General features: G+C 42.3%; 1 protein-coding gene across 2 annotated transcripts; it reads left to right on the forward strand.

Moving 5' to 3' along the window:
• The first annotated feature begins 22847 nt into the window (after positions 1-22847).
• On the forward strand, positions 22848-36613 carry LOC108697895. Of its 2 annotated transcripts, XM_018228374.2 has the most exons (9): positions 22848-23290; positions 27571-27621; positions 28681-28731; positions 30585-30964; positions 31271-31330; positions 31761-31826; positions 32183-32461; positions 33936-34047; positions 34738-36613. In XM_018228374.2, the coding sequence occupies exons 1-9, from the start codon at positions 23172-23174 to the stop codon at positions 34967-34969; spliced, it is 1350 nt and encodes a 449-aa protein (XP_018083863.1). In that variant the 5' UTR covers positions 22848-23171; the 3' UTR covers positions 34970-36613. The 2 variants fall into 2 exon arrangements, with proteins under 2 accessions (XP_018083863.1, XP_041427664.1); XM_041571730.1 differs by lacking the exons at positions 33936-34047; positions 34738-36613 and adding an exon at positions 32787-33017 and having other exon boundaries at positions 22850-23290.
• Positions 36614-72089: the final 35476 nt, after the last annotated feature.

Below are 72089 nucleotides of genomic sequence, written 5' to 3' on the forward strand. Positions count from 1 at the left end.
GATACTGTTTTGATTCCCAGAATTGACCTTACCAGTTCTGACCAGGAATTACCTTTTAAACTTAAACGACGACAATTCCCCATTAAGGCTGCATTTGCCATGACAATCAACAAATCACAAGGACAAACATTGGATAAAGTCGGCATTTACCTATCTGAGCCTGTGTTTGGTCATGGTCAACTTTATGTTGCATTTTCAAGAGTGCAGCGTTCATCTGATGTTAAAGTCAAGATTTTAAGTACAGCTCACCAGGGAGAACTCATTCAAGGACAGGAGAACATTTTCACCAAAAATGTTGTTTATAAAGAAATTTTTCAGTAACACTTTACTACCAATAAACTCAAAATTTAAGAATTCTAATAGCAGATAGGTAACAACAAGCAATCGGCACAGATTCACTCTACATCCCCACAAATTAGCGTCGCCAGTTGCTGCCTGGGGATGCAGAGTGAATCAGCACCCATCACATTTTGCTGCCTCACTGTTGTTACCATTCTTTCATTAACGATTCTTTAGAGAATCGGGGGTTTACTGGTTTGTAATAAGATACTGCTGCTTGCAAACATTCAAGACAATTGTTTTGTCATTCAACTCACTCACAATAAGACCAATTGCAATTATTATTTTGCCATTTTCTGCTTCCCACTGAGGTCTAAGATCCAGTCCAGGACCAAATCCAATTAAACATCATTTTCTGTTTCTCTGCAATAATAAATTGCTTAGTACTTGACGGTAACTAAGTTACATAAATCCATACTGGTGGCTAAACAGTCCAATTGGGATTATTTCATGTTTAAATGTTTTTTTAGTGCCTGGCCGACCCCAATCTGAATCCAAAAAAATCACACAACTTTTTGTAACACAAACAAGGAGGTCAATTTCTTTCACAGTTTTCCTTCTCCCTATTTTCCCTAATTTTCACATGCAAATTATGGTTCTTATTCGGTTGTGTATTCAGCTGAATCTTTCATAAAGGATTCAGGATTCGGTTGAATCCTAAAATAGTGGATTCAGTGCATCCCTAATATTTAGTAGCTTGTAGACTTAAAGGGATACTGTCATGGGGAAAAACATTTTTTTCAAAATGAATCAGCTAATGGTGCTGCTCCAGCAGAATTCTGTACTGAAATCCATTTCTCAAAAGAGCAAACAGATTTTTTTATATTCAATTTTGAAATCTGACATGGGGCTAGACATATTGTCAATTTCCCAGCTGCCCCCAGTCATGTGACTTGTGCTCTGATAAACTTCAGTCACTCTTTACTGCTGTACTGCAAGTTGGAGTGATATCACCCCCTCCCTCCCCCCCCCAGCAGCCAAACAACAGAACAATGGGAAAGTAACCAGATAACAGCTCCCTAACACAAGATAACAGCTGCCTGGTAGATCTAAGAACAACACTCAATAGCAAAAACCCATGTCCCACTGAGACACATTCAGTAACATTGAGAAGGAAAAACAGCAGAGACTTCCGGTTCGGCGCCTGAGGTAAATGGAGGCTTGGGAGTAGAGCTCTGTCAGCCAAAGCCCATAAATCTGCAAATTATACTCAGCTGTCCCCCATAAGAGCTTCAAAGAGGCAAGGGAAATTACTACATTAACCACGGGTTATTTCAGCTGATTTATTGACAGGAGTGGGAGGCAACAGAGAGTTCCTGGGAAAGAACAGAGCATACCTGCTGAAAGAGTCATTCCAAAATGGTGGGGGCACGGCTTCTAGCTTAACCTGCTGCTGTGCAGACTGTGAGGAGAACCGGGAGCTTTTCCTGCGATGAAGTACGTTGCTGAATAACAGTTAATTATTCACAGAGTCGGGAGACTCTTCTGCTTGGAACAGAAAAGTTCAGGCGCCATCTTGTGGTCAAGTGTGTTATAGCAGTGGAAAAAAACCTGCTTGTACTAATGCACACAGTGCCTCAATTTTCTGTGAAAATAAGTGCCTGGTCATAACCTTTGCTGCTCACCTCTCACTTCTTACCATACTTCTCCTAATTGGAGCTCAAATATCAACTTCTTTCATTAGCAATTTCCACCTAAGCACAAGAAAATGAATTCCTTTCACTTAGACTCCTGAATTAGTGGAAGACCATTTTCTAGTTTGCTATCCTCAAGGTTTAAATTGTTGAACTTTTAATCTGCTCCTTGAGTTACCTCTCTAGCTCCCTAGTACTATTAATGTGTAGATAAAACTGTACTGTGTATAAAAAAAAAAATATATATAAAAAGAAAAATTACAGAAAGGAGGGGAGAAAAAAAAAAAAGGGTGAAGAGAGAGAATACAAAATCTATTCAAGTGTAATTCATTTTAAAAAATGGCAGCAAAATTCAATGGCAAAACTTATGAGAAATCACAAAAAAAGACTTCTAGACTCTTGGACACTGAAAACTCCAGTTCAGGGCAATCTCAAAAATCTTTCCCACTTAAGATGGATTCTGGTGAGGATTACTCCCTGATAGCCAGTGAAGTAGCAAGACTTATAAATCCTGTTATTGAAATGTCAATTAACAAAGCTGTGGATAAATTACAACTGGAAATTGGTAAAATTTCCCAACAACTGGGTCGCCACGATAAAAGATTCTTTGAGTTGGAATCAACTGTCTCCTCCATTTACGATGATTCTAACAAAACGCAAAAGAACATTGATCATTTGGAGAAAAGAACGCATGAGCTGCTATTGAAAGTGGACGACCTCGAGAACAGATCTCGCAGGAACAATTTAAGATTTGTCGGCATTTCAGAATCACACAAAGTAGACTCTCTAGCCAAGATAGTTTCCAAGATTATTCCTCTAAAGTTGGGAATTTCATTGACTAATGATCTGAAAATTGAGAGAATACACAGAATTGGCCCTTTTAAGGAAGCTCAACTCACCAGACCAAGAGTAGTTATTGCTAAATTCTTGGACTATTCTGAAAAGAATGACCTTTTCCAAGCTTACAAAAAATCCAAAGGACTGGAACTAGAGGGGAATAAAATCCTCATCTTTCAAGATTATTCACTTAGTCTTTCCCAAAGGAGGAAGGATTTTTCCAAAACTTGCCAAATGTTAATGTCACTCAAAATCAACTTCTCCTTGTTGTATCCTGCAAAGTTGAAAATTGTTCTTCCCACTGGAACACGAATCTTCAGTGACCCCAAAGAAGCCACCCACTTTGTCCAACAATTGGAGACCAGGAATTTGAATAACCCAAAACAAACTCGTCCAATCCATAATTCTTCAGGATCCGATCCCTTCCCACAAAAGGATCAAAGGGAAAGAAAGAATGAAAAGTCACGTCTGCAAACTCAGTGCTCCTCTAAGGAACCCAGATTAGGCCCAGGTGGATGTCATAGATCAAGATCCAGATCACCTTTTTCATCATTAAAAATTTCTCCGCCACCTTCCATTGAAGATGACATGGCGTTTGACTCTTAATAGTCATGAGGAAGGGCAGGTTGGCTGGTGCTCTTTATCTTGATAACTCCTCTTGAGAAGAGGGTTAGTAGACCTCTATTACTAGGGAAAAAAGGAGGTCCATTTGTTAGTTATAACTTGAACATGCTTCAAATAGTTTGTTATTTTGTCAAGATTCAAGTTCAAGTTTGGTATTATGTTAAGATGCGTTTATTTAACTGTTTTTTCATTATTTTAATTACTCTCACATGCTCAGTGATTGTTATCATTAACACTACCTCTATAGTTTTTTGCATCCACACTTATCTTTGTGCCCCCGATACAAAGTAACAAAATGTCACTAAATATTATATCCTGGAATATCAATGGCCTAAACCACTACGTAAAAAGGAAAAAAGTCCTTCAGCATCTCAAAAGTTTAAATTGTGATATAGCTCTCCTTCAAGAGACGCATCTAAATGATCTTGTCAATAATACATTGTTAAAAGATTGGGTGGGGGAGATAGCTTTCTCCCCAGCTGTTAAAAAGAAAGGAGGGGTTGCGATCCTATTTCACAGTAAATTAAATGCCCAAATTTTGACGGTACAGAAAGATGAGTGTGGAAGATTTGTGTATGTTGAGGTCTTGATCAATGATAGAAAATTGCAGATTGTCTCAGTATATGCTCCAAACCATACTAAGGAAAGTTTTTTTGTTGATTTAATCCAAAGAATCTCAGCTCTCCCTCAATATAATTTAATTTTAGGAGGAGACTTTAATGAAACTCATTTCCACTGTCTAGATAGAACCAATCACAATCGTTACTCTCCAGAGAAAAAGTCAAAATGGATGAATGAAATTCTGCACACTCTTAATATAATAGACATTTAGAGATTACTTCACCCAACAGAAAGAGAATTTACTCACTTCTCCTCTCATTATAATTTGGGAACTAGAATAGATTATATTTTAGTATCCCACAATTTGGTGGGGAAAATTTCAAAAGCAGAAATAGGTTCTATTGATCACTCTGATCATGCCCCAGTTTTAATTTCATTGTTTAATTCCAAAATCGCTAGAGACTTTGTGCCTTGGTCTTTCCCTGTGATGCTGGCTGAACAGCAGGAATTTTCTGACATGCTTTCAGAAAGATGGGACCAGTTCCTTTGTGATAATTTTCAACATAAAAACAACCTTCCCTTGTTATGGGAAACATGGAAAGCGGTCATTAGAGGGGAGATTTCCTCCTACAGGGGACGCCTTTATCGTAATGTACATGAAAACTTTTTGAAACTGAGTAAACAACAAAGAGTGAATTACTTGAATCTAAAATACTCCCCTTCACCTGAAAACATCCAAAAGTATAAGGAGGTAACGGAATCCTTGAAATCTTGGATTTCTTTACGAGACTCTTTTTTTGATCGCTACTCCAAGGCAAAATTGGCCAACTGTAGCAATAAGGCGAATAATGTCCTGGTTAATCTTTTTAAGAGTAGGAATAAAAAATCCAAATTGATAAAAGTGAAAGATAAACTGGGCTCCCTGACCAATGACCCTTCAAAACTAGTACAAATTTTTAAGGAGTATTACGAAACCTTATATTCTGCTCCAGACTACAATCAAGACAAAAGCATTAGGTTCTTTGAAAAAATCCAGATCCCTTCTATTTCACAGGAGCAACTAAACAATTTAAATAATCCTATATTAATAGATGAGGTCTCGAACGCTATAAAGAATCTGAAAAAGAAAAAAGCCGGTGGGCCTGATGGTTTACCACCAGTTTTTTTACAAAATACTATCCGCTAAAATTGCTCCTTTTCTCACAGAACTCTTTAATGATATTTTATTATCTGGTAAGAAACTCCCAACTAGCATTGGGTCTAACTTGATAATCCTTCCAAAAGAAGGAAAAGATCTTTCGTTACCAGAATCTTACAGGCCCATCTCATTACTTAACCAGGACATTAAACTGCTTTCTAAAATTTTAGCGGATAGACTTTCTTTAATCCTTCCATCCGTTATATCTGAAACCCAGAATGGCTTCATGAGAAGGAGGTCAGGCATAAAGAACATTCGAGCAGTTCTCTCTGCAATTGCCCATGCTAGAAGGCATAAGCTCCCTTGTACTGTGGTTAGCTTAGACGCTGAAAAGGCGTTTGACAACGTAATTTGGGAACATCTCTTTAAGTGCTTAGAACTCTTTGGAATCACAGGTCCCTTCTTCAGTTTTATTAGTTACTTGTACACTTCTCCAGAATCTCAAATACTAATAGCTGGAGTGAAATCCTCTTCTTTTAAAATTCACAAAGGAACCAGACAAGGGTGCCCCTTGTCCCCACTACTCTTTAACATTTCACTAGAACCATTGATTAGAGCATTAGATAATCTGAACACTTTCCATGGCATCAAAATCAACAAAGTTCTGTTGAAATCCTTAGCATTTGCCGATGACCTACTTTTGATAACACAGAATGTTAATGACGCTCTAGGGGACATTTTCAACATACTCCATGAATTTGGGTCTTTTTCGGGTTATAAAATAAATGCCAATAAATCAGAACTAATGAATATAAATGTATCCGTGGCGACTTCTCTATTAAGAAACTTAAATTTAAAAAATCCCAAACCCCATTTGAGATATTTAGGACTCCTAATTCCAGTTGATTTGAGAAAACTATATGACCTGAACTTCACACCTGCTGTTAATAAAGTGTTTTCTCTTTGTCATAAATGGAAAAATGCTCCCTTGAACTTAAAAGGTAAGATAGCTCTCTTCAAAATGCTAATTTTTCCCAAATTAATCTACCCGCTAATAAACTTACCGCTGTTACTAAAGCATTCCGATATCAAGAAATTGGATTCTTCTCTGAACACTTTTATTTGGGGGTCCAAGAAACCCAAAATTGCTCTTTCAAGACTAAGATGTCCGAAAGAACTGGGGGGATTGAAGGTCCCTAACTTTAGAATCTTTAACCTAGCTTCTATCACTAGATACTTAATTGAGTGGATTTCTGGGGGAAACCGATATATCAACCCTAAACTTGAAATTGTCCAAGATAACTGCCCCAACATCTTGGCTATTGTACACAGCAAATGGAGTGAAATTCCCGTTGTTTACAAAACTAATCCCTTATACAGAGACTCACTTTTCACTTGGAAACATTTGTTTTTGAGTCATGGCTTCAACAATACTCAGACCCTCTTCATGCCTATACAACTCCTTTGGAAAAATTCTAAATCTGGCTTCCCTCCTTTCATCTCCGGCAAGAGTAAGAACTTACCTTTATTGATTAAAGATGTGGTAGATCCTACTAATGGAAATTTACTTAACTGGCCTGAGTTAAAGAGACAAAACAATCTGAAGCCCAACGACCACTTCAAGTATATGTTTATTAAGAGTGGTTTATTAGGAGTCCAAAACAAAGAGACATTTGCTTTTCAAAAACATTGGCTAGCTTTGTCAATACATGATTTAACTGAGAATCCTGATTTAATGAGCATTAACCTCATCTCTCAAACATTGTGGGTTCCAGATAATAAGAAAAATCATCCACTTAAAAAAATAGCTGAAAAGTGGTCGGGTTATATGCAATCCGAAATCACTCCCACTCAACTTATACTCTCCATTTGTAAATATAATAAGTACTTAGTGTCTGAAAATTGGAGAGTTCAGCATTTTAAATTGATCCACTTAGGATATGGTAAATTGTATAGAAAGTCAATAGGTTTGGGTTCCCAGCCTTTCTGTCCAAAATGCTCCCAATTAAATGTAGATTTATTTCACTACCTTTGGAGTTGCCCTAAGGTGCAAAAAGTTTGGCTAGTTCTGGAGAAGTATCTGAACCACAAGTTCAAGCTTCATATTAAATTAAGCCCAAAATTGGCATTACTCCACATAAACTCTCCAGATAAGGATTTACAGAGACATCTAAATGTTATAAGTAATTCTCATTTTAACCTGGTGATGTTGTTTACAGCTGCTACTAAGAAATTATTATTCTCAAATTGGTTGTCAGAAAGTACTCCCTCACTTTCAGATATCCAGTCTCTTCTAAATAATCTTTGTTGGCAAGAAGCAGTAAGGATTAAATCAGAAGATCCAACTCACATATGTATATTTACAGAAACTTGGTCAATATTTTGGGATCAAACAGATTCTAACTTAAAATTTCGAATCCTCGACTGGCTCAAGAAATAGTCTTTCCTGTAGTGGCTAAAACCTATTTGTCCATTTTTTTTTCACATTCCTTACAGAATTATTGTATCACTGGTGCTTAATATTCACTGAGTGTTGTCAGGTTGTTAGATTTAGAACTTGTTTTTGTTACTTTACTTTTATTTTTACTTTCACTCTGGTAAAATGTAAATAAGACACTCCAATTGTTATCATTATTGTATTCCTGTTCTATATCTCGAGTCTCCATAACCAGTTTGGAGATGCCTCATTTTACAACTTTGCATTTTTGTTAAATTCCTACTTGTTTTGGTTTTAAAACTCAATAAAAACATTTACATGAAATGAAAGGAAAAACAGCAGCCTGCCAGAAAGTATTTCTCTCCTAAAGTGCCGGCACAAGTCACATGACTGGGGGCAGCTGGGAAATTGACAATATGTCTAGCCCCATGTCAGATTTCAAAACTGAATATAAAAAAATCTGTTTGCTCTTTTGAGAAACGGATTTCAGTGCAGAATTCTGCTGGAGTAGCACTATTAACTGATGCGTTTTGAAAAAAACATGTTTCCGATGACAATCGGATCCCTTTAAAGTATGGTGCATCAGTAATTGTTGGCAGGCACACAATCAATGGAACACTCCAGTGCAGGTGTTGGAGTGTTGAAGTGAATTTGGAGTGTTCCTTTTGTTTGACTGTCAACAATGACTGATCCAGTTATCCACCTCTTTATGCTATAGTGTACCTGGGCCCTCCTATATATTGGCGAGTTAATATAATGATACAGAATGCATTATGGTCCTAGAGGATTTTCTGTCTATAATCTTAAAGATCTTAGTGATCCAAATTATGGAGAAAAAAAAACCCAGGTCTCAAGCATTCTGGATAATAGATCCCATATCTGTATAATTATTTCCCATTATGAGATCTCCCAGTATGATATAGGTTATATAGGTCATTTGGTCAATGTATCAACATAGTTGGTCAAAAGAAAGACAAATAAAAACCAATAGCTTTCTGTCTCTATTAGTGATAGGCGGATTCCAGATAGATAAGTGATTGGCTGTCTAGGATAGTAATCTGCTCATTTGCAAGGAATAACCAAATACTGTACATTTATTTTGTATGTATTTACATTACACTATAATATCTGCGCTGCTCGTTCTCTACAGGATTATAATATGTTCTTCTTATTGTTTTATACTCTTCCTTAAAGTGGACAAGATACAAATAATATCATTGAAAAGGTTCGATGTGCAACAGAAGACACAAGCCTGAAAAAAATGTTGTCATGGGAAGCTCAGAAGGAGAACAATTGGCTTCATATTTCACATTGGAGACATCGGATGAAAGAAAATCACAGTTACCACTAAGCCATGACGAGGAGACTGATTTAGAAAAACAAAGTCACATGGAACACAAAGCCATTTTAGACGATTTATACCAGGAAGAATATCCTGATTTTGAATTTTTGAGGACAGATAAAAAAAATCGAACACCAACTCTTTGTAGAAGTTGAAAGCAAAGAAGAAATTTATAGTTCAAAGCTGGACACTCAAAACCCAGATACTACCATGGAAAATGTATCAGATACACTAAGCAAGGGCACAAACCACACAGGAGAAAACAACCACCAAGAAGACACCTTGGAAGAGGTCTGGGGTTCATCAGATGGGGGCATAACAGAATCAGAAGTGGTTGTTGATGAACACCAGGAAGAGAAGATCTATGATACAGAGATGGTGCTTCATTCAGAAGCTGAGGGCACCAAGCAAATGCCAGACATAACTGAGATGTTGATCTCAACAGGAGAGGACATAGAAAAGCAAGACCATGCAATAGCTAGAAGTTATGATATAGGAGAAAAGAAACATCTAGATGACAACTTTGAAAACATCTTGGATTCAGCACTTGAGGATATTAAAGCATTAGAAGTGTCTGTTGAGGGAAGCAAGGAAGCGATCTATGATACAGAGCTAGTGCTGCATTCAGAAGCTGAGGGCACCAAGCAAATGCCAGACATAACTGAAAAGAGAACTCAAACAAGGAGCTCTGATGTTGAGATGTTGGTCTCAATAGGAAACCACAAAGAACAACAAGACCATGAAATAGCCAGAAGTTTTTATACAGGAGAAAACAAACATTTAGAAGACAACTTTGAAAACATCATGCGACTGAGGAGATTAAAGAATCAAAAGTAGTTGACAGAAACAAGGAAGAGAAGAACTATGATACAGTGATGGTGCTTAGTTCAGAAGATGGGGGCAGCAAGCAGATCCCAGACATAACGAAAGAAAAAGCTAAAACAAGAAACTCTGATTCAGAGAAGATAGTGGTCATACCAGGAGAGGACATAAAACAGCAAGCAATTGGTTTAAGCAATGAAGAGAAAACGAATTTAGAGACGTTTTCGTGCTGTGAGAACCCACCCATTCTAGTTACTGAAGAATTTGGAGACATGGAAAAAAATCCAGTTATTGCAGCAAACGTGAAGTGTGAAGAGAAAAATGATCTAGAAAAGTTGTTGAACAAACCATTAGTGATGGGCGAATCTGTGGCGTTTCGCCGATTAATTTGTGAATTAATGTAGGTTTAATGCAGCAAAGAGATCCCTTCCAAGTATAGCAGTTCCCTTATTCACAATTATAAAGTCACATTTTTCAGTATTTGATTCAAATTGTACAATCACTGGCAAACAACCAAGCACAGGGATTGGATCCAGGGGCGATCCTGGCCCCTCCGCCGCCTGGGGCAGCAGCAGTTGCTGCCGCCCCCCCTCCACCGTGCGCTTACCTTTTTGAACCTTTCCTTAGCACTGTATATTGCCTGTGACTGTGCATTATTAGGCCACAGTGCTGAATTCACAGTCTGTACATTCCCAGCAGTTCCCTGAGAGTTTTAGCCTCTGTCACTGCTGTTTCAATTTGGCTGTAATAGCTTTTGCAAGGGTTAAATCCTGCTCTAGGAGCAGTCTCTCTCTAATGCGAGGTGAGTTTGTTTTTTCCACTAGTGATGGGCGAATTTATTCGCCAGGCGCGAATTCGCGGCGAATTTGCGTGTTTCGCCGTCAGCGAATAAATTCGCGAATCGTCCGCGAAAATTCGCGTCAAAAAATTCGCCGGCGTCAAAATTTTTTTCGAAAAACGGACGCCGGTGCCAAAAACGGGCGTCGGCGTCGAAAAACGGGCGCCGGCGTCAAAAACGAGACGCCGGCGCCGTTTCGCCGTTTCGCGGCGCAAATTCGCCCATCACTATTTTCCACTATTTGGTCTCTACAAGTTGATCCAGGGACTAGTCCCATTGCCATTTTGGAGTCAGGATGGAATTTTTTCCCCTCTGAGGCAAATTGGAGAGACTTCCAAGAGGTTATTTGGCTTCCTCTGGATCAACTAAGAGTTAGACTGGTTATATCAGACAGGTTCTTATTGTAATAACATAGACATTCCCATTCTAATATAAAGTATACTTGCTTTGCAGCCAATTTCATTGAAAGTCTTCTACAATTATTATCATCGGCCATTCTGCTAGGAGTAGGATTGTGTGAGTATAAGTTCTCAATAAAACTGAAGGGTTTTCATGGAGGTTGATTTATAGTTGGGTGCACTCGCTACAGCTGCAGTAGTTTGTATTTCTATGGAAGGGGGCCTGGGTGCTAGAGAAAAAGATGGCACATAGGCCGGCATTGTAAATTTTGTTCATTTATAGGACTTTTCTAATATACAGTGTATTTTGCTCTTGCAGTCGCTCTAACTGGAAGTCTTCTTATATTATTGATATTACTGGTCCTTCTGCTCAGTATAAATTTCAATATAATCAGGGGCGGGGTCTGAAGCCAGTTTACAGATTATTGAATTTTTAAGTTTTTTTTCTAAATTTGGTTTGCAAAAAAAGGTGAGTTACTGGCTCCGCAAGGGTGTATTTACTAGGGATGCACCAAATCCAGGATTTGGTTCGGGATCCGGCCAGGATTCGGGCTTTTTCAGCAGGATTCTTCTGAATCATTCTGCCCGGCCGAACCAAATCCGAATCCTAAGAGGGAAATCGCATGACTTTTTGTCACAAAACAAGGAAGTAAAAAAGTTTTCCCCTTCTCACCCCTAATTTGCATCAGCAAATTAGGATTTGGATTCGGTTCGGTATTTGGCGGCATCTTTCGCGAAGGATTCGGGGGTTCGGCCGAATCCAAAAAAGTGGATTTGGTGCATCCCTAGTATTTACCATATAGACAATCAAAGTCTCGTACTTAGGGCAGCAGTTTATGGGGAGAGGGGCCTTTGGTGCCTATATGGTAAATAAAACTTTTTTACTGAAGAAAACTTCAACCCCTTCCACCACTGCCCAATACTTCCCCAATAAATCCGGCGGTGGAGTAGGAAGGGTTGGGGTTAAATAGTGGGTTCCAATCCTAAAAAGGCCTTGCATAATATGCATGTGCCAAACTGGCACCAGACCAAAATACAGCCCTGTGACTCCTGTGTATAATGATATTATTCTGATTATTTTTCAATAAAACAAACTTTCTAAAATGCAGTATCTTTTATCTTACAGCCGGTCGATATGGTAAACTTAACGACATTAGTCGGGTTGGCCCAGGACTGTGTAAGTATAGCATATCGCTAAGCTGAGGTGTACAGTAAGGTGCAGATTTATCAAAATTCATTTTTTTAATATAGAAATTCAAATTTTTCCACAAAAAAAAAATCAAATTTTTCAAATTTAAAAAAAGATTTCTTCTTCATTCTTCATATTTCTTCTTCTTTATTTTTCTTATTTCTTCTGCTTCATTCTTCTTCTTTCTTCTTCATCGTTCTTCTTTCTTATTCATTTTACTTATTCTTCTTCATTCTTACTCTTTATTATTCATTTTACTTATTTCTTTTTCTTCATTCTTCTTATTTCATCGGCTTCATTCTTCTTCTTTTTTCTTTCTTCTTTTTTCTTATGCTTCATTCTTAAAGCACTGCGTATCTTGACAGCGCTATATAAATAAATGATGATGATAAATGATGATGATTCTTCTTCCTTCTTCTTCATTCTTCTTATTTCTTCTTCTTCCTTCTTTTTCTTCCTCTTCCTTCTTCCTCCAAGTGATTATACCTTTCTACCCCTGTAATAAAAAAAAACAAATAGATATATAATAATGTTTTGATTCATAATGAGTTTGTATAACCTTATAAAATTTTGGCTAAAAATGTCATCAGGTATTGTATTGTGTGCCCAAAACAGTTATTTGCAATAATCCCTTATCTAAAGCTCAAACTATAGATGGAATAAAGGTGCAGTAGCCTATAGCAACCAATAAGATGTTTACTTAAATTGGTTGTCAGCAAACGATTCCTGCTGATTGGTTGCTATAGGTGACTAGATCTGGAACGGATTATGCTTATTTATTACATAACCTTCAAAGTTTTATTGACATTAATTCAATATGATAGGGCAAATTTGTCTTATCGCCACTAAGCCATTACTCAGAGATTTGCCCACAGGAGATACTCATTAGTTGGACTGGTGCAGTGTAACTTGATTTCCATGGCTTCTGAGCCTGTTCATCAATTTAAACCTCTAGAATTTAGCCAGTTTCCAGTGTGATAATTGTGATATTCTGAATTTATTTGCATAGAATGTTGGGAGGGTTCAATGCCATGGAAATAAGTCCTTAATTTCACTTTCACTGTTACTACAGTATATAGTACCTACATTCCTATGGCTTTGGACCCTGTTGATTGGGTTATACTTCTGCAGTGCCGGTCCAGGTTTACTGGGTGCCATAGGCAAACCGGCTGGTGATATTACCCCACCCTGATGCGCAAGCCTCTCTCTCTCTACAAAGCACAAATGAGGGGAATGGGAGACAGGGTCCCAGACTAAGGTAGGTGGCAGAAAAGGTATGTGCCTGGAACCCCACAGCTTTGTGCCCTACGCATGTGCCTATTCTGCCTACCCCTAGTTCTGGCCCTGCTCAGATGTTGCAATTTACCGCTAGGGTTCCCATAAAATATATTAATTAACAGTGCAATTTAACTTTGCCATTCTAATACACAGCATCTCTTTCAGGCATTATTGTTGCAATATTGTTTGCTCATTGCAGCATTGTGTAAGTACAACATTTCCCTACAACTGAAGGCATAGTGAGTATTCATTTCATCTATAGAGAGTAGCGATGAGCACATTTTTTGGAAGGTACCGTTTTGTTGCCAATTTCCACATTTTTACTATTGTATAATCCTCCCCTCTCCTTTCATATCAACCAACGGAATTTGAGCTGTCCCATTGTCTATATAAGGGGGTGCACAGGTGGCCACTATCAATGTATTATTGTTAGAGGTTAGAGAAGGAGCTGTGAGCGCTTGTGTGTGATTTAGTTAGAGCTTGAGAACCTTTTTTGAGTGCAAGTGGAAGTTGTGGATTTTTAGTTTCCTGATTTCCCTCTTGTGCTTCCTGCTCTTATTTGAGACCCAGTTTGTCTGTCCGGAAGGTGGCGCCCATGAGTTCCACTGTACTTACTCTGCAGCAATACGTGGGCAAACTCTTAGTGGAAATTTCGGGTTAACTAACTATGCGGGGGGAAAGCAAGGAAGGGGACAACCTAGGGTAGTAGGTAGGGGATTTTCTTATTGGGGTCGGTAGTTCTCCTTTAAGCAATCTTTTGAAAGACAGGAACATCACAAGAACCTCCGGCACTTGGCACCCATAGTGCTCAGTGGCTTCACTACAGAAGAAGCAGACCATGTGGTTGCAGGTGGGCCCAGAAATTTAGAAATCTCAGTGTGGACCTAAGTAATGAGCTGTTTTAATATATATTGGTAGAACAGGTCAACACATCAATGTTCTGAGGCCCAAAATTTCATTTGATGTGGCCTTCATATATCAAGGTCTACTAACATCTGGTTACACTTGTGCCTAAAATCTTTATTGGGTTTTAAACTCACCAGATACTATGTTCAAAAGTAGAAAACAAGCCCTTTTGTCTTCATTGTATAAATTCAGGTCTTACTTTTACCATACAGTGTGTTATGATTGATCCATCATAACATATAAAGAGTAATTCACCTTTAAGTAAGTTATAGAATTTTGTATCCTTAGCAACTTCAGTTGGCTTAGAATTCTTTATGGTTTGGGAGGGTGGGTCACTGACCCATATAACACAAAAAAAATTTAATATGGCAATGCGCTAAAAAAATGTTAGAGTTTAACTTTTATAACATAATAAACTGACTTCAAAACCAAAATGTATGCTCAAAGAGAGGCTAAATAACCAATTATATGATCATAAACCTGTAATTCTGCACTAGAATTAGAATTAGTACCTTGTAAACTGGATAATAAAGATAAAAGCCTTGAGGGCTCTCCCTAATTGCTTCACTAATTCATAATTTGAAATAATAATAATTAGGAACTGTTGTTAGCAATCTTGATATATTTTCTTTTGATGGAGACATTTAGGTGGGTAAGTTTTATAAAGGAACACATGAAAGTGTCCCCTATAAAGATAAAAGTAACAAACAAAGGTCATTAAACCATCTTACAAATCCACAGGAACCTGCCATGATAGTGCTGACTAGATAACCCCCATAAACCCTTTGTTATTTGCCCAGTTGTAACCACAGAGGACATAGTTATAGGGTAGAACGTTTGATATGAAGCATAACAAAAGTGATGTAATGGTGATACCTGTATTAACTAAGATGATAATCACAGCACACTTTTGGAACATTGCAGTTCCTTCTTCAAAGCTGATTAGGCCATTCCCTACTTCTGTATGGGAACAACGAGACTAAGTCTTATTTTGGGGTCCCAGAGCAGTGTGTGGTAGACCCACCCTTGCTTCAGGTGACACAAGTCTGAGCAGAGTGTAAGAGTGTAGTGACATCAGCTCTCTCACCTTAGGTTTCAAAATGCACCAAAAAACCCCTGTTAGGCTGAAGTTTGGAAAGAACATCTTTGATCTCCCCTGAAAGTCCAGCTTGGAGGACAGTTAGGGTGAGATTTGGGTAAACACTTTTTTCTGTTTTAGGTGTACCTGAAACTATGTCTGAATGGTTCATATACTAATGATTTCCTATTTCTGTAACCTTATGGGCTAAGGGGACCCAGTCTGAAGGCCAGTTAGGGGGAGATTTGGGGTGAGTGCTTATTTGTACCCTGGGTACCCCTGGAACTATAGCAGGGTGACACCCCAATGTTTCTATATATCTGTAACCTTGTTATGAGCTAAGGGGGCCCAGCCTGAAGGCCAGTTATGGGGAGATTTGGGGTGAGTGCTTATTTGTACCCTGGGTACCCCTGGAACTATAGCAGGGTGACACCCCAATGTTTCTATATATCTGTAACCTTGTTATGAACTAAGGGGGCCCAGCCTGAAGGTCAGTTAGGGGGAGATTTGGGGTGAGTGCTTATTTGTGCCCTGGGTACCCCTGGAACTATAGCAGGGTGACACCCCAATGTTTCTATATATCTGTGACCTTGTTATGAGCTAAGGGGGCCTAGTCTGAAGGTCAGTTAGGGGGAGATTTGGGGTGAGTGCTTATTTGTACCCTGGGTACCCCTGGAACTATAGCAGGGTGACACCCCAATGTTTCTATATATCTGTAACCTTGTTATGAGCTAAGGGGGCCCAGCCTGAAGGCCAGTTATGGGGAGATTTGGGGTGAGTGCTTATTTGTACCCTGGGTACCCCTGGAACTATAGCAGGGTGACACCCCAATGTTTCTATATATCTGTAACCTTGTTATGAGCTAAGGGGGCCCAGTCTGAAGGTCAGTTAGGGGGAGATTTGGGGTGAGTGCTTATTTGTGCCCTGGGTACCCCTGGAACTATGGCAGGGTGACTGTTACCCCAATGTTTCTATATATCTGTAACCTTGTTATGAGCTTGGGTTGCAGCCTGAACTTAGCCAAGGTGAGCTTTGGGGTGAATATGTATTTGCTGCTCTAAATGAGTGACACTGATATTGACCCATTTCATGAGTTGGGAACCTGCATGAAGGTTGGGTGATAGTGGGGATTGATAAAGTCTGGCAATTACTACACTGGGATGTACTTACTTTACACTAAGGTGCCAAGGTCTCTAGTTGAGTTGGCATGGTGTCCTAGTCAACTGGTAAATTAACCCTTTATAGTCTCTTCCCAGGGCGAGAGAGAGCGAGAGAGAGAGAGAGAGATTCTACACCATGTCCTAGAGAAACAGAAGCTGAATTATGGAACATGGCAGTGCTGCTAGCAATAATATTATATTTCAGGGACATATTTTACACTCATGGCATTGAGTTTATCAGATTTTTTTAGGTTATTTAGATTTTTCAGATTAATTTAGCCATCATTCATCTTTTAGAATAGGCCATAACTCTTTAAAGTGGCAGTTAATGTTTTACAATTCTAAGTGGCAGCATTCACGGGCTGTTGACTGATTTGGTGCTCCATATTATCTACGACAAGCGCATACATAGAGACACGTGGCCAATTTGTAGAAACATCTAATACAATATCTTATCTTATCTACAGTATAGTAGTTAGTCTATATCTATATCCCAGGTTATCTTTTTGGTTGTGCAAATATATGGTTAGTGTTTTAACCCTTAAATAACCCCCAGCAGGGGCTGGAGTGTGACTTGAGTGTTTACTACAGGCAATCCCCAACTATCAACCGATCAATGCAAAATTCTATGTCTCTGGCACGTTAAGGGTTAAACATTGCAAATAACAACTGTATTTTTGCATCATAACTGAGAGAGACTCTCACATTAGTATTTAGCAACTTCTTTTTGTGCAATTTCTTGTTTCTCTCCAAATTTATCTGACTATAAGGGGCAGATTTATCGAGGGTCAAAGTGAATTCGAGGGAATTTTCAAGTAAAAAAATTCGACATTCAAAGTAATTTTTTGGATACTTCGACCATTGAATAGGATACTACGACTTCGAATTTACTTCAAATTCAATTAGAAATAAAATAGTTAGAATATTCAATAATCGAAGTACTGTCTCTTTAAAAAAAACTTTGACTTCAATAGTTCGCCAAATTAAACCTGCCGAAGTGCTATGTTAGCCTATGGGGACCTTCTAATGTTTTTTGTAGTCGAAGTAAAATCGTTCCATCGATCGCTGAAACCCTTGACCGCAAAACGGTCAAATTCTGTAAAAATAACTTCGACTTTGATATTCGAAGTTGAAGTATAGCCATTCGATGGTCGAATTTCGAAGTATATTTCACTTCGAAATTCGACCTTTGATAAATCTGCCCCTGAATAAAAAAAGTCCAACCAAACAAGAATCCACGATTGGAGCTTATTTATTATTAAAAAAGCACATTATAATTGGATAAGGGACAAGCATGAAAAAATCAGGCTAAAATCCGGACCGTACAATTTTTTTTTGGATTTTCGATTTTTTGGGGCTTTTTTCCTAAAAAGCCCACATTTTTAGAATATTTTCAGAAATAGTCAGATTTTCGGGCTTATTCCAAGGCAGACTATAGAAACTTTAAATAGGATAGGGACCTCTCCCTTTGACTTATATACAGTACAATCTCGTCAGGTATGAGACGGAGGATTTTCAGATTTGGACTTTTTCTATCCTCTGGGTCTATTCAAGCTTGAAAAATGTAAGGTATTTTTTCCACTGAAAATTCGAATTTTATAGTAAAAAAAAACCTTGAATTTTTCAAGTTTTTGGCATTCGGACTTTAATAAATAAACCCCCTTATTGTTTTATTTGTAATTTAATTCTAGGGTTGCACACTCCCAAGCTTGAGCTGAGACCCTTCTGGCTGAGTCTTGTTCTATAATAAGGTTCTGGTAAGTAAAATTCCAAATCCCAGGCAGTGGCCTGAATGGCAAGTAAATATGAGAGGGTCAGAACGGAATAATTAAAGGGATCCTGTCATCGGAAAACATGTTTTTTTCAAAACGCATCAGTTAATAGTGCTGCTTCAGCAGAATTCTGCACTGAAATCCATTTCTCAAAAGAGCAAACAGATTTTTTTATATTCAATTTTGAAATCTGACATGGGGCTAGACATTTTGTCAATTTCCCAGCTGCCACTGGTCATGTGACTTGTGCCTGCACTTTAGGAGAGAAATGATTTCTGGCAGGCTGCTTTTTCCTTCTCAATGTAACTGAATGTGTCTCAGTGGGACATGGGTTTTTACTATTGAGTGCTGTTCTTAGATCTACCAGGCAGTTGTTATCTTGTGTTAGGGAGCTGCTATCTGGTTACCTTCCCATTGTTCTGTTGTTAGGCTGCTGGGGGGGAAAAGGGGGGGATGATATCACTCCAACTTGCAGTACAGCAGTAAAGAGTGATTGAAGTTTATCAGAGCATAAGTCACATGACTTGGGGCAGCTGGGAAACTGACAATATGTCTAGCCCCATGTCAGATTTCAAAATTGAATATAAAAATCTGTTTGCTCTTTTGAGAAATGGATTTCAGTGCAGAATTCTGCTGGAGCAGCACTATTAACTGATGTGTTTTGAAAATGTTTTTGTTTCCTATGACACTATCCCTTTAAGGACTAATTAAAAGCCAATTAGCTGGCAGAGCAGACCCCAAAGCAACCTTTGTGTTCTAAATGGTTCTACAGAAGTGTAGTATGTCTCTATTACCCTATTAGTGTGTATACAGTGTGTATTTATGTTGTGGTTGTAATTTAAAGCCATTTCTCTGTAACCCAACACTGCATTTAACTTACCTCGAAACTGAGGGAAAATCCCCTGGCATTCAGCCCAACCCTTATCATTCCTGTACAAACTGTACGACAAGGAGATTCATTGTAAAATGGGATCCAAGGTCGGGCTCCTGGAATAAATACCTGTATATTTGTGTTAATGCAAATACATGTTTTCTCATTTACTACAGTTGTATCTTTATAGAGTTAATGTGACACAAAGAGGTTAGTAGCGGCTACTTTACTAACAACAGGATTTATTCTGTAGCCAAATAAAAGTATTGATCTGCCCTGGTGACATTAGATTAGAGGTGGTGACACATTGGAAGTTGTTTGACTTGGGCAGCCATGCTGAACATATGGGCACGTAGAGCTAAATTGGGGGGTTACTTTTGCCAGACCTACTTGTAAAGCTGTTGGGTCACAGTCACTCATGGTCAGACTAAACCACTAACCAGTTGAATGTAAGGGTAGAACTACACAGGTGTTTTGATACCTTCCGTTCCGATGCGACGCGAGGAATCGCAGGCGTCACGTTGGATGCGCCGAATCCAAGCTTAGTAATAGGAATGTCGGATGTTGTCGCAGCTTGGATCCGAAACAACACGACTGTCAAATGTTGCGTCTTCATCCAACAGTCGTGTTGTGTCAAATGCACGATGCAACAACGACTTTCCTATTACTAACCTTGGATTCGGCGCATCCAACGTGATGCCTGCGATTCCTCGCGTCGCATCAGAACTGAAGGTATCGGATGTCATGTGTAGTTCTACCCTAAGGCCTCAGTTATAGTGAATAAGGAGAGCAGATGCCGTTTTATACAGTTATGGGATCTCCCGGAAACCTGTTATCTGCAAAGCTCCAAATTATGGAAAGGCCATCTCCCAAAGACTCCATGTGAACCAAATAATCCAAATGTTTAAAAATGATTTATTTTTTCAGTAGCTTGTACTTGATCCCAACTAAGATATAATTAATCCTTATTGGAAGCAAAACCAGCCTATTGGGTTTATTTAATGTTTACATGATTTTCTAGTAGACTTAAGGTATGAAGATCCAAATTACGGAAAGATCCTTTATCCAGAAATCCAGAACTGTTTCCGATAATGTAATGGGACTGTAATTAAGTGATGACAGTATGGGGAAGTATTATCAAAGGTCAAGGTGAATTTTCGAATGAAAAAAATGTGAATTTCTAGCTATTTTTTGTGTACTTCGATTAGGGAATAGTCCAAATTCAATTTGAAAAAAATTTGAACATTCGAATATCGAATATGTACTGTCTCTTTAAAAATTAGACTACGACCATTTGCCATCTAAAACCTGCCAAATTGTTGTTTTAGCCTATGGGGGACCTCCTAGAACCCGTTTGGAGTCAATTGGTGGACTTTGAAAAATTGAAGCTTTTTTGGGAAAAAATTTTAATCGAATTTGATCGAATTCGCTATTCCTTTGATTCTGACGGCGGAATAAGGACCTATTCGATTGAAAATGGACCTATTCGACCCAAAAAAAAACCCTTCGACTTAATTTCGGTTGGTCTTTTTGAATTAGAATTTTGAAGTTTTTTTCAATTCGATATTCCACCCTTGATAAATATGCCCCTAACTGTCAGTGATCTGGGATTTATAGATTTAAACAACTAAAATGTTTGTATCCAAATTTTTGGCCCGTATTGGTGAGTGTCTTTTCCAATAATACAGCCGCTGCCCTTCCAAAGTTTCAATCAGAGAAGGAAGTTTATTGAGATACAGAAGCATTCAGCAACTCGGAAGAACGTTCTCTACCCAAACCCAACATATTGTTTGTAAATCTTCCACCTTATCTAAGAGCTAGCCTTGAGACTCATTATGTGCCTGTGCAATCATTGTTTCTTTCTGCATACATAAGCAAAATATCCAAGCTGCAAGCAAAAAGAGAAAAGAATATTTTCAGCTGGACCTGATTTCTTAGGCCTACTGCTTTTTGTTCCTAGCATAAGTATAGAAAGAACAATCCATTATTCTTATATGGGCACAAAAGAGAAGGTATTGTCACAACAAACCAGGCAGGGTCTTCATCAAACCACAATAGTTATGTTTTCACATAACTAACCTTTCACTATTCTGGGAATGACACTTATCGGGTTAAAGGACCAGTAACATCAAAAAAACTTTTTAAAAAAATTCGTTCATATACAACAAAAAAAAACACCAAGACAAATTAAAATTTCAAATTGCAAAGCCTTTATTAAGAAATAACTTCCCGAAACTCCACTTCCTGTCCTCTTCAGAAACGGCGATATGGCGCCCATCCATAGTGTGGTGCTGGATTTGTCCTCCCTGGCTAGCTCCCATAGTCTACTGACAGCAGGAAGACGGTGCTGGAAAGCGGCCCGGCTGGATGAAGAGCTGAAGTGCCCTCACAACATGGTCTCTCCCTTCCGGCCCCTGGGTGCTTCACATGCAGGCGGCAGTTGTCGGTAGCAGGGACCGGGAGCTGAAGCCGGAGCGACGGAGGTGAAAGGAGGAGTGGTGATAAACCTGAGGAGGAGGAGGGGTGCCCCGGTGATTTTAGTGGAACCAATCGGTACAATCACAGCGGCTTCTCTCCAGAGCGGGACTAAGGAGGCTTCCGAGCAGCGGCGGGATGCTGCCGAGTGCTGCTGCTGCCTGTGAAAAAAGCATGCGGCTGTCGGTGTGCGCTCACTTTTGCGCCTCACATAGACACCGGCCCGACACCAGCCGCACACTCTATAGCAGCAGCAAAGAAATGATCCTCCGCCAAGAGAGCGGCATTGTACATATTCCAACGGCTCTGGCTCCTTCCCGACTCCCCCGCTCAGCCACAAAGCATAGACACAGCCCCAGCCCCAGCAGCGAATCCTCCTCACTGTACGCCACCAAAGTTACATCCCTCGCTCCCACGGAAACTCACGACAGCTCCTCGGGAAACCGACAAAGTCAACGAGCGCTCAGAGAGAAAAAAAAATTCCAGCTCCAATAAGTAAACTTCAGCTCCCGGTCACTGCCACCGACAACTGCCGCCTGCATGTGAAGCACCCAGGGGCCGGGAGGGAGAGACCATGTTGTGAGGGCACTTCAGCTCTTCATCCAGCCGGGCCACTTTCCAGCACTGTCTTCCTGCTGTCAGTAGACTATGGGAGCTAGCCAGGGAGGAGAAGTCCAGCACCGCACTATCGATGGGCGCCATATCGCCGTTTCTGAAGAGGACAGGAAGTGGAGTTTCGGGAAGTTATTTCTTAATAAAGGCTTTGCAATTTGAAATTTTAATTTGTCTTGGTGTTTTTTTTTCGTTGTATTCTAATGAATTTTTAAAAAAAAGTTTTTTGATGTTACTGGTCCTTTAACCCAATAAGTGTCATTCCCAGAATAGTGAAAGGATAGTTATGTGAAAACATAACTATTGTGGTTTGATGAAGACCCTGCCTGGTTTGTTGTGACAATACCTTGGATGGGCGCCATATCGCCGTTTCTGAAGAGGACAGGAAGTGGAGTTTCGGGAAGTTATTTCTTAATAAAGGCTTTGCAATTTGAAATTTTAATTTGTCTTGGTGTTTTTTTTCTTTGTATTCTAACGAATTTTTCTTTAAAAAAAAATTGATGTTACTGGTCCTTTAAAGAATATACTGTACAAGTTGCATCAGAGCAGGAGGAGGGACAACTATGAGATCAGTGGTATGAGGAAATGAATCAGTTCAAGCGGCAGAGCAGAAAGAGAAGACAGAAGATACGAGTCTCCTTAAAGTTTTCTACAGAAATAAGAAAGTGTGTCTGACTTGTGACTTCAGTGGGGAGCCACAGCCACGGGAGCAAATCGTAGGCACAGTCCACGGATATTCACAGGAACTGGAATCTGCACAATCCAAACCAAGGGGGAAGCTCCTGAGACTTCATTGCTACCCAGTCCCTCAATAGATCCAGATCCACGGGTGGTAGAGTTGGGAGAACAGGGAAGGGGACATGGAGTCTCACCTTGACTCAGTGACCAAAACAAGGAACCCCGTCATTCTCATTTTGTATCAATTGTTGTGTTGGGCACCCCAGGGCATAAAGGCGAGGCTGGAACTGCATTTCTCCAGGTAAGGAAGGTGAGGAGGGGCTCAATAAAGAGATCAAACACTCGATTTCAAGCACTTCCTCATAAACCTTCATAACGCTCAAAATATTAAAAAAAAAGTTTGAATGAGGAGGAAAAAAATACATGTGAAATGTGCACAGGCGTAAACAACTTCTAGTGCAGATTGTAACTAATGTGTGTATCTTTAAGCATTGAATGCATAAATGAATATTGTCATTTGGGAGGATATAGAAAGAAGTAGTTCAACAACAGCAGATGGGAGAAAAAACTTTTATATTTATATTGAGCCTTAAGCATGATACTCCATCCAAGAATCAGGCGGCACTCCGGATAGAATCAAGGCACTTTATTGCAACTGGTGGAAGGTCTTACATGGCCTAATGCTTCGGGAAAGGCTCCTTCAATCATATTCTCAGCCGCTCACGAATTAGTAATCGCTGCTTCATTAAATAGGTAGTATGACAGCGCCCTCTACTTGGCGCCATATAAATAGCCACAAGCTATAAATTTGTGCATTAACTCATACAAACTCTAATTTACATCTTATTATGCCAATTTTAAAAAGCTAAAGAAGCACGAAAAATCTGCTATGTAAAAAAAGGGAACAAAAGAGAGAAATGTATTGCTGTTGAATATTTATCTGATTTACTCTCCATTCCTTCCCTCCTTCAAAAATGCCTATGTCGGAAATATGTATGGAAGAAAACATGAGCAGAATTATAACCAAAATTCAATATATAATATCCAAGAAAGCTCCTAAACTTATTAAGAGAGGGTGTAGACATATTGCAAACTGGAGAGCTGCTGAATAAAAAATGAAAACCAATTGCAAATTCAGAATATCCGTCTCTACATCATATTAAAAGTTAACTCACAGGTGAACAATAGGGATGTAGCGAACGTCGGAAAAAAAGTTCGCGAACATATTCGCGAACTTGCGCAAAAATGCGAGCGGTTCGCGAACGGTTCGCGAACCCCATAGACTTCAATGGGAAGGCGAACTTTAACATCTAGAAAAGACATTTCTGGCCAGAAAAATGATTTTAAAGTTGTTTAAAGGGTGCAACGACCTGGACAGTGGCATGCCAGAGGGGGATCAAGGGCAAAAATGTATCTGAAAAATCTGCCTGTGTGTGCTTGGAAGAGATAGTGTAGGGGGAGAGCTGTTAGTGATTTCAGGGACAGATGATAGTAAGTTTGCTGGCTAGTAATCTGCTTGATACTGCTCTGTATTGGAGGGACAGAAGTCTGCAGGGATTTGAGGGACATTTTAGCTTAGGTAGCTTTGCTGGCTAGTAATCTACTGTTCTCTTTAAACAACTGCCATACGTTGACCTTGTAGGCATTGTTTGCCCAGTTTTTTTGGACGCAGCCACTGAAGCACAGTTGCCAGAAAAAATATGCCATATAAATGCTGAAAATAGTCATTTTTCGCCATTACGTAAAATATATGAATGCTGCTTGAAAAAAGTGACTCCGGTGTTTTTTCTGGAGACGGTAATATTATGGATATTTAGACAGAATGGGAACAAGGTCACACAGCTCGATGGCGGGTTGAAGAAAACAGTGTGCAAATAATGCCTACAAGGCCAACGTATACACTACTACAGCGGTGGATACGGATTACGTAAAATATGTGAATGCTGCTTGAAAAAAGTGACTCCGGTGTTTTTTCTGGAGACGGTAATATTATGGATATTTAGACAGAATGGGAACAAGGTCACACAGCTCGATGGCGGGTTGAAGAAAACAGTGTGCAAATAATGCCTACAGGGCAAATAATGCCTAAAAGGTCAACTTATACACTACTACAGCGGTAGTAAAATAAAAAAAGTAAAATAAAAAAAAAATGAATATTAAAAAAAAAAATTAAAGTTGGTGCTGCTGAACTACTAGGAGCAGCAGATTAGCACACCAGTCCCACTCCCCAACACTGCTAGACTAATAGCACTGGGCTCTTATAGTAGTAGTAGTAGTAGTAGTAGTAAAACAACAAAAAAAATAAATAAAAGCAGTCCTTACAAGGACTACTGTTATTGCAGCAGTCAGCAGATGAGATCAGAAGCAGGACAGCTGCCCACTGCAGCTACATACAGAGCACTGCAGTAGAAGGTAGATTACTAGCCAGCAAAGCTACCTAAGCTAAAATGTCCCTCAAACCCCTGCAGACTTCTGTCCCTCCAATAACAGAGCAGTATCAAAACGATTACTAGCCAGCAAACTTTCAACTGTCCCTGAAATCACTAACAGGCAGCAGCTCTCTCCCTACACTATCTCTTCAGCACACACAGGCAGAGTGAAAAAACGCTGCAGGGCTTCGGTTTTTATAGGGAAGGGGAGTGGTCCAGGGGAGAGCTTCCTGATTGGCTGCCATGTACCTGCTGGTCTGGGGTGAGAGGGCAAAAAAAAGCGCCAACAATGGCGAACCCAAAATGGCGAACGTCGCGCGACGTTCGCGAACTTCCGGCGAGCGCGAACACCCGATGTTCGCGCGAACAAGTTCGCCGGCGAACAGTTCGCGACATCTCTAGTGAACAACCCCTTTAACCTGCTCTACCAATATATATTGAAATTGCTTATTAATTATAGACATACTGGGCTCCATACACTGCTGCCCCTCCCCCTCCCCTTGCAACTGCAGGGTCTGCTTCTTCTGTAATTACGGCCCTGGTTTATTTACTAAAGGGCAAGATTACACAAAAGTATGCCTGCACTAGTCACATAGATACGTAATTGCTATTTGTGTTCCATGAATAAGGTACAGGGCGGATACAAGGAAGCTATGGGATTACTTACCATATATACTCGAGTATAAGCCGAGTTTTTCAGCATCAAAAATGTGCTGAAAAATTCTACCTCGGCTTATACTCGGGTCAGCGGGCAGTAGCTGATTCTCTGTCACCATCAACTTTGCAAAGAAGTCCGGTTGATCCCTGGGGGGGTCGCTTTGGCGGAATGTGCGCTGCTGGGAGACAGGGCTGTAGTTGTGTCTAGGCTTATACTTGAGTCAATACGTTTTCCCAGTTTTCGTAGGTAAAATTCGGTACCTCAGCTTATACTCGGGTCGGCTTATACTCGAGTATATACGGTACTTCCATAATAGTGAGTGACTGCTACATATTAAATGACTTGCACCAAGTTAACTCCCATTCTGATGCTGTTATTGATGTTATTTGCACGCTAATACCAGGCAGGTCCTGGGCAAAGCCATATTTTTCCAGTATCCCAGGCATCCCCTGTGCCTATTGAAGCTTTGGTGGGAATGAAGCAATTAGTGTCACTGGGGGTCATCGAACAACCTGCCACCCGCCAAATGATTTTACCTTTCCGTCTACTTTAAAAAATGCCATATTTGTTATTAGGGATGCACCAAATCCACTATTTTGGATTCGGCCGAACCCCTGAATCCTTCATGAAAGATTCGGGCTGAATACCGAACCGAATCCTAATTTGCATATCCAAAATAGGGTTGGGAAGGGAAAAACATCTTAGACGTCCTTGTTTTGCGACAAAAAGTCACGCGATTTCCCTCCCCGCCCCTAATTTGCATATGCAAATTAGGATTCGGTTCGGCCTGGAAGAAGGATTTGGCCGAATTCGAATCCTGCTGAAAAAGGCCGAATCCCGAACCGAATCCTGGATTCGATGCATCCCTATTTGTTATTGATAACTCCCACTGTCTTATGATGAGGAATAATGCAAAATTATGCATTCAAAATATTTATAAGGACATTGCCTCAGCCAATTCATGCCCCACAGATACATTTCAAGAAGAAGTTTTCATACCTGTTTTCTGCATCAACTACAAATGTTGATATTCATGAGCATTTTTTTAAGAGAGACGAGGCCTTTAAAGCAAATACAGTTTCTGCACTGCTCCCCAAATGCTATATCGATTGCGATAGGGATTCGCTAAATGAGATGAAATCAACAATATAAAATGTAGTTGTGTAGTAAATTGCTATGTGCTGTACATGACCAGGATTATTCAATTATTAAGTGACTATTGTGGGATAATTGATCCTTAATCTAGAGCATATCAGGCTGAAGTATTGAGAAATAAATCGGAGAACTTATAGAAAAACTAATACAGTCCCAAACAAGGTTCTTTTTCTCTTTTTCTTTTATTTGAATATATCCAGAACTCCTTGGGTGTCTGAGGAGTAAGGAGACAATTATAACTGAGAAGAGTTAATTCTTCCCCTTTTTACCAATAAACATGACAAAACCCTGAGAAACTAGTGGGAAATTGGATAACCCTGATACAAGTTCATTTTTCAGATGGAACAAGAAGGAAGATGTCCCCCTGATTACCCCCGTACAAGAGACCAGGTAAGTCTTCATGGGTCGTGCTGAGTTGCCTGCACTCCAGTTATTAAAGGTACTGCCTTCAAAAGTTGCAAACAAAAGTGCACACAGTACTTACGGGGTTAAACATACCTTTCCTCTTTTATGTCAGTAGCAAGAAATAAATCCTAAATCGGGCCCAACCCACAGGTATAGACTGAGGATTAGATATGGATATGAATCCACTATTTTGGATTCGGCTGAACCCCCGAAGATTCGGCTGAATACTGAACCAAATCCGAAACCTAATTTGCATATGTAAATTAGGGGTGGGAAGTAGAAAACATGTTTTACTCACTTGTTTTGTGACAAAAAGGCATGCGATTTCCCTCCCCGCCCCTATTTTGCATATGCAAATTAGGATTAGGTTTGGCCGGGCAGAAGGATCCGAATCCTGCTGAAAAATGCCAAATTCTGAACCGAATCCTGGATTCGGTACATCCCTAGATATGGATAAAGAGGATTGAGATTAGTGATGAGTGAATTGTTTCACCCAGCATGGATTCACTGCGAAATCTGCAATTTTTTTTCTCGAAACTGCGGCAAAAATCTGCTGTGAAAAATTTCACAGCGCCAATAAAGTCGCCAAGACAAAATTGACGCTGAGACAAAAGTCACCATAAGAAAAAAGCCCACTGACTTTAATGCATTTGGACAAAAAAGTCGCTGCAAAAAAAGAAATCGCCACATGAAAAACGCCTATTGACTTCAATGCGTTTTGCAAATTTTTCAATGATTTGCATTTTTTTTCACAGTTTCGGGAAACGGACAGATTCGCTCATCACTAGAAGAGATGTTTTGTTCAACACATGACTCCAGTTAGTTGGAGGATGTTGTGTAAATGTTGGTTATGACTTAGGGTGATGAAATCTCTTCTTTCATGTTGTTACCCAACATCATAACAATGTAACATCATGAAAATGCCTGATTTTCTCTTTAAACTTCATCTATTCATAGATATCAGTTTTCCAGTAAACCTTATTAAGTTACTACAAACCTTCTCAAAGTCTACATGCCAATTATTTTGTCCTTTCTTAATTACAGCTCAAACAATGAGGCTCAAGACCAAGCAAAGACCCCAGTGCAGGAAACCAGGTAACTACATGAATTATATTGCAACTGATGCTACAATAAAAGCAAATAATAGGGGAGGGTTTTATTCATATGCGGAGGGTGATTCTTGAATTTCGGGAGGCTGATTTTACCAATTCTTTGCTAAAAATGTTTTGCTCCACAAAAAAATCTATGGGGCAGATTTACTAAAGGATGAAGTGGCCGTCGCTAGTGAAAATTCATCAGAAATCCTATTCGCTAGTGAAAGAGACCGTCGCTAGCACAGACAGACTCATTTTCGATCAGGCGAACGATCGTTACTCCACAAATTCACTAAAGTGCAAATTTTACCAGACCTTAAAGGAAAACTATACCCCCCAAACAATGTAGGTCTCTATAAAAAGATATTGCATAAAACAGCTCATATGTAAAATCCTGCTTCATGTAAATAAACCATTTTCATAATAATATACTTTTCTAGTAGTATGTGCCATTGGGTAATCATAAATAGAAAATTGCCATTTTAAAAAATAAGGCCCGCCCCTGGGATCGTAGGATTCACTGTACTGTATGTTAGGTCACATGAGCCAATTAACAGACAGAGTTGTGTCTTTTGCTTCCACACTTCTTCCTGTTACAGTTAGAGCTGCAGTATTTCTGGTCAGGTGATCTCTTCCTGTTACAGTTAGAGCTGCAGTATTTCTGGTCAGGGGGTCTCTTCCTGTTACAGTTAGAGCTGCAGTATTTCTGGTCAGGTGATCTCTGAGGCAGCACAGAGACCATCACGAAATGGTGGCTCAAGGCAAGAGATGTAAAAGGGCAATATTTACTTAAATATATATTCCAATTTGGTAAGATTCTTTAAAATGCCCCTTAATATGATGTGAACTATCTGTTGCTTAAGTGTTCATTTTGGGGATATAGTTTTCCTTTAAACCTGACGAACTAATAAGATGAAGCTACACCCTAAATCTTATGTCAGTGACATCATATCCTGTATGCCGAAAAGTCATAAAAATTCTAAAAAAAAAAACTGGTGTTTTTTCATATTTTAACGTGGGATTGTATTTAAAAGTTGTAACTATTAAAGATTTTTTTTCTCCCATCCATTTGAGGGGCATGTCACATTTGTTTTAGGGTGGGCTCATGTCTAGGGCATTGGAGGGTCTGTTTTGTCTTTATTATGTTTAGTGATGGGCGAATTTGTGCCGTTTCGCTTCGCCGAAAAATTTGCGAATTTCGCGCGAAATTCGCGAAACGGCGAAACAATCGCGAAACGGCGCCGGCGTCTCGTTTTCGACGCCGGCGCCCGTTTTTGACCCCGGCGCCCGTTATTGACGCCGGCGTCCGTTTTTCGGAAAAAATTTTTGACGCCGGCGAATTTTTACAGCGAATTTTCGCTGGGCGCGAATCGCGCAAATTCGCCGCAAAAATTCGCCGCGAATTTTAGTGAAAACGTTCAAATTGCTTGATTTTTTTGGTGAAAACGTTCGAATTGCACGATTTTTTCGTGAAAACGTTCGAACTGCTTGATTTTTTCATGAAAACGTTCAAACTGCTCAATTTTTTTTATGAAAACGTTTGAACTGCTCGATTTTTTTTTTTTGTGAAAACAGACTTATTATGTCGTAATTTCTAAAAAAATATATGGTGTCCTATGGTAAACACTTTTGGGCATTCACATACACATGTAAAGTGCTTAAATTGGGGTGGGGTTCAATCCTGCTATTTTTATTTTTAAAAGCCTCTGCTGAGCAATGTGATTGGACTTTTTGGCAAAGTTTCAACCATGAACCTGCTGTCACTGTCCAATAGCATCATACAGGTAACGCTGTATTGAGAGACACTTAAACTCATTTAATTTTTGCTTCTTTTTTTCCAAAAATTATTTTTAGTTCATTCTATGTAATTCCACTTGCTGTGAAGGGAGGACAAGATGATCTAGGGGATGACATTGCTGTTAAGGAAAATATCAAATTGATGAAGTCACCAGATATAAGTTCCACCGCCCAAGAGAAAGGATCTTCCTTAGAGAAATCACCACCAATCTCAACCCCCAATGACTCAGGTCATCAACAGCTAGTAGAGCCTGAGGACATGGACCAAAGCAGCCCAGGAAAAGTGCCAAGGAAGGCAAAGAGAAGAAGAAGAAGAAGTAGGAAGAGGAGGGCAGAAGCAACTGAGATGGAAGTAGCTGAGATGCCTTCACTACATTTAAGAGATAATCGATGGGTCATGTTGTTGCTGCAGATATCTTCAAAACTCATTAGATGCGGTAGGATTTTATTCATGCAAAGGTTGTACCATTTGTTGGTATATTTTGTAATAAGCCTGCAACATTGTATATGTGCAATGTAAAGCAGCCTTAAAAATGGGTTAAAATTTCACCAAGTTCTAGGTGAATTATCTTACTATCCTTCCAAACCAACCCTCCCTGCTAACACATTCCCTGTCCCTCTGTTCTTCTTCTGGCCAACGAAACACAAAGCAGAGGGTTAGACTAAGTTATAACAAGAAACTGGGTCCAATGAGGGTAAAAAAAAAAATTTCCCATTGTGATAATTTGCTCTGTCTCCTGTAGGAGTTGGATGGCAAATCCCAGCAGCTGTGATATGGTTCCTGCTGATCAGCAATGCATTGGGTAAGTGCAAAATGAGAGATCGACTCTATGTAGGGGATATAAATATCTATCTACTGCAGTAACATTTGTATTATGGATTTTTTTAGGTGTCACTTTTAAAAACAATGTATCTTTAGGGGGTCAGTTACATAAACTAGGGCCACACTTAAGGCACCATGTGCACTGATTTGCGGCACAAGGGTTACTTAATGCCTACCTTCAGCAGGTGAGAAGTACAGGGCACCCAATGTTCCTTGTATCCACAGTTGACCTTGCTTGCACCTAAGGAATGGGGGGTTAGTAAGGGGCATGTATGGGGCTACCTGCGTATTTGTCTAAAATCCATCTCCCAGAATAACTTTTCCTCACGCCAGTGTTGCAGCTAAAAGACACAACCTCAGTGTCACTGGCACATTCATTCCTTATGTGATGTCTGTATTTGGCTTCACAGCGACTCCCTTAATGAATAAGGAGCAGTTGGACAAGCAAACAGCCAGGAAAACTGATTTTACTCAAGGTGAGTTCTCTTCCAATGCTGCCAAAGGGGCGGGGGCTGGGGTTCTGGTACATGGGGGGTCTTTAGAGGTTTAGTTCTCCTTTTTGTGGGTAGGAAGGCGGCTGATTGGGTTTCTCTGATGCATCAGAAACAAAATGTTTATCAAATAGAATTTGCTCCCTATTAGTGACCACCATGTATTGCTCCAAAGTATATGTATTGCGCCATATTTCTGAGCAATGGGAAGGGACCTGGCACATCGAGGCTGCTAAAGGTTTTGTTCTTTGTTTATGGAGGGCTATTTATTCTAACCTTCTATAAACATATTATATGACTTTCATATTACCAGTAATTGGCTTTATTTGTTTTTGGTGCAGCTTCTCCCCAGTGTTCAACCTGCCAGATACACTCACTCTGCAGCCGAGGGGAAAGCCTGACCAACCAACTTTTATTCATCAGGATTGCGGCCAAAGATAAATATTGCCACTTCCAGGTCCGAAGTCTGCCATACACAGAGAGATGTACTGATGTATCCAACGTGACGCTCATTAATGCAACATGTCTGCATCTGAATACCAGGGATCTGGATTATAAAGAGTTCAATCTGGAATATGGCACCAAATCAAAGGGGGAGTCAGCACAATCCGTACCCGCAGGTAATGAGGACTTTTGTCACATGATGAAGATAATGAGATCTCAGATGGCCAAGTTCTTTTAGCCATTGTAGGGTCATTTAAAATGAGAAACACCAACAGTGCTATTTGGTTGTTTATTTGTAGTCTAATAACAGTGCGAGTTACAGTGACGTGCACAATTATGAGTAATGAAAGGGACAATACTGGGGCACAGATGCATTCATCATTATCCATTGACTCCTGTAACAAATGCATAAGATAATTAATATCTTATGCATTGTGCTCCACTTTTTGAAAATAGCTGGGTTCTCCTTGACATTGCTAAAGTTGTGCTGGTCCTAAATAGCTGAAGTCCCCAAGAGCTGAAGTCCGGAAGCGCCGAAGCCCCAAAGCCGAGAACAGAGCCGAAGCCACGAAAAGACCCAAAGATGAAGTCCTGAAACCACAAAAGGCTTGAAGTCACGAAAAGACCCAAAGCCAAGGAAGGAGCCGAGGTTGAAGTCTGGAAGCTGCAAAAAGACCCAAATCCGCAAAAGGAGCCGAAGTAGCCTGGAAGCTGTGAAAAGACCCAAAGCTGCAAAAGGAGTCCAAGTTGAAGTCCTGAAGCCGCAAAAAGACCAGAAGCCACGAAAAGACCCGGAGTTGAAGTCCTGAAGCCGCAAAAAGACCAGAAGCCACGGAAGGAGCTGAAGTTGAAGTCCTGAGGCTGCAAAAAGACCCAAAGCAACGAAAAGACCCAAAATCACAAAAGGAGCCGAAGTTGAAGTCCCGAAGCCATGAAAGCTAAAAACTTGAAGCCATGAGTTCAGTTCTACTGAAAACCAATGTGTTTTTTTATTTTATTTAACCAATTTATTATTTTAATACTCTATAGGCACCTGCCACCAATATTTTGTTTGTTAATATTCTCTGGGGGCCCAATGTTTCTTTTTAACTTTTAAGTGGGGGCCATGGCCACCAATATTTTTAAAAAACTTTTATGGTGGGCCCTGGCACCAATTTTTTTTTTACTTATAAGGGGGCCCTGACCAACAATGGCTTTTTTATAACTTGTGTGTGGAGGGGGGTTTACCTTTTTTAGTGCTGATGTCTGTGTGGCCTTTTTGCTATGGAGTGGGGCTTGGGGAGGGTGGGGCCCAGAAAATTTTGTTGTGATTTCTAATGGTGGCCTTGCAAGAATCTATATAAGTGAAAAGATTTTGGTTTTGGACTTTATAAATAAGTCTGGGGCCTCAATGGAATTGGTAAGAAAAATACGGTGGGTACAAATTAGTGTAACGATTCTTCCCCAGATTCACTTGGATAGTTTCAGGCCAGAGGTATCAATATGATAGCTCCCACTTGTGTTAATGCAAAAATGTAGCTTTATCAGTGTCCCTATGACTCTTTCCCAACTACATAAATTGCATCAGCCGAGCACACAAGATCCATATCAGGATTTAGATAACTGTGTATTTGCTGGACCAGTGACTCTGAACCCATCGTTTTATTTCAGGGTGCTGCGATATATCAACCAATGACCATACAAACCCTTTCATCACTACCTTTGTGATTTCTGCAGCAGTTGTTATATTAGTGGCATCTGGTATTGTCGCAATATATTTATGGTAAGTCACAAGTTTCCTCCTGAATGGTGTGAGTGGTTTAAGTGTGCGCTGATCCATTAATGTCGCATTCTAGAATATCTTGAGATGTTCAGGCGCTCAGTCTGCGATATTGTTATTGGTCATTTCATCTACAGTGACATGAAGATATTTTATTTGCTTTCCTTGTGGCCACACAGATAAATTAAACCAGTGACTCAAGGCAGTGCCGTGGGCTTGATCCATTTTGTATAGTAGAAAAACAAGCAAAAAAAAGAAAAATATATCTCAAAGGTCAGGCACAACATACATAACAAAAGGAAAAAGGATTAAATCAATTTACATGGAGCAAAACTGTGTTGTCAGTTTAATGTCAAAGCCTGTTCCCCGGGTCACAATGTTATATCCCACTTTATTCTCTGTAATAAATTAAAGTTATGGAGAGCTCCCAACAGCCGTGAAGCCATTCCCAGTTACTCTGTAACCCCAAGGCCTGTACCAATGAAAATGTGGTATCATGTGGGATTTGCTGTTTTCTACTCAAAACAAATGTTACTGAGCTTCATCCTGAATATGAATGTTTTATATAAGTGAATAGACAATTTGAAATATGTTTGGTTATTATTCATGTATTTCATTATACATACACCCCTGTATCATTGGTGGATTAAAGGATCAACTAAATTAATTTCCCTATTGCCATTTCTTCCTTAGTGTGAAACGTAGTAGGGATCCGGCAGATGGAAGGGATCCGGCAGATGGAAGGGTCCCGGAAGATGAAAGGGTCCCAGAGCAGAATGAAATGGAGCAACTGCCACATGAAGGGAACACTGCAGAGCACAATGGCCACATCCCTACGACTGATGGGAAAATTAGTGTTTCAAATGGGAATTCTGAGATGGAGCCTCTGAAAGGAATGAAAAGATCCAATTCCCAAAGGGAGTAATGGCTCAGTGATATTGGGAAAAGACATTTCTGGGGAAAGGGTTTTGTGGAACCACCAGGAACCTTGAGGCTTGAAGAAAGGGCAATGGTAAACAGAACAATTCCAGGTATTTTCCCCAACAGGCAATTAGTAGCTTAATGAGCAGGGGACAAAAGGCTCAAAATCGACCCTACATTTAACTGTACAACAAGCAACTTTTTTAATCCAAGAAGCAATTACCTGTCAAGCCAGTGACAATCAACCTACAAATGATTGAGGCACTATTAAGTCTTCTCTGCCCTTGTCCTTCAGAGCTACCAAATGCTTGTATGGATAAAAACCTCTTGGAATTACCAATGTGCCATTGCCCCAAAAGTGCTACTTCTACTGTGAGTCAGCATCCGTGGAGGATTGACTCTAAGGTGGAAAGCATTTATCTTTCATTCATGTCTAGAGATATCAGATGCAGCCTGTGGTCCACCAGTTGGACAGCACTACACTAAATTGTAAGCACTCATGGGCAAAGCCTTCTCTACTTATGTCTTAATTTACTCATGAATTTACATTGTTTGCAGTTGTCTTTTGTTCTGTCATATTGCTTGTGTTGTGCCCAGTTCATTATACGGAGCTGCAGAATTTGCCAACACTTTATAACCTCTACTAATAATGATAACAACACTTAACAGAAGTGATTCAGTCCTAAACAAAACAGAAACTTGGCTAATGGATGAAAACCACTGAGCTCCCTGTCCTGTCTGGTTAAACCAGTTGTTCTTCTTGTACCACAACATGTGCTAACTACCTTGGGGCACCTATTGACATAACCAGCAAGCAGTGGCGTAACTTCTCTGGTACAGGATGAATCTTGCCCCAGAATGCTGCTGGCGTGTGCACTGTAAAAGTCATTGCGGCTCCGTGGGCCCCAACAGGGTGTGGGCCCAGGTGCAATTGCACCTTCTGCACCCCTGGTAGTTACACCACTGCCAGCAAGTGGAGCCCTGGAAAAATGGAGACATTACAGGGTTCCCAGGCTGGGCAGACACATTGGCACTCTGCACAAGTGCATGGAAGTGTCAGGAGATAGATTATAAATGGCATTAATGCAGGTGCAATTGTGTGTCCATATTTGCTTTTTTTTTTTTTTTTTGACTTGATGATGGACCTTTGTTTACATGTTTGTGTCAATGGGTATACGAATACAGCAAATCATCCTCATCCTCCTCCCCCTGCCATTTGACACATGTACCCACCTTTCCCTCATCTTTGCCGCCAAGTTTAGCTTTAATTGTCCAATGGTGGGTTGGGGGTAATATTTTTAAATTTTTTTTTTTACTATATAACCACAAGAGGACTTCCCAAAAAAAAAAAAGCTGCCACCATAGGCAAGCCTTGAGTGCCTTTACTAAAAATATGGCCCTGCCAATCATTAAATACAACTAGCTATAAGTAGCAATATTACATATATTATGTACAGTGCAAATTATCACTTTCATCAGACTTGTACAATGGACAATACTAGAGGCTGTGGGTATTAAGGGAGGAGCAAGTAATCTTAGACCTATGATGTATGGCAACAAACTCATACATATGTCATACATAGTGATGGGCGAATCTGTCGCGTTTCGCTTCGCCGAATAATTCGCGAATTTCCAGCGAAATTCGCGAAACGGCGAAAAATTCGCGAAACGAGTCGCGCGGCCCGATTTTGTCGCGCGTCGAAATATTTTGTCGCGGACGCAAGTATGTGTTTTAACGCGCGACGTTATTTTTGACGCGCAGTGCAATTTGATGAAGCCCATCTTCTATGGGTGTTTTGTTTGTATAACCTTTTTTCATCTTTGGGCCTACAAATAAAAATTTTCCCCTTAGTTTCAAGCTTTGTAGTCTGTGATGATAAATGAACATGGTATCTTTTGCTTTGTGTCTGAATGTGCTGAATTGGATTGGACTCCATGGGAAGACCAATACACATGCGTGTTTCACTTAGTATACTGCTACACACATGCCCTGCATTGTTAGAGGACTCCTATCTTGAAAAAATGGCTCCCATTTTGCAAGTTTCTTAAACTTTTAACGTTTGTGGATTTTTTCACATTACCTCTGGTCAACTGGTAATGGTATCTACTACTACTCTATATCACTGTTTAACCAAAAAGTACCATCTGTACTTCATATATCTAATAGTAGATTACTAACACAAGTACAACTAATAAATCTGAGCAGATAGTATCTGGATGCTTTGTATCTCAGATAAAAATGAATAAACCATATGTTTATGTGAATGAACCTTATATTTACATCATGTTATTGTAATGATTCTGAAATACTATGTAATGTAATTTTAATGACTACGATTAAGAATAGTCATCGTTGTGTTATTAGAATCCAAACAATTCCAAGTACCATGTGAGTATTAGTTTAGTCAAATGAAAAATGAACTCAAAATATAGAGATATAAAAAAAAATTTTAATTTACAACATAGCACAACGGGTGCTGCAAGATTAAATAAATAAATTAAAGTGGAGGAGGAGGAGGAGGAGGAACTACCCTCTGCCCGGACTCAACCATGTCCCTGAGCTCTCCCAGCTCCTGCCGCATGGCATTAACTTGATGAGCTATTGTGACCAGGAGCTCAGTCTGGTCATAGTAGGCATGCTCTGTCTGAGTGCCTACACTGAGCCCCTGGTCGTCCGCTGGTGGTGCCGCCTGGTGAGGTGGTGGTGCCGCCTGGACAGGTGGTGGAGGCGGTGCTGCCTCATCAGGTGGAGGCGGTGCTGCCTCATCAGGTGCAGGCGGTGCTGCCTGGTCAGGTGGTGGTGGTGGTGGTGGTGGTACTTCCCCATCATCAGGATCATCTTGGATCCATTCAGCTGGCAATGAATAAATTTCAGTTTGAGTAACACAGCAATTGCATTTGTACAGTATAAATTATACAGGATAAGGTGTCATGTTGTAACTACAGGAAAATTAACTTTATTGTAGTTAAGAAGGGAAACCTATTTTTTCCGTTTAAATAAATCTACCTTTATGTGAAGTAAAATTCTTATTAGCCTTGTCACAGGCCTAAACAAATACACATTTGCTCCAAAATACCAAAATAAATAGGAATCAAGTGCAGGGCAAGATTTACATAGTAGGCACCCCTAGGCCCACTGCCATTCGTCGCCCCTGTCCCCTCCCCTTTATTCGGGCAAATTTTTATCATCTGGACAGGAGCAATGGGGATTGCTGCATGGGAAACTATTGTATCTCCTGTGCATCCCCAGTTTTTCTGAACCAATATGGGTGTGGTTGGGCAGCATGCCGCCACCCTAAAATCTTCCAGCCCTAGGCCCGGGCCTTGGTGACCTTTCCACAGATCCGAGCCTGATCAAGTGGCTTTATTGTAGTTAAGAAGGGAAACCTATTTATTATGTTTAAATAAATCTACCTTTAAGTGAAGTAAAATTCTTATTAGCCTTGTCACAGGCCTAAACAAATACACATTTGCTCCAAAATACCAAAATAAATAGGAATCAAGTGGCTTTATTGTAGTTAAGAAGGGAAACTCATGTATTGCATTTAAATAAATATTATAATCTTTTTAAATAATCTCCATTTGACAGCTCATTTACTTGTTATCTAACTTGTCTGCAATTATGTCAGTCAGTCAAAGTCAACTGTTCCAATCCTAATTACAGCATTCACTTAAATACATTTTTGCTGTAAAATAGCAAATCATTATAAGATGTTTTCTTTTTAAATAACTCTACCTTCCACCTCCACGCGCAGCTCATCTACAAATGCGCTGTGGCGCCTTTTCAAGTCGCTCCAGATCCTCTGGAGCTCCCGCAAACTTAAGCGCAGGTGGTACTCCCTCCGCAGCCTGCGCCTCAGCCGATCCATTATGCTCCTTCGGAGCGCCTGGATTCCTCTCACTCCAGGAGGGATATTGTCGTATCCCTCCTGGTGCAGGTACCTGACGAAGTACCGCAGCTGGTCCCGGTTCATCATGCCAGGTCCTGCCATTTTCAAACTGCACTCCTAAAAATGTAAGCACGGGCGGGGCTATTTATAGTGGCGACGCCCATTTTTGACGCGCGCATGACGCGCGTCACATGACGCGTGCGCGCACACGACGCGCGTCACATGACGCACGCGCGCGCATGCGCAAACACAGTTTTGATATGGCGCGCGCCGAATGTCGTCGCGCGGCGACGAACCTCGTCGCGGCGGCGACGAACCTCGTCGCGACGGCGACGAACCTCGTCGCGACGGCGACGAAATTGATAAATTGACTACTGTAACACTCAAATACATTGATTTTTTAAAATAAATTATGATATTAAGTCACACTATATTTGGCAATTAGGCACTATTAGAAGTAACATTATTCCCCTAGCAATCATACATTGATTTAAATAAGAGACTGGAATATGAATAGGAGAGGCCTAAATGTAAAAAAGTAGCAATGACTAACAATACGTTTGTAGCCTGACATAGTATTTGCTTTTTAGTTGGGGTCAACTCATTGACCCACATTTAAAAGCTGCAAAGAGTCAGAACTTAGAAGAAAAAGGCAAACAATAAAACCAAATTAAAAGTTGCTTAGAATTTGCCATACTATTGCATACTAAAAGTTTCCTTAAAGGTGAACCACCCCTTTAAGGGCTTTGCACTGGATCTATGAATACGTTGTGTAAAGTGTTTGGAAACAAAGGATGGCGTGTGTTCTCTTTGAAGGTTATGGACAGCAAACTGGGACAAGACTGCTTGTGAAGTTGAAAGTCGCAAAATAGCAGATGCAGCTGAAAGTGGGATGTAAGATGGACATCATCTAGGAATGAAATTCCTCTTTCCATTAAGCAAACTGTGTTGTCTCGTTTATTTAACTCAAGGACAAAAGCATTCATAGAGGACAAATTCAATCTAAATTATTACTTACAGCATGAATTTAAGCAGAGTTTATGGCTATGTTTGTGTCAGCCAGGGTTGCCAGGTTGGTTGGTTTCCAGTCAAATTTACTAGGCTGATGTTTGGGGCCTGTTTGGGCCTCTGTGTAATTTGAATGCAAGGGCCTATTTTGACTCCCAGACCAGACATGGCTTTGGGACTACCATTAAAACATTTCCCTTACTTTTGTACACAGTGATGAATGTATATATGCCATGTTTTGCTTTGGAATCAATGGGAAGAGCAATTCGCACCTATGTTCCACTCAGTTACTGCTATACACACATGCCCTCCCTGTATACATTTTTAGAGCACTCCTATCATTTCAAAAGAAAGAATAATGACAGAGGCAAAGGACTTTTGGCCGCAGTCGTTTCAGGGGTAATAATAGTGTGAATACATTTGACAACCAAGCAGCAAGCATTGTTGTAATCAATTTTATTAGAGCCAGAAGAATTAAATGAGGCAGGCCTCAACCCCCAGAAGAAATTAGCCAAACAATGGGGCTGTATTCGAAGAAACATTTTTAGAAGCCATGATAGGCCTCAACCACCAGAAGACATTAGCCAACTTAGCGGCAAAATTACAAGCAACCTATTTAGAAGCCATGATAGGCCTCAACCCCCAGAAAAAATTAGCCAACAATATGGCAGTATTCGAAGAAACAGTTTTAGAAGCCATGTTAGGCCTCAACCCCCAGAAGAAATTAGCCAACAATGTGGCAGTATTCGAAGAAACCTTTTTTAGAAGCCATGATAGGCCTCAACCCCCAGAAGAAATTAGCCAACAATGTGGCAGTATTCGAAGAAACATTTTTAGAAGCCATGATAGGCCTCAACCCCCAGAAGAAATTAGCCAACAATGTGGCAGTATTCGAAGAAACCTTTTTTAGAAGCCATGATAGGCCTCAACCACCAGAAGAAATTAGCCAACAATGTGGCAGTATTCGAAGAAACATTTTTAGAAGCCATGATAGGCCTCAACCCCCAGAAGAAATTAGCCAACAATATGGCAGTATTCGAAAAAACATTTTTAGAAGCCATGATAGGCCTCAACCCCCAGAAGAAATTAGCCAACAATATGGCAGTATTCGAAAAAACATTTTTAGAAGCCATGATAGGCCTCAACCCTCAGAAAAAATTTAGCCAACAATATGGCAGTATTCGAAGAAACATTTTTAGAAGCCATGATAGGCCTCAACCCCCAGAAGAAATTAGCCAACAATGTGGCAGTATTCGAAGAAACATTTTTAGAAGCCATGATAGGCCTCAACCCCCAGAAGAAATTAGCCAACAATGTGGCAGTATTCGAAGAAACATTTTTAGAAGCCATGATAGGCCTCAACCCTCAGAAAAAATTTAGCCAACAATATGGCAGTATTCGAAGAAACATTTTTAGAAGCCATGATAGGCCTCAACTACAAAAAAAAATTGCCGACAATGCAGCAGTAGTGTCAGCAACAGCAGTAGGAGCCTTGATAGACACCCACCAGAGTTTTGCCAAATAATGAGGCATTAGTAGCAACAGCAGCGGCAACAACAGTCATGTTGTAAATTTCAATCAACTCTATATTAGAGCCAGAAGAATTAAATGAGGCAGGCCCCAAACAGAAGACGTTTGCCAAATAATGAGGCATTAGTAGCAACAGCAGCGGCAACAACAGTCATGTTGTAAATTTCAATCAACTCTATAGTAGAGCCAGAAGAATTAAATGAGGCAGGCCCCAAACAGAAGACGTTTGCCAAATAATGAGGCATTAGTAGCAACAGCAGCGGCAACAACAGTCATGTTGTAAATTTCAATCAACTCTATAGTAGAGCCAGAAGAATTAAATGAGGCAGGCCCCAAACAGAGAAGACTTTTGCCAAATAACGAGGCATTAATAGCAACAGCAGTGGCAGCAACAGTCATTTTGTAACTTGTAACTTTTAATCAACTCTATATTAGAGCCAGAAGAATTAAATGAGGCAGGCCCCAAACAGAAGACGTTTGCCAAATAATGAGGCATTAGTAGCAACAGCAGCGGCAACAACAGTCATGTTGTAAATTTCAATCAACTCTATATTAGAGCCAGAAGAATTAAATGAGGCAGGCCCCAAACAGAAGACGTTTGCCAAATAATGAGGCATTAGTAGCAACAGCAGCGGCAACAACAGTCATGTTGTAAATTTCAATCAACTCTATAGTAGAGCCAGAAGAATTAAATGAGGCAGGCCCCAAACAGAGAAGACTTTTGCCAAATAACGAGGCATTAATAGCAACAGCAGTGGCAGCAACAGTCATTTTGTAACTTGTAACTTTTAATCAACTCTATATTAGAGCCAGAAGAATTAAATGAGGCAGGCCCCAAACAGAAGACGTTTGCCAAATAATGAGGCATTAGTAGCAACAGCAGCGGCAACAACAGTCATGTTGTAAATTTCAATCAACTCTATATTAGAGCCAGAAGAATTAAATGAGGCAGGCCCCAAACAGAAGACGTTTGCCAAATAATGAGGCATTAGTAGCAACAGCAGCGGCAACAACAGTCATGTTGTAAATTTCAATCAACTCTATAGTAGAGCCAGAAGAATTAAATGAGGCAGGCCCCAAACAGAGAAGACTTTTGCCAAATAACGAGGCATTAATAGCAACAGCAGTGGCAGCAACAGTCATTTTGTAACTTGTAACTTTTAATCAACTCAATATTAGAGCCAGAAGAATTAAATGAGGCAGGCCCCAAACAGAAGACATTAGCCGCAAAATTGTAAGAAAAATATTTAGAAGCCATGTTAGGCCTCAACCAGAAGAAATTAGCCAACAATGTGGCAGTATTCGAAGAAACATTTTTAGAAGCCATGTTAGGCCTCAACCAGAAGAAATTAGCCAACTTAGCGGCAAAATTGTAAGCAACATATTTAGAAGCCATGTTAGGCCTCAACCAGAAGAAATTAGCCAACAATGTGGCAGTATTCGAAGAAACATTTTTAGAAGCCATGTTAGGCCTCAACCAGAAGAAATTAGCCAACTTAGCGGCAAAATTATAAGCAACATATTTAGAAGCCATGTTAGGCCTCAACCAGAAGAAATTAGCCAACAATGTGGCAGTATTTGTAGAAACATTTTTAGAAGCCATGTTAGGCCTCAACCAGAAGAAATTAGCCAACAATGTGGCAGTATTCGAAGAAACATATTTAGAGGCCATGTTAGGCCTCAACTACTAAAAAAATTTGCCGACAATGCAGCAGTAGTATCTACGATAGCAGTAGGAGCTTTGATAGGCCCCCACCATAAAAAAATTGCAGACAATGCAGCACAGCAGCAGTACTACTAGGGCTAGTAGCAGGCTACAGCAGCAGCAGCAGCAGCAAGGGCAGCAGGTGCAGACAGATGGGGAATGGGCAATACCACTGAGGAGGAGAGTATGGGCAGCAATGGAGAGAGGAGGATAAATCTATGGAGGAGAAGGAGGAGAGGAGGCTAGTCTCTGCTGTCTGCAATGGGCACTTGGATATCCCCGCTTATCCATGCCTCATTCATTTTAATGAATGTCAGCTTATCCACGCTGCCAGTGGATAGCCGTGTCCGCTTCTCAGTGACCACCCCACCTGCGGCACTGAAGACACGCTCTGACAGGACACTGGCAGGGGGGCAAGCCAGCACCTCCAGAGCGTACTGTGCCAGTTCTGGCCACTGGTCGAGCCTCGAGACCCAATAATGCATGGGGTCATCGTCAGGGCGAATGGCATCCTGCACGCTGACTGACCCCATGTAGTCAGCCACCATATGCTCCACCCGCTGCTGGTGGTGGCTTTGGGTGCTGACTGGGCCTGCTGCTGGCCGTTGAGGCTCGAAAAAGCTCTTCCACACACCCATGAGATCTCCGCCCTTGCTGCTGCTGCTGCTGCTAGGCCCCCGTCTCTGCTGGGTGTGTGGAGTAGTGGAGGCCTGAGAAGTGTCAGACTGGGGGAAGGCCTCCACTAATTTTGAGCACAGAGCCTTCCTCAATTGACCCATCCTCCTCTCTCTCTGGCTGGGTACAAGGAACTCCCCCACCTTTCCCTTGTACCGTGGGTCAAGCAAAGTAGCCACCCAATAATCCTCCCGGTCTTTGATAGAACAGACCCGGGGATCGCTTCGGAGGCAAGTCTGCATATGGGCAGCCATGTAAAAGAGGTGCCCCCGACCAACCTCTTCTTGACTGCCCTCCAGATGCAGCAGGTCATCTGGCTCGACCTGCCCCTGCTCTGTACCCTCCCAGCCGCGGACAATAGCTGGGGTGGTTGGGTGGCATGTGCCCTGCTCCCCATGCTGCGCAGGCACCCAGTCCTCCTCTCCCTCATCCTCCTCATCGGGCACCATCTCCTCCTCAGCCCCCTCTGCCTGCCTACGGGGCCTACTCTCCTCCTCCTCCTCCTCAGGCACGTCACCCTCCTCTAGCAGCCCATCCAACGTGCGCTTGAGGAGGAACACCAGGGGTATGACATCGCTAAGACACGCATTGTCCCTGCTAACAAAGCGTGTCGCCTGCTCAAAGGGGGCAAGTACTTGGCAGAGCTGCCTCATTTGCTGCCACTGCTCTGCACTAAAGTACTCCAAATCTGCCCCCTGAGTACCCCTGGCACTGTGCTCCAGCAGGTAATTGCTGACCGCCCAGCGCTGCTCTACGAGGCGCTCCACCATGTGCAGGGTGGAATTCCAGCGCGTCGGCAGGTCACAGATGAGCCGGTGGGGTGGCAGACTATGCTGCCGCTGCATCCGTGCCAAAGACGCGCTAGCGGTGGGGGACCTGCGAAAATGGGCACATACCCTACGTACCTTCTCCAGCATGTCACCCAACCCTTGGTAGCTCTTGAGGAAGCGCTGCACCACAAGGTTGAGGACATGTGCAAAGCAAGGCATGTGGGTCAGGTGCCCTAGGCGGATGGCGGCCAGCAGGTTGCGACCGTTGTCGCAAACAATATTACCTGCTTGGAGCTGGCGGGGAGTGAACCACCGCTGCACCTGAGTCTGGAAGGCAGCCATGAGCTCAGGTGCAGTATGACTCCTCTCGCCCAGGGAGAGGAGTTGCAGCACAGCCTGACATCGCCTGTGCTGCACTGAAGCGTAGCTGCGGGGACGCTTCAGGGGTGGCTCATCCATAGTGGAGGAGGAGGAGGTGGACATGTGGGGTTTGCCCTGTACCCCACGGGGAGGCACCTGTAGCCTGAGGGGAGCGCCCCGGCTTGCACCCTCCCCAGCACTCATGAGGGTGACCCAGTGCGCAGTGTAGGTTATGTACCTCCCCTGCCCATGCCTGCTGGTCCACGTGTCAGTGGTGCAGTGCACCCTGCCGCCAACAGCATGATCCAGCGACAGGGACACATTCTCAACCACATGCTGGTGGATGGCAGGGACGGCCTTCCTGGCAAAATAATGGCGGCTGGGGATCCGCCAGTTAGGGGCAGCGCAAGCCATCAGCTGTCGGAAGGGGGCTGCTTCGACTAGCTGATAGGGCAGCAGCTGCACTGCCAGAAGCTTTGCCAGGCAGCCATTAAGCCTCTGCACTTGGGGGTGGCTGGGGGAGAGAGGCGTCTTGCGGCTGAGGAACTGGGGGAGGGAAACCTGGCGGGACAGGGGCCGCATTGAGGAGGAGGAGGCTGCAGAAGAGGCTGAGCTACACAGTGGCTGCCTCCGACTGTGAGCCCCAGAATCCTCTTCACCTGCTGCAGGGTCTGGGGAGCTAGCACCTCTTCCCTGAGGAATGGGAGGAGGTGGACAGGAAGCACCACTGCCACCCGGTGCCCTGCCACTTTGGTGCTGCTCCCACGTCATCCTGTGATGACGTTTCATATGGGAACTTAAAGCTGATGTTCCCATATGTGACCCTGCCTGCCCCCTTCGAACCTTCTGCCGGCAGAGCTGGCACACTGCTATTGCCTGGTCCTCTGCCTGGCACGTGAAAAAAGCCCACACTGCTGAAGTGCGGGCCACTGCCTTGCCTGCTGTGGAGGGTTGAGGATGGTCCCCACCCGTACGCACATAGGCTTTGGACCTAGGCGCAGTGCTGCCCTGTTGCCTGCCCCCACTAGCAGTGGTCGGTGGAGCCGGCTCTTCATCCTCATCAACAACAAACAGTTCCCCCCCTGAACTGCTGCTGTTATCCTCTGGAGCCGGCTCCCAGGGTCTGTCCCTGTCATCGTCCTCCCCCAGACCAGACCCTGCATCATACATGGCATCAATACCCACATCCAGCATGCTGGTGTCTGACCCCACACCAGCAACTTGCTGCCCTGCCATAAGGGGACCCTGCCCAATATCCCCTATTGATGTGGGCTGTGACATGACCACCTCCTCCTCTTCATCAGACATGAATGCCCCCCCCATTCCTGCCTGATCATCAAAAAGATCCAGGGTGTCTGGGCCCAAGTCCACCTCAGGATCAAATAAGAGGGATGGGGTGTCATCCCACACTGAGCTAGCAGGTGATGCCACCTCCTGCCGCTCACTGGTGCCTGCTGCAGATGAGGTAGCCTGGGTCAGCCAGTCTACCACTGCCTCTGCCTGCTGCGACCGTATGGGTCGCGAAGCAGTGGCAAAAAAATCGGGCACAGTCCTACGTGGACCAGTTGCCCCGCTGCTGCGACCCACAGCCACCTGCTGCTGTGGCATTTGCTGCTGCTGTTGTTGCAGCTGCTGCTGCTGTTGTTGCAGCTGCTGCTGCTGTTGTTGTTGCAGCTGCTGCTGTTGTTGTTGCAGCTGCTGCTGTTGTTGTTGCAGCTGCTGCTGTGATGGCAGCTGCTTTGATGGCAGCTTGTGCTGCGACTGATTTACAGTGCCCAGACTGGGCATGGCACATGGCTGTTGTGGGGTTGGATGCCCACGGCCAGCACCACGGCCTCTTCCTCGGCCACCCTTCTTCCCACCACCACCACCACCACCCATCCCTAACCCACCCTTCTTCCCACCACCACCACCACCACCACCCATCCCCCCTCTCCCACGGCCCGTCATATTGGGCAACTAAACTTAAAAAAAAAAAATATATATATAAGGGGGGGGTTTGGATATTTCGGGGAAGGAAAGGAGAAAAAAATAAAACCCTCAACTAAATCCCCTCAGCAGAAGTGTGCACCCACAAGGAGTACACACACCAGCACAGACAAAGACAAAGACAGTTAGCCCTAAAAAGGGCTATTGGGTGGTGAGCAGGCAAGCAGAAGAGGGAAAACAGTAAACTGAAATCCACAACCTCCACTTGCACTGACTCAGAAAAAAAAAAAGCTCTCTACACAATCTCCACTAGCTAAATCACACACAAATCTCTCACTATCCTGCTCTCTCTACCTCTACCAGAAACGCCACGAGTAATGGCCGCCTCTGCAGCTCCTTATATAGCCAGTGGGTTGGCTCAGGGATGGCTCACATCTTATTGGCTGCTGTGGGTGATGTTTAGTTTGTCGCGCGTCTTTTTGTTTTGACGCGCATTAGCGGCGTCGCGGCTCGTCGCGCGACGAAAATTTCGACGCGCGGCGAAACGAGTCGCGAGGCGAATTTTTGCCGCAATTTCGCGAAAAATTCGCCCGCGGCGAAACGCAGAAATTCGCCGCGAATTTAACCATGGCGAATTTATTCGCCCATCCCTAGTCATACAGTGACATACAGTTTTTAGCCCCAAAACATATATTTAGCCCACAATGACAGGTGGTTCCTATTCAAGTGAATGATAAGCAACACAGTGGTTCTCAAATTGTTTAAGGCCCACTTCGAGCATCAACTATTCACCAGAACCCTATATGAAGGCCAACCTTTTAGAAAGGGTCTTCCTTAGTTCATGAAATAGGTACAGATTTAGGAAAATATGTAGGTATCAAGCATTTAGACATAGTTCCAATAATATCTACACCAAATGTATACTGTATTTAAGCTGGGCATGTGAATTTAGGAGGTCAAATGGCATTTCACCCCAATTCTCACCCTAACTGGACTTCAGGCTTAAACATCCCAGTCGCTGCTCCAATCCCCTCCTAGATGTGTAACCCCACACCAGACAGGATTCAGTTTGAAACCGGTTTCCTAAACTGATGTAATTTTAAACCCATTGTGGCTGCTCGGTAGAGAGAGGGTGAAACTGGTTTGTAATAAATTCAACATTGAACAATCTAAGAGGACATATGAGAAGTCTTATTCTTGGGAAGTCTCCATGAATCACTGTTCTTCCTTCAATGACTAATTAAACTTTTATTTTAAATTCAACGTTGCAATGTTTGTTTATATTATACTCTGAACATTGCAATGCCCATGTTTGTGTAGATGGCAATGTAAGTCTGAAATAGGAATGATGTGGCCAGTTCCCCATATGTCTTTGCTGGTTTACAAGATGTTCTACATTATGAAGTATTCTCCCTGCTATTCTTTAACAATTCCTTGATGGTCCACTGGGACTTGTGTATCTACCCATTTAGAAGTCTCTCTATCTCTTTCTGTTTTCTCTTCTTTATGTGTACTATTGCATTATGTAGACACCAAGTAAACAGGGTCTCCAGACTATCAGGCTTTCCTTCACTCCAAATCCAATGATACTGTATGTGCGGCAGCAATATGGGTGTCTGACTCCAACAGCTACAAGGTGAGGGGGAGTGCAAGTGATTAGATAGAGCAACTACATTGGGAAAGTGATACATTGGCTTAGAGGTGCTTCTGGCCTTGATGTCACACAAATACTTCTCTTGTGCTTGGGCCTCCAGTCCTTAAGAAGGATATACTGTCAATGAGCTGGAGAGAGTGCAGAGATCATGTGAACTCTAAACTGGTTAAAGGGAAGGAAGATGTGAGGGTACCATAAGGGAAAACTGTCAAGGTTGGGGTTGTTTTCCTTGAAGAAAAGACATGTGAGGGGACATGATTAGACTTTACAAGTACATTAGACGACATTATTAGGGATGTCGCGGACTGTTCTGCGGCGAACTTGTTCGCGCGAACATCGGCTGTTCGCGTCCGCCGCAAGTTCGCGAACGTCGCGCGACGTTCGCCAATAGGCGTTCGCGTCAAAATCGTTCGACCATTCGACCATTCGGTCGCTAAAATCGAACGATTTTCGTTCGATTCGAACGAAAATCGTTCGATCGAACGATTAAAATCCTTCGATCGTTCGAATCGAACGATTTTCGGATGTTCGAAGTTCGCGAACTGTTCGCGAACTGTTCGCATTTTTTGCCGGTGTTCGCGAACGGCGTTCGCGAACACATTATCGGCGGTTCGCTACATCCCTAGACATTATAGACAAATAGCAGGGGACCTTTTTACCCATAAAGAGAATCACGTACCAGAGGCCTCCCCTTCAGACTAGAGGAAAAGAAGTTTCATTTAAAGGAACAGAGTAGGGGGTTCATCACAGTGAGGACAGTGAGGTTGGGGAATGCACTGCCGGGTGATGTTGTGATGCTGATTCAGTTAATGACTTTAAAGGAAAACTAAAGCTTAACTAAAGAAGTAGGTAGAAATGTTGTACGTGATGTTTTGTGATTTTGTACCAGCCCAAGGCAACCACAGCCCTTTAGCAGTAAAGATCTGTGTCTCCAAAGATGCCCCAGTAGCTCCCCATCTTCTTTTCTGCTGATTCACTGCACATGCTCTGTGCTGCTGTCACTTACTGAGCTTAGGGACCCACTCACAATATACGGTACACATAGAATAGAAATGTCACAATATAAGGCTGATTAGTAATTAATACACATAATTACTACATGGCAGCACAGAAACCAGTGCAATTATATTATATTATATATATATAATATAATATAATATATAATATTATATTATATTATATATATATAATATAATATAATATATATATTACAGCCAGGGAAGCTCATTTTCTGCTGGATAATTAGTGACGAGCCCTAAGCTTAGCTTCTCAACAGCCAATCAGAGCCCACTGAGCATGTGAGTGTCACAGACACTTTCCAAGATGGTGACCCCCTGTGACAAGTTTGAAGTCCTGGATCATTGCTGCTATTGACAAGCTCAAACTTTAGCCTCGTGCAATAAGTTCACTATATAAAATATGCCATTTTTAGCCATGTTAATTTTTAGGGTTTAGTTCTCCTTTAAAGGGAAAGTAAAGTGTAAAATAGAATAAGGCTAGAAATGCTGTATTTTGTATACTAAACATAAACATGAACTTACTGCACCACAAACCTAATCAAACAAATGATTTATGCTTTAAACGTTGGTCACAGGGGGGTCACCATCTTGTAACTTTGTTATACATCTTTGCAAGACCAAGACTGTGCACATGCTCAGTGTGGTCTGGGCTGCTTAGGGATCGTCATAAATGATCAAAACAGCACAAGTCAAATAATATCTGCCAGAAGCCGATACAACAAGACTGATTAATAATCAGAATATACAGACTGCACTGGGTCCTGTGTTGTCATGTGATCTAATGTGGATTTTATAGTTTTTGTATTGTTTAATACAAACTTTCTCCAACTCTGCAGAACCAGTGGCTGCAGCAAAATAATCCCCCAAATAGAATCCCAGTTTATCTGTTTAAATCTGGCTCCATGATCTTTGTCCCTGCAGCTGGAGTTGGAAACAGTAAAGGGGATGTAAAGGCAAAAATAAAATCCAATACAAATCTCTACACAGTCGCCGACTGCTCTACAGGGAAACAAACAAAGCTGCTTGAGTTCTGCATGGCTGGGAAGTAAGGCGGGGGCTCCCCCTGCTGTTCATAAGTATGATTGTTTCCCTGCAGAGCAGGTAGGGACTGTCTGACAATTCCTATCCACAGCAGTAAATGAAGGGAGAATTTTACAGCATACAGTCAGGTTTCTTATACAAACTGTACACATTTTTTAATTAAAGTATATTGGAGATAGGTTTCTTTTTCATTAAAGAAAGTAAAAATTTAATTTTATTTTTTTGCCTTTACATGCCCTTTAAGATTTCTCCTATTTGCTATATGTGAGCAGATGTGAAAGACGGAGTTCCAGTATGGCATAGTCATGGGGCATGTCCAAAGAATGTGTAGCAAGGTTCCCTCTCCTCCCCTAAACCTCCAACACTTGCGTGCCATGTTAGGAAACATTTTGTGTAACCTTGAGGGAGTATGGTACCACTTAGTTAAAATTTTATAGTTTAACTTCTGCAGTCTAGAGCTTCTCATTAACCTGCAGATCATGTCTTTCTTTTTTTGTGAGTTTTTACCTAAGTCTCTGTTCCAGGCTTTGAGAAAGGGGATGTGACAACTTACCCTGGTGGTCTAGTGGTGCGGTGGGGACGCCCGCCATGCCGCTCCTCTTCACCTGAGTACCAGTGATCTAGGGCGCGCACGGTGCGCATCTTCCTTAGTTATAGGCGCATGTGCGCTGGCGTGAAATTCAAAGGGGTATTTAAAGGGACTTCATTCATTCATTGCCCGTTATAGGTTATCCCATTGTGAGTTCCTGGTGCTTCCTGTGCTACTAAGCTTCTGTTTCTTGATATCTGATACCCGTTATGACCCCTGCCTGTTTGTGACGGTCCTGATTTCTGAAATCCTGACCCTTGCTTAATATCTTGCCTGCCTGACTTTGTTTGTACTCTGCCTGCCCCCACCCGGCCTGATCTGACTACGATTCTGTTTAAACGCCTTGTACCACGACCTTCTGCTCAAAGACTTTGCTTTGTAGTTGTGCTGTTCCAGAACCCTCGCCTTGCACCTCTCGTTATAAGACCTGGCAGCATCTGAGTAGCTGAGGGCTCCTCCCGAGGCCAAAGGCGGCTGCTACAGGCAGAAGCACGAGCTGAAACCAGGGTGCTTGGCATTGGTTGTAGATTTAGGGTGCCAACCATTACAGGGGAGCTCCAGTCGGCTGCAAGGGCCAATAAGGTTCTTACATATGTTTGAATGGGTATGTTTGGATAGTTCAGGGCCATTGCATAATTTGGTAAGTTGGTAAGTTTCCTACCAAAAGCACGTTATAGAAGTTTTGAGTTGATTATATTGGAAGTGCATAAGTGGTGTAAAGGTGCCAGTTTTTCTTTGGTTACCATATTGCTTTTGTCTTGTAGGTGTATCATCTGCAATTGATTATCAATGAGCCATACTTTGTACTGCTCCTTTTTTACAGCTGGAGGAAAGTCTTGGTTATTTGTAATAGTCAGCAGAGGAGATGAATAACTAGTTAGACTTGTTTGTTTGAGGCTGCCCCATATCTCTAGTGTATTATTTAGTATTGGATGCGTTTTGGTTAGTATCCTCCTGTGCGCTTTATTGATCCATGGGAGGTGTAAGAGGTATGTAGAGGTCCCCTGCTGTTCCAATATTCCGTTAAGTATTGTTGCCTTTTAGCACTTGTGGAGATCTGCTAGTGCTGTACCTCCTAGTACTTTGGGTCTGGTAAGGATGTGTTTGCTCAGCCTGAGTTGCTTATCCAGCCAGATGAACTTGGTGATGGCTGATTGTCTATCCAGTTGTTTGGGTATTTAAGTGGAAGGGCCTGGAATAGGTATAACAGTCTAGGGAGTATATTCATCTTCACTATGTTCATTCGTCCGAACCATGAAAATGTGTTGGATCTTCATTTTTTCAGGTTTGTCTCCATTTTTTTTGTACAGATATGTATTATTCAATTCCACCCACGTGTTATAGTCTTTTGTCAGTTTAAGGCCAAGATATGTGATATCATTAGATGCCTATTTGTATGGAAAATTTTGGGAAAGGCCTTGGATTGTTTGGGCCGGTAGTGAGATGTTGAGAGGGTATGGTTTACTGCGATTTAATCTGAAGTTGCTGGTTGTCAATCCTCCATGTTAACACGTCCCACACCACGGACTCTTCCTATCTCTCCCCATATACACTGCAACTTCCAGCAGCTCTTTCATTACATGTTTAATGGTTTTAAAGTTATTACTAAATGGGGACACCAAATGCGCTATCTACTGTCATCTACTGTGTATCATATGCTTGAATGGCTGCCCCCATGGCTACACAGCAGCTTGTTTATGTAAACTATACTAGTACTTATCTTTTATCTACTGTGTATCCGGTGCTTGAATGGCTGCCCCCATGGCTACACAGCAGCTTGTTTATGTAAACTATACTAGTACTTATCTTTTATCTACTGTGTATCCGGTGCTTGAATGGCTGCCCCCATGGCTACACAGCAGCTTGTTTATATAAACTATAGTAGTACTTATCTGTTATCTACTGTGTATCCTGTGCTTGAATGGCTGCCCCCATGGCTACACAGCAGCTTGTTTATATAAACTATAGTAGTACTTATCTGTTATCTACTGTGTATCCTGTGCTTGAATGGCTGCCCCCATGGCTACACAGCAGCTTGTTTATATAAACTATAGTAGTACTTATCTGTTATCTACTGTGTATCCTGTGCTTGAATGGCTGCCCCCATGGCTACACAGCAGCTTGTTTATATAAACTATAGTAGTACTTATCTGTTATCTACTGTGTATCCTGTGCTTGAATGGCTGCCCCCATGGCTACACAGCCGCTTGTTTTGTTTATATAAACTATAGTTGTGTTTCTTAAGCAATTACACCAGTTGTACCAGTTCAGTGCAATCAAAACATTATAGTTTAATTACATTTCCTTTAAGTTAATTCAACAACCAGTTGTACCTCTTGTACTGCCCTAGTTAGGCTCATAGCAACAAGGAGATTGGACTAGGGTAACTGAATTCGCTTTGAGAATTTAAATAAGTCAAATACAAAATGTTTTCAACAGATATTTGTGGTTTTAGCCTTTTAGCCGGAGTGTGATTACTGGTTTAGCCGGTTCAGATCACACACTTCAATCATCACCTCATCTTGGCAGAACACAAGTGTGTGACTCACACAACTCAACACCTGTGAACACCCCCATTGGAACAGTAGCTGTAAGCCAGTCCTATGCATCCCACATCATAAAGTCCTTTATTGGTAACACCAATCATGTTCCAGTTCTGCCCTTCTTTATTACTGCACTATAATACATCAATCACACCACTCACTCAAACCTCCGGCACCATTTTACGCCCCAATTATACCTAATTAGCCGAGAGAGACAGGGACAAGAAATAATTCAATGGTGTATTACAAAGCATTGGAATGGAATCTGTCTCTTGGGAAAGTCCAATAATGCAATAACAAAGAGCCAAAAGATCAGGTTCTGCAACTCAGTTCTTTGCTTTCACCCTCTGTCCTTCTCCGGGTCTCTGCCCAACACCTCCATTACTATTTCGGCTGCGTAGGAAGGGGCACTGCTCCTTGTCTCTTCTTTTGAGGAAAAGGGTAAGAATATTCCATTTATAAGAGAGTTTGTAGAAAGGTAGTTGTACAGTGATTGTGTTTGCTGCTCCAAGCCCAGGTGGATGTTTATAGAAATCATATATTTAATATACTCGGTATTGTGTTTATTATTTCTTCTTGGGTATCGTCCCCTGTTCTTGCACTTCAGCCGCCGCCTTTATTTCCTTTATAACCGGTAGGCTGTGAGCTCATAGCAAGGAGATTGTTTGGAGAGAGGTGTATTCTGCTGATGCTATGGGACCTGTTATGCAGAATACTCGGGACCTGGGGTTTTCCGGATAACAAATGCAACATTAGAAAAATAAATGACCCATATTTTTCTAATTTTGCATTTGATTGATTTTTTTGAACCCTGAACATCATCTTTTGCTTCTCTGCCTGATCTCCCTAATCTCCAATCTGTATGTTTTCTGGATAACAGATCTTTTCCTAAATTGGATCGTCACACCTTAATTCTACTATAAAATCATATAAACATTAAATAAAGCCAATAGGCTGGTTTTACTTCCAATAAGGATTAATTATATCTTAGTTGGGCTCAAGTAGAAGCTACTGTTTTATTATTACACAGAAAAAGGAAATCATTATTTGGATAAAATAGAGTCTATGGGATTAACTTTCTGGATAACAGGTCTCTGGATAACGGATCCCATATCTGTACATTTACCTTTCTTCCTTTTTAAAGGGATTCTGACATGATTTTTATGGTGTCGTTTTTATTTCTAAATGACACTGTTTAGACTGCAAATAATTCACTCTACAATATAAAATGTCATTCCTGAACCAGCAAGTGTATTTAGTTGTAATATTGGTGTGTAGGTGCATCTCAGGTCATTTTGCCTGGTCATGTGATTTCAGAAAGAGCCAGCACTTTAGGATGGAACTGCTTTCTGGCAGCCTGTTGTTTCTCCTACTCAATGTAACTGAATGTGTCTCAGTGGGACCTGGATTTTACTATTGAGTGTTGTTCTTAGATCTACCAGGCAGCTGTTATCTTGTGTTAGGGAGCTGCTATCTGGTTACCTTCCCATAGTTCTGTTGTTAGGCTGCTGGGGGGTGATATCACTGATACTTGCAGTGCAGCAGTAAGGGCAGAGACACACGGTCAGATTCGGGGAGATTAGTCACCACGCGACAAATCTCTTCTTCGGGGCGACTAATCTCCCCGAACTGCCTTCTCCTGCCGGCTAGAATGAAAATCGCAGCAGGGTGGCAATCACAAGGAAACTTCAGGCGATTTCGGAAAACGAAGCGCTCCGAGTGCCATCCCGCAGTCGATTTTCATTCTCGCCGGCGGGAGGCAGTTCATTGAGATCCTCGAATCTGACCGTGTGTCTCTGCCCTAAAGAATGACTGACGTTTATCAGAGCACAAGTCACGTGACTGGGGACACTTGGGGAAACTGACAATAGGTCTAGCCCCATGTCAGATTTCAAAATTGAATATAAAAAAATCTGTTTGCTCTTTTGAAAAACGGATTTCAGTGCAGAATTCTGCTGGATCAGCACTATTAACTGATGGGTTTTGAAAAAAAAAAAAAAAATGTTTTCCCATGACAGTATCTCTTTAATAATCAAGCAAAAATGATTCCAGCCAGGATTCAAACTTTAACTGTGCCCAGTTTCTAATTATTATTCCTCTCCTATTCATCTGTGTGCCCACTAATTAACTAACCATTTAAGGTTTGTCTGATTGTGCAGTGCTGTGTATCCTCGCAGTTGTGTGTCTGTGGGATTTCAGACTATAACTTACCCACGGTTACTAAATGTCACACTCACTAAAGTGGCCTGTGCCGTTACACTAAGAACCTTTATGAATCACTGAAACCGTGGAAGGGAAATAAAAACCCCAGAGAATGCGACTTTCTACTAAACACTTTGTACAATAATAACAAACCGTTTAGCTGAAATACAATATATTCATTGACTCAATTCATCTCAGATGTCGCTTTGTATTTCAGACACTCACAAGTCAAGTGATATTATTGAAAGAAAAATAAAGCTTTTAGCCTAACGGGAGTTGTGGAAAGTAACAGTATATGTGTCAGGGGACCTATCGGCTCCCAGTGGGAATAGTCAGGACCAAGGAGGAAGCCCAGGGGGTCAAAGTCCAAGTTCGTGGTGCAAATAAGGGTCAGGTAAAAACGTAGTCCAAATCCAGGCAGAAGTCCAAAAGGCAGGCAGAATAGAAGCAAGGTCAAGGTTCAGGCAGGATCAAAAGTCCAGTAATGAATATAGCTTGAATTATAAGGGCTCTTACTCACGAGCGGTTGTAGCTGCGATCCCCTGCGTTCCGTTTTTCTGCGTTCAGCCGCAGGCGAGCGCAGGAATAGACGCATTACATTTTTTCCAATGGGGCTGTACTCACACAGGCGCGTGTAGGCACCGAACGCAAGAAAAATGCAGCATGTTGCGTCTCAACCTGTGTTCAGCGCCTACACGCGCCTGTGTGAGTACAGCCCCATTGGAAAAAATGTAATGCGTCTATTCCTGCGGCTGAACGCAGAAAAACGGAATGCAGGGGAGCGCAGCTACAACCGCTCGTGAGTAAGAGCCCTTAAGCGGCCAGGAATGCACCAAACAATTCCAATGATCGGCATTGAACCAGCGTCCTGGGCGTCCTTTTAGTTTGAATTTGGTGCTGGTTCGCGTGACGTCATTGCGCTTTCGTCCTGATGTTGGCGTTGCTGCGCCACCGCTATCTACGGTCATGGGCGCTGCCATCTTGGATCCGGCGCCGAAGAGAAGAGATGCGCCATCGGACGCTTGTGACAATAAGACCCTTATTAAGGGACAATTTCAATATATGGGGGTAGAATACAGAATAGATGTTTTGGCCCCTAGATTGAATTTGCTGTGGAACCCAGTAACGAGTAGTTATACCACTGTCTATAAGTAGTTAATACGTGTGTATGAGGTGGGCACACCAAGATCAACTGAATAACTTTCTGCTCAGTGTAGAGGGGTTACCTGCAGGTGCCCCTAGTAATATAGACAAAAATCAAGGGAACAGGGCGCTCCGGTATATAGAAAATTATCACATTTTATTTGACATAACAAAAAAGAAAAATACCCAACGCGTTTCAACCCCATCTAAGTGGATCTATGTCAAGGGCAAAGGCATAAAAAATACAAATAATTAGCACTGGATTTATCTGGGTAATTACCAGTAAAACCCGACCCGCACCCGACCTGGACCCGCCCTCCCGCTACCCGCGCCCGCCCACTTCTTTTTAAACATTTAAATTATTTGATTATAATGGAGTCTACGGGAGACAGTCTTTCCGTAATTCAGGGCTTTCTGGATAACGGATCCCATAAAAACTTACTTGTACTGTATAAATGTGTGTGTGTTGAAACGTTACTATATACACTGCATAATTGTATATTGGAGTGATTATAATAAAAAATATAACAAATTATTTATAGTTAAAGGGCACCCATAAATAGTGAATAGAACAGGGGAATGTGGGGAGAGCAGTGACATGAAGGAAGTGCTAAATGGAAAGTGAAAGGAATTGCCTAAGGCATAGGGGAGGGGCAGACAATATTTGATTGACAGCTGAGATTTTTAAATGAGTTTACAACAGCTATGAATGCTTTAATAAAAAATAGAATTTGGATTTCATGTTTAATTTTAAAAGGACTTTTATTCTACAGATTTTTGTGTCTGGGTGACAGGTCCCTTTAAGAGGCTGATAGAAACCTTTAGTCTTGTTGTTCATGTTCCTTACAGGAAATCAGTTTACATCAGTTCTACGTCAGTTACATCAGCCTAAATCATCTCAGTGATATTGAGAAGGTGATAGGTAGTGATGGGTGAATTTCTCCCGTTTCGCTTCGATGAAAAATTTGCAAATTTCCCACAAAAATTTGCGGAAAAATTTCAAAATTGTAACGGTTTCACCAAAAAAAATGTGAAATTCGAACGTTTTCACCAAAAAATAATGAAATTCTGACATTTTCACGAAAAATCATGAAAGTCGGAAATTGACGAATTTTCATGGGAGATTTGCAAATTTATTCGCTGGAGGCAAAACGTGGAAATTCGCCTCGAATTCGTGCCAGGCGAATTTATTCGCCCATCACTTGTTATAGGTGAAGGATGAAGTTTCACTCATCACTAATCAAAGATCAGTTATCCGGAAAACCCCAGGTTCTGAGCATTGTGTATAACAGGTCCCGTACCTGCACATAAATAAACAGATAACACATATGTAATGGAATAACATTAGAATTCAACCCTCTGCTAAATGATCTATTAACCATTACAGATGAACAATACCGTTTTTATCAACCTGTTATACATATTTATGACCTTTTTGTTTATTTTGCCATTCAGTAAAGATTAGTATAAATACTGCATTATTTTTTTTATTAAAGGGGTGGTTCACCTTTTAGTTAACTTTTAGCATGGCCAATTCTAAACAACTTTTCCATTGGTCTTCATTATTTATTTATTTATTTTTATAGTTTTTTTAATTATTTGTCTTCTTCTTCTGACTCTTTCCAGCTTTCCAATGGGGGTCGCTGACCCCATCTAAAAGCAAATGCTCTCTAAGGCTACAAATGTATTGTTCTTGCTACTTTTTATTGCTCATCTTTCTATTCAGGCCTCTCCTATTCATATTCCTGTCTCTGTTTCAAACCAGTGCATGGTTGCTAGGGTAATGCGAACCCTAGCAACCAAATGGCAGAAGCGGCAAACCGGAGAGCTGCTGAATAAAAAGCTAAATAAGTCAAAAACCACAAATAATAAGAACTAAAAACCAATTGCAAATTGTCTCAGAATATCCCTTTCTACATCATACTAACAGTTAATTTAAAGGGGAACAACCCCCTTTAATTGGAATTGGTCTACATTTACAAACCCATTGTACAAATGAGTATCTCCTATGAAAAAAACATTAATGCAACAGAAGCCGAATTACCGCCAATTATAGAGCTGTTAACTGGCAGAATTAGTGTCAGTCTAAGAGAGTAAGGCAATGACAGAGCTTTCGGCACTTCTGGAAAGAGCAAAATTAGTGTCAATTACAGAACATTAATTACTGAGCAGTAAATTTCTTCTGTTCTTACTTCCGAGGAAATACTTCACATTACTGTACTTACTATATATGTGTTTGGCCGTGGTCAGTTCAGGGTTAAAGCAGTATTGCACCTTTGTCATTTAAAGGGGTTAAACTTTGAACAATGTATTAAATATGTCTGTACAATAATAATCATCTATGTGTAGCGACCCTGAGGGTTAGACATATTCTCAGGCAGTTTCCCTTGTATATTGGGCACTAGGGGGGTTATTTATTAAAGTATGATTTTTTTCTGGTCGGACTTTTAAAAGGGGAAAACCCCAGTTTTTTCTTACAAATAAAACCTCAAATTTTTCTAAATTTATTAAACCCTGATGGTGTTAAAAGTCCAAATTTAAAAAGTAACCAACTCTGACCTGTTGAGTTCATGTAGAAGTCAATTGCAGATGTCCTGTTTACAACTGGAAGATATCCTGATCTGCATATGTCCCAACTGTCCCGCATTACGCAGGACAGTCCCGATTTTGCCTGCCTGTCCCGAAATCACGGATAGTGACTGAAGATGTCCCGCGGCCTGCCTGACGTTTCCACCGTACTTCCTGGTTGTGACGTCCGAAGTCTCGCGAGAGCATATGCTGCAGCCCAGCCGCCATCTTTATTTTACTGACGCGGGTCACTGAGAGCTGCAGAACCCGCTCCAGACAGCCCCACTCACACTCTTTGGTGGAACAGGCCCTTTCTCCTCTGAGCAGCAAGGGATGGCTGAGAGACGAGAATGGAGAGCAGGCAGAGGGCATAGGAGAAAGGAATGCGGGGCTGGCTGAGATCAGAGGAGAAGGCGGGGGCGGAGAGCAGAGTCAAGCATGAACATGGAATGAAGGGAGGGTGAGATATTGAGCAGCAGGCAGCACGTCGGACACAGAAGGAGGGCTGACAGCAACAAGAACTGAGGGGAAGGGAGGGCTGAGCAGCAAACATGGAGGGAAAGGGAGTTTGTTTAAACTTTCATAAGCAGCCAAATTTTGTAAACTTAATATGGTAATTAGGAGGTGTGGTCAAAAAATGGGCGTGGCCAAAAAATTTCGCCGACCATTTTTGTCCCTCTTTCTTCTTCTGAAATGTTGGGAGGGATGTGATGTGCGCTGGGTTTTGTACAATAATGTGAAGCTTTTGTGGTTTTCAGAATAATCTGAAAAAGTCGCATCTTTCAGATGTCTAATCTGAAAAAGTCGCAGCTCTCAGGCGTCTAATCTAAAAAAGTCGCATCTTTTGGCCGTCTAATCTGAAATAATAAAAATCTTTTCTGCCGTCTAATCTGATCTAATAAAAATTGCAGATTTTTGCCGACTAATCTGAAAAAGTCGGATCTTTCGGCCATCTATTCTGAAAAAGTCAGAGCTTTTGGCCATCTAATCCGAAAAAAATCACAGTTTTCTGCCGTCTAATCTGATCTAATAAAAATTGCAGATTTTTGCCGCCTAATCTGAAAAAGTTGCATCTTTCGGCCATCTAATCTGAAAAAATCCCCGTTTTCTGCCGTCTAATCTGAAAAAGTCGCATTTTTTGGCCATCTAATCTAATAAAAATTGCAGATTTTTGCCGCCTAATCTGAAAAAGTTGCAGCTTTCGGCCGTCTAATCTGAAAAAATCCCAGTTTTCTGACGTCTAATCTGAAAAAGTCAAATTTTTTGGCCATCTAATCTAATAAAATTGCAGATTTTGGCCGCCTAATCTAAAAAAGTCACCATTTTCAGACGTCTAATCTGAAAAAATCGCATCTTTCAGGCGTCTAATCTAAAAAAAAAATGCGGTTTTCGTCCGTCTAATCTGAAAAAGTCGCAGTTTTCGGCCGGCTAATCTGAAACCGTCGCATCTTTTGGCCGGCTAATCTGAAAAAGTCGCATCTTTCGGCCGGCTAATCTGAAACAGTCGCAGCTTTCGGCCGTCTAGTCTAAAAAAAGTCGCAGTTTTCGGCCGTCTAGTCTAAAAAAAGTCGCAGTTTTCGGCCGGCTAATCTGAAACCGTCGCATTTTTCGGCCGGCTAATCTGAAAAAGTCGCATCTTTCGGCCGGCTAATCTGAAACAGTCGCAGCTTTCGGCCGTCTAGTCTAAAAAAAGTCGCAGTTTTCGGCCGTCTAATCTAAAAAAAGTCGCAGTTTTCGGCTGGCTAATCTGAAAAAATCCACTGTCCGAGTTCCACGCATACCTAAATACCGTCCACATTACCATAAAATTCACTATGTGTGAGGGTCCGTTGATAGTAAACTATTTGGATGTACAAGTGACATTGACTGATGGGGGCTTCCATACTGATTTATTTAAAAAACCCACAGATAAGAATAACTTATTGCATAAAAACAGTTTTCACCCAAGGGGGGTCACTGGGGGACTACCCAAGAGCCAATTCATCAGGGCTCGACGTATTACATCCTCAGATGAACTATATGAACAGCAAGCTGATGATCTGGTGAGAAAATTTCATGAACGGGGATATAATAAACACGATCTGCAAGGGGTTAAAAAGAATGTCCTCGATATGGATAGGGACAACCTTTTGAAAGTAAGGGATAAGGATAAAACCCCCAAGAAGCAAAATGTGGTATGTGTAACGACATATGGGCCCCACTCAACCCTACTTAGGAAAGTAATAACACAACATTGGCCAATTTTACAAAAAGATAAAATCTATGGTAAATTGTTTACAGAGAAACCACTCTTTAGCTATAGAAGAGGAAAGACTATAGCAGATGGACTAGTAAAAACGGATTTTAGAAGGAAACCAATACAAAAACTAGTATATAACAGGGTGGGAACTTTCCCATGCTATAATTGTGGCCACTGTAATGGGATCATCAAAGGAGAAATTTGCAAGCATCCGAGTCAAGGGCATGATATAAAATTAAAGCATTGCGCAACCTGCATCTCGGAGCGTGTTATATATCTGTTAAAATGCCCTTGTGGGTTATGTTATGTAGGTCAGACCTCCAGGGCGGTGAGAACGAGATTGAACGAACATAAGAGTGTAATAAGGAATTTCAAACCAGAAGAAAAGGAAGGGAACACTGACACTGATAGGAAGAAAGGAAAGGAGAAATATAAAAAAGAAACATTATTGGCGAAACATTTCTTCGAGATGAGACACAATGTTGCTCAATTGAGATGGCAGGTACTGGAGGTGGTGAGGAAAGATGTAGAAAATGATGTAAAAAATTTTTTATTGAGACGAGAGGCCTTCTGGATTTGGCAACTTAAGACATTAACTCCGGGAGGTCTAAATGAGAATTTCAGCTTGACATGCTTTTTATAAGATAACGCACAATGCTTTTAATATGCTTTTAATTATAAAAGTTTAAGATTCTTGTGTCTTTTCCATTTTTTGTTTTAGATGAGAAATATCCATGTGAGGACTATCAAAATGGGTGGTGGTCAGAGAAAATTAATGTGGTCACCGATAGTGAGTAATGGGCACTAATGCACTTTCATATTTTTTATAAACGTTTTATACTATTTATATAACTTAACATTTATGTGTGCGATTTAAATTATTGTATAACACTGATGATATATGAGAATAAGGATGGAAAAGAGTAAATATCACTAATAGAAATGTATAAAGTTTTAACCCATATAAAGGGTTAACTAGAAGTTGCATCATGGGAATAGAAGGAGGAGCATTGCACTTATAAGGGTTTGTGTTACTTGGGTGTTTTATCCTGATGAAGGGTGGTGAAAACCCCCCGAAACGTTGATGTGTGGTGAAAATAACAATAAATAACCTGCTGATTATGAAGTGTGTGCGGAGCCGAGATTATACTGTAATCTGAAAAAAATGCTCTGTAAGATTAGTCACCAAACAATAAATCTTTGTTACTGGGGGCGACCGATCTTACGGAACGCATTTTAGGACATCATGCGCATAATTACCTTTGACGCATGCGTTGTCCTCTGCCTTCTCCATAGCGCATCGTTGCCGGTTGTAGTCACGCCTGCTCCAAATGCGCCGTCACTCCTCCGCTCTGCAGCCTCCCTCCTCAGACGTCATTCATCACAGCTCCGCCCTCAGACTTCCTCCTTCGGCTGTCAGGTATCGGGTCTCCGGCATCAGGCGTCTTCCATCAGGCGTCTTCCATCAGGCATCAGGCATCAGGCATCAGTCGTCTTCCATCAGGCATCAGTCGTCTTCCATCAGGCATCAGGCATCAGGCATCAGGCATCAGGCGACCGTATTCTGTCCTGGGCTGCTTTATTCACTTTTTTTTTTTTTTTTACACATTTTTTTAACTTCCGGTTTTCTAGTTGGCGCATTTTTTCCCCAGCCAATAGGAGTCTTAGGTTTTGACCAATCAAGTTAAAGCTGCCACTTGTAGGCGTCGCCATTTCTTCCCACAGACACAGGCACGGCCGGCTTCATTCATTTATCCCCGCATTTGTGCTGGTAATTAGATAATTAATTAACTGAAATGTGGCATATACTTTAATTAATTCGTGTTTATGTTGTTTTTTTTATATAATTTAGCTTGCTGCTTGCAAATAATTTACACTGCACAAGAGAGAGCATGTTTCTCTGTACTTTAATAACCTTCGATGGCTTTGTGTTTTAGTTTAATATTTTATAATATATAATATTTTTCTGGTTTTATTGCCTTCATTTTATTTATTTATTTATTTTATACGGTTTTAATTTTTTTAATAGAATTTTTTTTATTTTATATTTTATCTATTTTATTTTATTGCCATTATTGTCATTACAGGTATTTACCATAGCTTTGCAGCTTGCTCGTTTGTTTTATAAACAAGTTTTTACCCATGTTTGATTTACTTGTCCTTTAGCTTCTATTTTTTTTGCTCTATTCTAACTTTATACTGACCACATCTAAAAAAACAATGCATTGTTGCTATGGGTATTTGTACCCTAGCAACGAGATGGTTGCAATAGCAAACGAGAGAACCAAAAAAAAAAAAAAAACATGATTGAAAAATCTAAACAAATGGCAAATTGTCCCAGAACATAACACCCTACATTATACAGGTATAGGATCCCTTATCCGGAAACCCGATATCCAGAAAGCAACTAATTACGGAATGGCTGTCTCCCATAGACTCCATTTTATCCAAATAATCCAATTTTTTAAAAATGATTTCCTTTTTCTGTGTAATAATAAAACAGTCGCTTGTACTTGATCCCAACTAAGATATAATTAATCCTTATTGGAAGCAAAACCAGCCTATTGGGTTTATTTAATGTTTAAATTAATTTCTAGTAGACATAAGGCACGAAGACCCAAATTACGGAAAGATTCATTATCCGGAAAACCCCAGGTCCCGAGCATTCTGGATAACAGGTCCCATACCTGTACTAAAATTTAAATCAAAGGTGAACAATCCATTTAACATATTGTAGTATCCAGGCCCTGACTGGGCAATCTGTGGGTTCTTGCAAATGCCAGAGGGGCTGCTAGAAGATGCCATGGAAAGTCAGTATTTGGTGGCCTGGTGGGGCTCTTTGTGCTTCTGTGTGGGCTGAATTGGTCTCTGCATACCGGAAATGCCAGGGCCTATTTTAACCCTTCAACTGCCAAGCACGTACAGCGTACGTGCTGGCGGTTCAGGGCTCAGACCTGCTAGTGTGGTTTTAATGTGTGCTGAATTGTTCGAACTTGGTTTTGAAATTAAAGTTATTACATTATGTTCATCAACTGTTTGTGCTGTGTGCTCATATTTCTGTCTCTTCTTTTCGAATTAGGTCTCTACGTCTAGGAGAGGAAGTTTGCTGCTATCAATAAAACCAGTGTTATAAGAGTACGGAAACCATTTAAAGGACCAGTAACATCAGAAATTTTTACAAAAAAAATCGTTACAATACAACGAAAAAAAACATCAAGACCAATTAAAATTTAAAATAGCAAATCCTTTATTAAGATATAACTTACAAAAACTCCACTTCCTGTCTTCTACAGAAACGGCGAAAGGGCGACCATCCATCCTGTTGTGCTTGATTGCTCTTCCCTGACAGCGTCTCGATCTCCTCCAGCTCTTCAGAAGACCGCAGCGGTGTTCTTATGCCTGTCCCCACTGTAACATAGCAGACCGTCAGCATAAAAGGGTAACCCAGAACCCCCTGCCCCTGCATTATTTTAACCCTCCTGGCACCGAGAATATTCCTTCTGCCTGCTGCTGTGGGCTGCTGGGGAGACGCACAATCAATGTATGGATCAGTAAAGAGAGCAGCGTTTCTTCAGAGCCTGCCTTCGGAAGGTGAACCAGCTGGCCGGCATGTTTGTGAATGGCAGGCCCCTGCCCAATGCTGTCCGGCTCTCTCCGCACATCCCCAAGGTGAACTGCTGCCTTCACAATGGCGCCAAGACTCCCGCCGCTCGTTTCCCCATTCCTCCAGAGCGGAGGTTATACAATCCTCAGCCTTTTGCTCCGCTCGGGCTTCCTTATTGTGTGCAAGGCTCTCCTTTTGGTGCCGGAATCACTCCGGTTTTGTTACTGATGTAACCGCTCTGGAGGAATCCGGAAACGAGAGGCGGGAGCTGCAGAGTCTCGGCACAGGGAACTAGGCTGCTAGGTGATTGCCATCGCAAAGGCAGCAGTTTGCCTTGGGGATGTGCGGAGAGAGCCTGACAGCATTGGGCAGGGGCCTGCCATTCACAAACATGCTGGCCATCTGGTTCACCTTCCGAAGGCAGGCTCTAAAGAAACGCTGCTGCCTTTACTGATCCATACATTAATTGCGCGTCTCCCCAGCAGCAGGCAGAAGGAATATTCTCGGTGCCAGGAGGGTTAAAATAATGCAGGGGCAGGGGGTTCTGGGTTACCCTTTTATGCTGACGGTCTGCTATGTTACAGTGGGGACAGGCATAAGAACACCGCTGCGGTCTTCTGAAGAGCTGGAGGAGATCGAGACGCTGTCAGGGAAGAGCAATCAAGCACAACAGGATGGATGGTCGCCCTTTCGCCGTTTCTGTAGAAGACAGGAAGTGGAGTTTCTGTAAGTTATATCTTAATAAAGGATTTGCTATTTTAAATTTCAATTGGTCTTGATGTTTTTTTTTCGTTGTATTGTTACAAACTTTTTTGTAAAAATTTTTGATGTTACTGGTCCTTTAAGTACATCCTCGAGAGAAATCTCCAATATGCGCTTTTCTAAGTTACCTCCCACTCCTCTGTTATCGTGCTGTGTGTAGACCATCAGGGGGGAAAAGGGGGGGTCAGTCGCCCCAGGCCCAACAGGTTTTAGGCTTCCCCTCTCTCTGTCACTCTGTCCCTCTCTCTTCCCCTCACTCTGTCTCTCTTTGTCAGTCTGTCCCTCTCTCTTTCCCTCTCTTCCTCTATCTCTGTCACTCTTTCCCTCTCTCTTCCCCTCTCTCTGTCACTCCGTCACTCTCTCTTCCCCTCACTCTGTCTCTCTTTGTCAGTCTGTCCCTCTCTCTGTCACTCTCAGTCCCTCTCTTCCTCTATCTCTGTCACTCTTTCTCTCTCTTCCCCTCTCTCTGTCACTCTGTCCCTCTCTCTTTCCCTCTCTTCCTCTATCTCTGTCACTCTTTCCCTCTCTCTTCCCCTCTCTCTGTCACTCTGTCCCTCTCTCTTCCCCTCACTCTGTCTCTCTTTGTCAGTCTGTCCCTCTCTCTTCCCCTCTCTCTGTCACTCTCAGTCCCTCTCTTCCTCTATCTCTGTCACTCTTTCTCTCTCTTCCCCTCTCTCTGTCACTCTGTCCCTCTCTCTTCCCCTCACTCTGTCTCTCTCTGTCACTCTGTCCCTCTCTCTTCCCCTCTCTCTGTCACTCTGTCTCTCTCTATCACTCTGTCTCTCTCTATCACTCTCTCTCTCTGTCTCTCTCTCTCTCTCTGTCACTCTGTCTCTCTCTGTCACTCTCAGTCCCTCTCTCTGTCTCTCTTTCACTCTGTCCCTCTCTCTTCCCTCTCTCTGTCACTCTGTCTCTGTCACTCTGTCTCTCTGTCTCTCTCTCTCTCTGTCACTCTGTCTCTCTCTCTCTCTGTCACTCTCTTCCCCTCTCTCTTGTCACTCTGTTCCCCTCCTTCTGTCACTCTGTCCCTCTCTCTTCCCCTCTCTCTGTCACCCTGTCCCTCTCTCTGTCACTCTGTCTCTCTCTTCCGTCACTCTGTCTCTGTCACTCTGTCTCTCTCTGACCCTCTCTCTGTCACTCTGTCCCTCTCTCTGTCACTCTGTCCCTCGCTCTGTCCCTCTCTCTCTCTGTCTCTCTCTCTCAGTCCCTCTGTCTCTCTCTCAGTCCCTCTGTCTCTCTCTCTTTGTCCCTCTCTCTTCCCCTCTCTCTGTCCCTCTCTCTGTCACTCTCTTCCCCTCTCTCTCTGTCCCTCTCTTTTCCCCTCTCTCTGTCTCTCTGTCACTCTGTCACTCTGTCCCTCTCTCGGTCACTCTGTCTGTCCCTCTCTCTGTCACTCTCTCTTCCCGACTCTCTCGGTCACTCTGTCCCTCTCTCTGTCACTCTCTCTTCCCGTCCCTCTCTGTCCCTCTCTGTCACTCTGTCTCTCTCTCTGTCACTCTCTTCCCCTCTCTGTCACTCTCTTCCCCTCTCTGTCTCTCTCTCTCTTCCCCTCTCTCTGTCACTCTGTCTCTCTCTCTGTCATTCTGTCCCTCTCTTTTCCCTCTCTCTGTCACTCTGTCTCTCTCTCTGTCACTCTGTCTCTATCACTCTGTCTCTCTCTCTGTCACGCTATCCCTCACTCTGTCCCTCTCTCGGTCCCTCTCTCTGTCACTCTCTCTTCCCGTCTCTCTTTGTCAGTCTGTCCCTCTCTCTTTCCCTCTCTTCCTCTATCTCTGTCACTCTTTCCCTCTCTCTTCCCCTCTCTCTGTCACTCCGTCACTCTCTCTTCCCCTCACTCTGTCTCTCTTTGTCAGTCTGTCCCTCTCTCTTCCCCTCTCTCTGTCACTCTCAGTCCCTCTCTTCCTCTATCTCTGTCACTCTTTCTCTCTCTTCCCCTCTCTCTGTCACTCTGTCCCTCTCTCTTTCCCTCTCTTCCTCTATCTCTGTCACTCTTTCCCTCTCTCTGTCACTCTGTCCCTCTCTCTTTCCCTCTCTTCCTCTATCTCTGTCACTCTTTCCCTCTCTCTTCCCCTCTCTCTGTCACTCTCAGTCCCTCTCTTCCTCTATCTCTGTCACTCTTGCTCTCTCTCTCTTCCCCTCTCTCTGTCACTCTGTCCCTCTCTCTTTCCCTCTCTTCCTCTATCTCTGTCACTCTTTCCCTCTCTCTTCCCCTCTCTCTGTCACTCTGTCCCTCTCTCTTCCCCTCTCTCTGTCTCTCTCTTCCTTCTCTCTGTCACTCTGTCTCTCTCTTCCCTCTCTCTGTCACTCTGTCACTCTATCCCTCTCTCTGTCACTCTGTCTCTCTCTCTTCCCCTCTCTCTGTCACTCTGTCCCTCACTCTCTCTTCCCCTCTCTCTGTCACTCTGTCCCTCTCTCTGTCACTCTGTCCCTCTCTCTGTCACCCTGTCCCTCTCTCTGTCACTCTGTCCCTCTCTCTTCCCTCTCTCTGTCACTCTATCCCTCTCTTTGTCAGTCTGTCTCTCTCTCTTCCCCTCTCTCTGTCACTCTGTCCCTCACTCTCTCTTCCCCTTTCTCTGTCACTCTGTCCCTCTCTTCCCTCTCTCTGTCACTCTGTCCCTCTCTCTGTCACCCTGTCCCTCTCTCTGTCACTCTCCCTCTCTTTTCCCTCTCTCTGTCACTCTGTCCCTCTCTCTGTCACTCTGTCACTCTGTTTCTGTCCCTCTTTCTGTCACTGTCCCTCTCTGTCACTCTGTCCCTCTCTCTTCCCCTCTCTCTGTCTCTCTCTTCCTTCTCTCTGTCACTCTGTCTCTCTCTTCCCTCTCTGTCACTCTATCCCTCTCTCTGTCACTCTGTCCCTCTCTCTTCCCCTCACTCTGTCCCTCTCTCTTCCCCTCACTATGTCCCTCTCTCTTCCCCTTACTCTGTCCCTCTGTCTGTCCCTCTCTCGGTCCCTCTGTCCCTCTCTCTCGGTCCCTCTGTCCCTCTCTCTCGGTCCCTCTGTCCCTCTCTCTCGGTCCCTCTGTCCCTCTCTCTCGGTCCCTCTGTCCCTCTCTCTCGGTCCCTCTCTTCCCCTCTCTCGGTCCCTCTCTTCCCCTCTCTCTGTCACTCTGTCCCTCTCTGTCACTCTGTCCCTCTCTCGGTCACTCTGTCTGTCCCTCTCTCTGTCATTCTCTCTTCCCGTCTCTCTCGGTCACTCTGTCCCAATCTGTCACTCTCTCTTCCCCTCTCTCTGTCACTCTGTCTTCCCCACTCTGTCTCTCTCTCTTCCCCTCTGTCTGTCCGTCTCTCGGTCCCTCTGTCCCCCTCTCTCGGTCCCTCTGTCCCCTCTCTCGGTCCCTCTGTCCCCCTCTCTCGGTCCCTCTGTCCCCCTCTCTCGGTCCCTCTGTCCCCCTCTCTCGGTCCCTCTGTCCCCCTCTCTCGGTCCCTCTGTCCCCCTCTCTCGGTCCCTCTGTCCCCCTCTCTCGGTCCCTCTGTCCCCCTCTCGGTCCCTCTGTCCCCCTCTCTCGGTCCCTCTGTCTCTCTCTGTCACTCTCTTTCTCTCTGTCACTCTGTTCCCCTCTCTCTGTCCCTCTCTCTTCCCCACTCTGTCTCTCTGTTTCTCTCTCTCTGTCTCTCTCTGTCCCCCTCTCTCGGTCCCTCTGTCCCCCTCTCTCGGTCCCTCTGTCCCCCTCTCTCGGTCCCTCTGTCCCCCTCTCTCGGTCCCTCTGTCCCCCTCTCTGTCACTCTCTTTCTCTCTGTCACTCTGTTCCCCTCTCTCTGTCACTCGGTCCCTCTCTCTGTCACTCTGTCCCCCTCTCTGTCACTCTGTCCCTCTCTTTTCCCTCTTTTCCCTCTTTCTGTCACTCCTTCCCTCACTCTGTCACTCTGTCCCGCTCTATCACTCTGTCCCCCTCGCTCTTGGTCCTTCTGTCACTCTCTGTCCCTCTCTCTTTGTCCCTCTCTCTTCCCCTCTCTCTGTCACTCTGTCACTCTCAGTCCCTCTCTCTGTCTCTCTCAGTCCCTCTCTCTTCCCCTCCCTCTGTCCCTCTCTCTGTTCCTCTCTCTGAATTACACTTAAAGGGGTGGTTCACCTTTAAATTAACTTTTAGTATGTTATAGAATAGACAGTTCTTATCAACTTTTGAATTGGTCTTCATTATTTATTTTTGTTATAGTTTTTTAGTTATTTGCCTTTTTCTTTGGATTCTTCTTAGATTTCAAATGGGGGTCACTGACCCCATCTAAAAACAAATGTTCTGTAAAGCTATAACTTTATTGTTATTGCTACTTTTTATTACTCATCTTTCTATTCAGGCCTCTCCTATTCATATTCCAGTCTCTTAATCAAATCAATGCATGGTTACTAGGGGAATTTGGACCCTAGGAACCAGACGGCTGAAATTACAAACCGGAGAGCTGCTGAATAAAAAGCTAAATAACTCAAAAACCACAAATAATAAAAAATGAAAACCAATTGCAAATGGTCTCAGAATGTCCCTCTCTACATCATACTAAAAATTAAATTGAAGGTGAACAACCCCTTTAAGTGAGAAAGGCAGCTCTTTATGCGCATACATTTTTTCAGTTTTACCCCAATATATGAGTGGATGTGTACAACAAGTCAGACCATTGCGTCTTTACATGTGGGCTGCTTTGATTTTTTTTGCCCGGGCTGCTTTTTACCCCCAGTCTGGCCCTGGCAGGAAGTATTTCATGCTGCATCAATTACTCGCCAAGTTTTTTACCTGTAACTTCTCCGTATTTATATTTGTTTGTATTCAACTATATACCTAACTTTCTTTGCACTATATTTATTAAAATTTAATTTTCCCATTTTGCTATGTGATTATTTGCTTCAGTTAACTGCAGAATATTTTACACACATTGCTCACTGCTTTATTTAAAACAAAAAATCTTATTTAGATTTTCTGTCACTCTAGGTGACCTAAAATTTGGTTAAATAATGCACAATCTCTCTCTCTGTCACTCTTTCCCTCTCTCTTCCCCTCTCTCTGTCACTCTGTCCCTCTCTCTTCCCCTCACTCTGTCTCTCTTTGTCAGTCTGTCCCTCTCTCTTCCCCTCTCTCTGTCACTCTCAGTCCCTCTCTTCCTCTATCTCTGTCACTCTTTCTCTCTCTTCCCCTCTCTCTGTCACTCTGTCCCTCTCTCTTCCCCTCACTCTGTCTCTCTCTGTCACTCTGTCCCTCTCTCTTCCCCTCTCTCTGTCTCTCTCTATCACTCTGTCTCTCTCTATCACTCTCTCTCTCTGTCTCTCTCTCTCTCTCTGTCACTCTGTCTCTCTCTGTCACTCTCAGTCCCTCTCTCTGTCTCTCTTTCACTCTGTCCCTCTCTCTGTCACTCTGTCTCTGTCACTCTGTCTCTCTCTCACTCTGTCTCTCTGTCTCTCTCTCTCTCTGTCTCTCTCTCTCTCTGTCACTCTCTTCCCCTCTCTCTTGTCACTCTGTTCCCCTCCTTCTGTCACTCTGTCCCTCTCTCTTCCCCTCTCTCTGTCACCCTGTCCCTCTCTCTGTCACTCTGTCTCTCTCTTCCGTCACTCTGTCTCTGTCACTCTGTCTCTCTCTGTCCCTCTCTCTGTCACTCTGTCCCTCTCTCTGTCCCTCTCTCTCTCTGTCTCTCTCTCTCAGTCCCTCTGTCTCTCTCTCAGTCCCTCTGTCTCTCTCTCTTTGTCCCTCTCTCTTCCCCTCTCTCTGTCCCTCTCTCTGTCACTCTCTTCCCCCTCTCTCTCTGTCCCTCTCTTTTCCCCTCTCTCTGTCTCTCTGTCACTCTGTCACTCTGTCCCTCTCTCGGTCACTCTGTCTGTCCCTCTCTCTGTCACTCTCTCTTCCCGACTCTCTCGGTCACTCTGTCCCTCTCTCTGTCACTCTCTCTTCCCGTCCCTCTCTGTCACTCTGTC

The sequence above is a fragment of the Xenopus laevis genome, chromosome 7S (genome assembly GCF_017654675.1).
Source record: "Xenopus laevis strain J_2021 chromosome 7S, Xenopus_laevis_v10.1, whole genome shotgun sequence".
NCBI lineage: Eukaryota > Metazoa > Chordata > Amphibia > Anura > Pipidae > Xenopus > Xenopus laevis.

Excerpts from the sequence above, each read along its gene's own strand:
- LOC108697895 (XM_018228374.2), top strand. The coding sequence starts at position 23,172 with ATGGAGTCTCACCTTGACTCAGTGACCAAAACAAGGAACCCCGTCATT. Across the intron at positions 27,622-28,680 it reads ACCCCCGTACAAGAGACCAG|CTCAAACAATGAGGCTCAAG; the intron begins GTAAGTCTTCAT and ends TCTTAATTACAG. Across the intron at positions 31,331-31,760 it reads GCTGATCAGCAATGCATTGG|CGACTCCCTTAATGAATAAG; the intron begins GTAAGTGCAAAA and ends TTGGCTTCACAG.